The sequence below is a fragment of the Marmota monax genome, unplaced genomic scaffold, assembly GCF_021218885.2.
Source record: "Marmota monax isolate L192 unplaced genomic scaffold, Marmota_monax_Labrador192_F-V1.1 WCK01_AAM20220418_F8-fsc00114, whole genome shotgun sequence".
Lineage (NCBI taxonomy): Eukaryota > Metazoa > Chordata > Mammalia > Rodentia > Sciuridae > Marmota > Marmota monax.
The window spans coordinates 3,139,224-3,211,113 of record NW_026694943.1 but is presented as its reverse complement, the minus strand read 5'-3'; the positions used below and the strand labels follow the sequence as shown (position 1 = coordinate 3,211,113).

Below are 71,890 nucleotides of genomic sequence, written 5' to 3'. Positions count from 1 at the left end.
TCTTTCCTTTTTTCTTTCTTTCTTTCTTTCTTTCTTTCTTTCTTTCTTTCTTTCTTTCACTTTTCTCTCTTTCTCTTCTCCCACTCTCACATCCCCAACATTACCAAGAACTTTTCAAGAATTAGGCTACTAAGGATTGGGATGTCTAAATAGTATATTACAATTGTTTGGTATATTATTTTACCTCCTATTTTTACATTTTTATTTTTCTTAATTTTTATGTTTGTTTATTTTTTGTACTCTCTCTATTCTCTTCCCCCAAAATTACTTTTTCTTTTTTTCCTGCTATTAGTCAACTTCTTTAGATTCCTCTTTCATGCTTCCTAAGATCCAATAACTCTATGTCCTCACCTCCTACCTCCTTAACATCTCAGGCTACATCCCACACCCAGTTCTCTCTTTGTCCACCACCAGAAACTGTAGACTCTTTGCAAATATACTGTTTATATTGTAGATAATAATTAAAATCACCATTTCTGTATATTGTGACAAAACCGTAAATGTCTTAATAGAAGCTATTTGGTTTAAGGGTGTATATTGTTTGTATTGAGATCTGTTAATATTGTTCTCCCCATTAAAGGAGAGATATGGGAATCCTGCAGAGACACTATAAGCCTAAATGGTAATAACTGTAACACTTCAAATCCACAGTGCCTGAAGAGAAGATATACAAACAACATGAAAATACAAGGGAAGAAAGTTCCCAAACAAAGATACTACAATATTAGAATCTATTGCTAGCACAGCAGAAGAAATGTCAGAGAAGAAGTTCAGGATGTACATAATTAAAATGTTCTGTGAATTGAAGAATGATATAAGAGAGCAAATACAGGCAGCAAAAGATCAAATTGATAAAGAGCTATATAAGCAAATACAGGAAGCAAAAGATTACTTCAATAAGAAGATAGAAGTTCTAAAATAAACCCAGAAATCTTTGACATGAAGGAAATAATAAACCAAATTAAAAACTCCATAGAAAGCATCACCAACAGATAAAATCACTGGGAAGACAGAACTTCAGACAATGAAGACAAAATATATAATCTTGAAAATAAAGATAACCACACATTGAAGATGGTAAGAAACCATGAGCAGAACACACAGGAATTATGGGATAACATGAAAAGACCAAATTCAAGAATTACTGGGATAGAGGAAGGCATAGAGTTATAAACCAAAGAAATGAACAACCTATTCAATGAAATAATATCAGAAAATTTTCCAAACCTAAAGAATAAATTGGAAAATCAAATACAAGATGCTTACAGGACACCAAACATACAAAAACCACAACAGACCTACACCAAGGTACATTATAATAAAAAATGCCAGCATACAGAATAAGGAGAGAATTTTCAAAGCCACAAGAGAAAGGAATCAGATTACGTACAGGGGGAAAACCACTTTGAATCTCTGCAGATTTTTCAAACCAGACCCTGAGAGCTAGATCCTGGAATAACAAAACTAAGCTCTGAAAGAAAATGGATGCCAGTCAAGAATCTTCTGTCCAGAAAAATTAACCTTTAGATTTTATGAGAAAATAAAAACCTTTCATGATACACAAAAGTTAAAATAATTTACAACTAGAAAGCCTGCACTAGAGAACATCCTCAGCAAAATGTTCCATGAGGAGTAAATGAAAAACAACAATGAAAATCAGCAAAGTGAGGAACTATGCTAAAGGTAAAAGCAATCAAAGGAGAAGCCAAGTCAAGTTCAAAAACCAAAATAAACAAAAATGACTGGGAATATAAATCATGTCTCAATAATAATCCTGAATGTTAATGGCCTAAATATAGACTGACATATTGCATTTAAAAAGTGATGCAACAGGGCTGGGTTTGTGGTGGACATTCACCTAGCTTGTAGGAGGACTGGGATCAATCCTCAGTACCACGTAAAAAATATAAAATAAAGGTATTATGTCCAAGTACCACTAAAAAATAAATATTTTTTAAAAAGATGCAACAATATGCTGTCTTCAAGAGACTCATCTCATAGGAAGAGACATCCAGAGACTGAAGGTGAAGGATGGGAAGAAACATACTACTCATGTGGACTGTGGAAACAAGCAGGGGTTTCCATCCTTATACCAAATAAAGTAGATTTCAAGCCAAAGTTAATCAAAAGGGATAAAGAAGGATTTTACATCCTGTTCAAGGGAACCATTCACCAACAAGATTTAACAATTTTAAATATATTTGCCTGAAACAATGTAGCATCTACATTCATCAAACAAACTCTTCTCAAATTCAAGAGTCAGACCAAACACAATAATTCTGGGGGACTTTAATACACTTCTTTCACCACTGGATAGATCTTCCAAACAAAAGTTAAACAGAGAAACTATAGAATTCAATAACACAATCAATAACTTGACTTAACAGACATATATAGAATATTTCATCCATCAAAGAGTGACACTATCTTCTCAGAAGTACATGGATCTTCTCTAAATTAGACCATACATTATGCCACAAAGCAACTCTTAGCAAATACAAAAAAAGTAGAGATACTACCCTGCATTTTATCAGATCATAATTGGATGAAATTAGAAATCAATGATAAATAAAAAATAGTAGCTACTCCAAGACCTGGAGACGAAAATATGCTATTGAATGAAAAATGATTACAAAAGATATAAAAAGGAGATGAAAAAATTCTTAGAGCTACATGAGAACACTGATACAACATATCAAAATCTCTGGGACACTATGAAGGCAGTACTAAAAGGAATGATCATTGCATGGAGTTCATTCCTGAAAAAAAAAAGTCAACAAATAAATATAACCTAACATTACATATGAAATTCCTAGAAAAAGAAGAACAAATCAACAACAAAAACAGTAGAAGACAGGAAATAATTAAAATCAGAAGTGAAATCAATAAAATTGAAACAAAAGAAAAAGTTGACAAAACCACAAGTTGGTTTTTTGAAAAAAATAAATAAAATTGATAAACCTTAGCCATGCTAGCAAAGAGAAGGCGAGAGAAAACTCAAATTACTGACATCATGATGAAAAAGAAAATATCATTATGGACACCACAGAAACACAGAAGATAATTAGAAATTGTTTTAAAAACTTGTACTTCATTAAAATAGAAAATATCAAAGGCATTAACAGGTTTCAAGACATGATTTGCCTAAACTGAATCAGCATGACATACACAAGTTAAGCAGATCAATTTCAAGCAATGAAATAGAAGACACTCTCACAAGCTTACCAACCAACAAAAGCCCAGGACCAGATGGATACATAGCTGAGTTCACAAGACCTTCAAAGAAGAACTAATACCGATACTTCCCAAGTTATTCCATGAAATAAAAAAAGAGGAAACACTGCTAAACTCATTATATGAGGCCAATATCACCCTGATCCCCAAACCAGACAACAACAACAACAAAAAAAAAAAAAAACTTCAGACCAATATCTCTAATGAACATAGATGAAAAAATTCTCAGTAAAATTCTGGTAAATCGAACACAAAAACATATTTAAAAGATAGTTCACCACAATCAAGTGGGGTTCATCCCAGGGATACAAGGTTGGTTCAACATACAGAAATCAATAAATGTAATTCAGTACATCAATAGAAAGATGATCATATGATCATTTCAATAGATGGAGAAAAAGCATTTGACAAAATACAGCACCCATTCATGTTCAAAACACTAGAAAAACTAGGGATAACAGGAATATATCTCAACACTGTAAAAGCTATATAAGCTAAGCCCAAGACCAACATCATTCTAAATGGAGAAAAATTGGAAGCACTCCATCTAAAAACTGGAAAAAGACAGGGAAGTCTTGTTCTCTCTTTCATCACTTCTTGTTAACATAGTTCTTGAAATTAGACAGATGAAAGAAATCAGAGGATATAAATAGGAAAAGAAGAACTCAAAATATCACTACTTGCCGATGACATGATTGTATACCTAGAAGATCCAAAATATTCCATGAGAAAACTTCTAGAACTAATAAATGAATTCAGCAAAGTAGCAGGATATAAAATGAACACCCATAAATCAAAGGCATTTCTGTATATCAGTGACAAATCCTCTGAAAGAAAAACTAGGAAAACTACCCCTGCCGAAGTCCGGCTGCAGCAAAATAACCAGGGGGGTGACGAACAACTTGTGTAGATTGATACAGCAGGAGTAGGAGCCGTTTATTGTAGGACAGGAGCGGTATTTATACATTCCACACAGCTTATCTAATTAACATAAACTAGATACAGCAGTCAACCAATCAGGAATCTCCACACTTAATGGCTCACTTTTGTTACTTCTCAAACCACTTCCTCTGGCATTTTGCCAGGCACCATCCAGACTTGTTTATGAACTCTAACATTCCCCTGGCAAAATGCCAGGTGTTATTTTGACTTGTTTACAGACTCTAACATACCCCATTTACAACAGCCTCAAAAAAAAAAAAATACTTGGGAATCAACTCAACAAAAGAGGTCAAAGACCTCTACAATGAAAATTACAGAATGCTAAAGAGAGAAATTAAAAAAGACCTTAGCAGATGGAAAGATTTCCCTTGTTTCTAGATAGGCAGAATTAATATTGTTAACATGACCATATTACAAAAAGCACCATATAAATTTAATGCAATTCAAATCAAACTCCAAGTGACATTCCTCATAGAAATTGAAAAAGCAATCATGAAATTTATCTTAAAAAATCAGAAACCCAGAATAGCCAAAGCAATCCTTAGCAAGATGATTGAAGCAGGTGGCATCACTATACCAGAGCTTAAATTATACTACAGAGCAACAGTAACAAAAATGGCATGGCACCAAAATAGACTTGTAGACCAATGGTACAGAATAGAGGACACAGAAACAAATGCACATAAAAACAGTTACCTCACACTAGACAAAGGTGCCAAAACATACATTGGAGAAAAGATAGCTTCTACAACAAATGGTGCTAGAAAAACTGGAAATCCATATGCAGCAAAATGAAACTAAAACTCTCTCTCTCACCACGCACAAAACTCAACATGGGTGAAAAACATAGGAATTAAACCAAAGACACTGCGCCCAATAGAAGAAAAAATAGGTCCAAATCTCCATCATGTCAGATTAGGCCTCAACTTCCTTAATAAGACTCCTATATAGTATAAGAATTAAAACCAAGAATCAATAAATGGGATGGATTTAAATTAAAAGGCTTCTTCTCAGCAGAAGAAATAGTCAGTGAGATGAATGGGAACAATTTTTTTTACCACACACACAAAAGAGAAAGCAATAATCTCTAAGATATATAAAGAACTCAAAAAACTAAACACCAAAAAAAAAAAAAAACAACCCAAAGCCCAATCAATAAATGAGGCAAAGAACTGAACAGACACTTCTCTGAAAATGATATACAATCAATCAATAAATATATGAAAAAATGTTCAACATCTCTAGCAATTAGAGAAATGCAAATCAAAACTACTCTAAGATTTCATCTCACTACAGTCAAAACGGCAGTTATCAAGAATACAAACAACAATAAGTGTTGGCGAGGATGTGGGGGAAAAGGCACATTCATACCTGCTGGTGGGACTTCAAATTGGTGCAACCAACCTGGAAAGCAATATGGAGATTCCTTGAAAAACTTAGAATGAAACCACCATTTGCCCCAGCTATTCCACTCCTCAGTTTTTACCCAAAGGACTTAAAAACAGCATACTAGAGTGACAGAGCCGCATCAATGTTTATAACAGCACAATTCACAATAGCTAAATTGTAGAACCAACCTAGATGCCCTTCAATAGATGAATGGATAAAGAAACTGTGGTATAATACACAATGGAATACTACTCAGCATTAAAACAGAATAAAATCATGGTGTTTGAAGGTAAATGGATAGAATTGGAGAATACATTGCTAAGTGAAGCCAGCCAATCCCAAAAAAACAAATTCCGAAAGTTTTCTCTGATATGTGGATGCTGATCCATGATGGGGGTAGGGAGGGAACATGGGAGGAATCTAGAAACTTTAGATAGGGTAAAGGGGAGAGAGGGATAGGGAGGGGGAATGGGAGTAGGAAAGATGGAGGAATGAGATGGATATGATTACCCTGAATGCATATATGAAGACACCAGTGGTGTGACTCTACTTTGTGTACAGAGACATGAAAAATTGTGCTCTATATGTGAACTATGAATTGGATTACATTTTTCTGTCAGGTATAACAAATTAGAATAAATTTTAAAAAATTTTTTAAAAACTTCCATTACTCATAAATATCTCATTATGTCTGATGAACAAAGCTGACAGTATGACTAGTGTTAAAGCCTATGATTATCACGTGCTTCCAATGGCCTAAAAGGATTGTATGTTTTATTAGAATACCTACCATAATCATAATAAATCTAGGATAACATGGACTACTTTAATGAAATCTATAAAATCCTGGAAGTCAAAGTGAACTATAGTTCCAGAATTCATTTTGTTTAAAGTTAAGTGTTTTTACTGGGAAAAAAAAAGATTTTTTCCCCTCAGCAAACCTGAAGATAGTGCAACATGGTAATATGATTTCCAGAATTTACAAGTTAGTAAGATGACTCATAGCAGAAGTCACACCATACATCTCTTTTTATGTCTGTAGCCTGGTAATATGCTGCATAAATTAGACAAATGCCCACATATTTCTAACATGCTTCCCAAGATAAGGGACTTTAAATTCAAAAAGAAGTGTTGTTCTAAATTACCTCAATGAACTTGATTTTTATAAAAGTGAGGGCAAGATGAGACTAGTAGCAGCTGAATAAAACAAAAGCAATGAATATCTCACATCTACCAGTGCACCTAAGAAGAATCAGGGAAAGAAATTAAACCTCCCCACCTCCAAGACACCATGACCAGCATCCAAGTAGACTGCAAAACTCAGCAGAGGTGACAAACCAGCACAGCCTTCTGGCTCCCTTCCCACATGGCCCTGAGAAACAAGTAAGCAGCAAGCACAGCAACAGACTCCTGGACAGCCACCCTGGTCACATGGGGACAAAGGAATATTATTTCTAAAGCATTGAAAAAAAGAATTTTATACCCAAGCAAATTCTCATTTAAATGGGAGGAGTTGTTATTCATTTTCTATTGCAGTCATGACAAATTACCCCAAACCTAGCTGCTCAAATCAACACATTTATTATCTTACAGTTCTATATGTCAGAAATCTGACATCCAACTGATGTCTCCACTTTGGATTTCACAAGGTCAAAAACAAGATGTTGAACAGCTGAACTCTTATGGGGAAGCTCTAGAAAAAATGTGCTTCCAAGGGCATTCAGATTGTTGGCAGAATCCACTTCCTTGCTCTCTGTGAGCAGGGCACTCCTTAACTTTAAGAGGCCTCTCTCTGGTCCACACATCTCAAACCCACCAACAGCATATCTAATCCTTCTCTTGCTTAGAGTCAGACTCCTCCTTTCGCTTCCTCCTTCCTGCTTCCAGCCTGAGAAAGTTCTCTGATTTTAAGGGTTCATCTGATGGCCCTGGACCCACTCAGGTAACCCGGAAAGATCTTTCTATTTGAGGGCAACTCATCAAGAAGTCCAAGTCTTCTCAGACTCATGTGATCATTTCACTCATCCCCATACTGGACTGAAATGTGTATTTGAAGTTATTTAAATGGTGCTTACTTTGTGGTTGGATAGACATTTAAATGATTGGATCTTGAGATAACAATGAAAGTGACCAAAAGAAACTTTAAGAGGTTAATCATAGCCAGGCACTGTGGCACATCCCTGTGGGATCCCAACTTCTTGGAGGCTGAAGCAGGAGAATCTCAAGTTCGAGGCTGGCCTGGGCAATTTAGGGACTTGCCATCCAAAATAAAATTTTTTTTAAAGGAGCAGAAGATGTAGCTCCATGGTGGAGCGCACTTGATTCAATCCTTAGTACCTCAAAAGAAAAAGAAAAAAAAATGATTCTTGCCTCAAGTAGGCAGCAGAGCTGGGCATTTCCTATTTGACTGTCAGAATTTTTCACAAACGAGAAGGTGCTTTAGCTTTTGCTTTCAGAGAGTTTTTCCTGAAGGTTTTTGGCTCCATAGGCACAGAAAAACTACCAACAAAACTATTTTTGATGACAGGCTACCTAAAACCTGTCCCGTTGATTTTAGATGGGACTTTACTGGGGGATGGAAATTCTTTTTTTTTTTTTTTCTTCAGAATAAAAGGAATGAGTATGAAGGTGGGAATGCAGATGGTTTGGGTCCAATAAGTCCCCAGAGGAGGCAAGAAAGAGGCTGAGGCTGGAAGCCCCAACTTTAGCCTTTGCTTTGGGTCCACCTTCTCTGGATAACAGCTGTGGTGGCTCAGTGAGTGAGGCAGGGAGGGCTGAAACCAGTGGCAAGGAAGCAGCGGGAGTCACTTGGGAGACCTCAGGCCCTGCTCTCCCAGGAAGTGGGACACAGGCGTGGTCTCACACCTGGGCACAAAAGTCTCTGCCCAGGGCGGGAGGCACAGGAGCAGAGGGCCCAGGGCTTTAAAGGCTCCATACCAGGAGGCAGGTCTCCCAGTGCTCCCAGTCAGCTCTGCCCTCATTCTTTGCATTCAGGCTCAGCTCTAGTCTTATTTTCTTTGGGTGGCACTGGCCAATGAGTTGTGGGAGCCCTCTTAAGGGACACTTCCACATCCACCTCAGTCCCCAAACTTCCCCTGCAGGCTCTGTCCCACCCACTGGTCCATGTCCTGCATCAGGTTCTCCACCCTACACCTGCTTTGGAAGCCTCAGGACTGAGGTAGCCCAGGGAGTGGAAAAGAGACTAAAAAGTAAGGGCAGGTGGATGGGAGGGAGTGAGATGGCAGGAAAGAACAAGATGGTTGGTGCAGGTCCCCAGTGCCACCTCCATCCTCAGAAGTGAGGGCAGAACCTCTCTCTCTGGTGGCCCCAAAACATGAATAAGTCACTGTAAAAGGGTTTGCGTTTTCCTGCTGTGGGTGGCATTTCTGGAATTCAGGGACTGCGTTGTGTGTTGCCATGAATTGCATGTGGCCCCTTTTCCTAGCACAGATGCCTCTATTACAGCTTGTCCTGAGTCATAGTGGCAGGTCCAGTCCCTTCCAAATTCATGTTTTATCTACTTTACAGAGTTTTCTTTTAAAGGAAAAGAAAGGTAGGGGAAGGTATGTCATGAAAATCAAAGGGAGATAAGTAGAGGAAAGAGATGAGGGGGAGGGAGGAGAGGAGAGAAAGGAAACAGTGGGGAATTATGTTGGCAAAATTCTGTTGCTGTATTGTGTGTATATGAATGGAACAAGAAATACAAACATTATGACAACTACTATAATGCACCAATAAAAAATAGAGAATTAAATTAAAATTTAAAATATCCAAAAGAATATTCCTACATTTGAAATATCCCTATTTAAATCAGTAGGAAATTAGTTAACTAGAGTATGATAAATCCTTCTACTAGAAAACTATGCACTTGATACAAAGAAAGTACATCTGAAATGCATGTGTATTTTTGATAAATAAAAAGAGCTAAGTGCAAAAAAATAATTTTCCTTAAAAATGTTTTTGAAATTAATTCATTATAATTATACACGATCAAACCAAAGATGTTGGGAGCTCAGTGGTAGGGCTGCACGCACCAGACCCTGGGTTAAGGGAGACCTTAGAAGATTAACAGTCAGAATTAATATTGTCAAAATGGCCAGTTTGTCAAAAGTGATCTATAGATTTGATGCAATACTCGATCCTCATTAAAATAAGAATGACAACCTTCACAAAACTACAGGAGAATTTTTTAAAAATCATAAAATTCATCTGGAAGAATAAAAGAACCAGAATAGCTAAAGCAATCATGAGTAAGAACAGCAATGCTGGAGGCATGTGACAGGCACTGATCTCAAATTATACTACAGAGCTATAGGGGGAAAAATGCATGGTATGGGACAGGGGTAGATATGAAGATCAGTAGAATAGAACAGAAACCACAGAGACAAATCCACTTAGATACAGTTATCTGATCTTTGAAAAAAGTGTCAAAAAGATATGTTGGAGAAAAGGCAGCATTTTTAGTGGTGCTAGAAAAACTGGATATCCATATGTAGGAAATGAAACTAGCCTGTCACCCTGCACAAAAGTAAACCAAAATGGGCCAAGACTCAGGAATTACATAAGAAACCTTGCAACTTCTAGAAGAAAACAGGGTCAACATTCAAGCATATCTGTGGAGGGGCGGAGCCTCTGCTTTAAAGGCTCAGACCCAGGTGAAGGTCTCCAGGTGCTCTTGAGCACCAAGACCTGGGCAGGTGCCTTGCACCTTCCTCTCATTCTTAGCATCCAGGCTCTGCTCCCTCCTTACTTTCTTGGCTCCACTATTAGAATTGCAGGATAGAACTTATGGGGACACCTCCATCCCCTCCTCAGTCCCCAGACTGCCCCTGAAGGCTCTGTCCCACCAGTCCACGTCCCTGCAGCAGGTTCTGGATCTGTGCCTGCAGTGGGAGCCTCGAACCAGACTGGACCGAGGTAGCCCAAGAAATGGAAAAAAGACAAAGCATTTGTGCAGGAGGATGGGAGGGAGAGGGATGGCTGGGAGAGAGAGAGAGAGAGAGAGAGAGAGAGAGAGAGAAATGGTTCGGTGTAGGTCCCCAGTGCCACCTCCGTACAGGAAGTGGGACAAGGGCAGACTTCTGCTGCCACGGAGATCCGAATGGTGATTCTGTGAGGCAGAATCATGGGGAGACGGGGCACCATGGGGAGAAATACCACGGGGCGAAAATATAGCCAGATGCGGGAGGTAGGGTGCTGCGGGAGGCCGGGCCTCGAGCATTAAAGGCTCTGACCACTGCCCAGGTCCAGCAAAGCTGGGAGCACCTTAAGGATGACAGGTGCAGTCCGCTCTCCTCTCATGCTTAGCATCTGCTAAGAAACCTCTGCTCCTGCCTTACTTTCTCTGGGCGGCACCCTCCAGTGAGTTGCAGGATGGAACTTATGGGGATACTTCCCCAGACTTCCCCTGCAGGCTCTGCTGCGGGTCCACTTCCCCACAGCAGGTTCTCGACCCTGAGCCTGCAGTGGAAGCCGCGGGACCCAGGCAGCCAAGATATTTCCCAAGAAACTACCCATAGAATCAATGCAGTACTAACCACGTCTTACAAGGGCCAGTAATAGATACAAACAAAATGGACAATCAGAGGGAATTCCCAAGCCCAAGCCCAAGCCCAACAAATAGAACACAGAACAGATGAGAAAGGAGTAAATATCCCTAGGTTCTAAAGTTTCAGTTTCATGAGGACTCTGATTATCCTCGCTCTTCCCCAGGCACTCGCATTTTCCCATGACCAGGTCTATTCTCTTCCTCTAAGTTTGGTATTCACTCCTCTTGGTTGAAATCTAAATTCTTGACCCAAGTGAAGTTGAGCTGAAAATCATTCAGTGCTTGAAGCTGCCAAATGTGAGTGGCAATACAAGAGGGGCACCCAGTCTGAAGCAAGGGATAGTGATCAGAAAACAATGGAAAACAATTGCTCTCCCAACACATGCACACCCAGGTAGCTGAAAATTAAATTAAACAAGCTTTTTTCACTTGTTTTTCATGGAAGACAAATGTCCTACCACTGTCAACTCCAGGCTTATGCAGTCAGAATGTGAAAGTTTTAATATATTTCTCTCAAGCAACATCTAAAGATAAATTAAAATCATAGAACTTCACACAAAAAAATGATAATAATACAGAAGAATATCCCTTACCTTAAAGGCTTGGTGCCAGAGCATTTTAGATTTGGGATTTGTTTAAATTTGTTATACAAAATGAGAGCTCGGGGCTGGGACCCAAGTCTAAACACCAAATGCATGTGTTTCATATACACCTTATATGCATGGCCTAAGGATGATTTTATAAAATATTTAATGAGTCGTCATTTTGACAGCATCCCATCACAGGAGGCCCGGTGTGGAATTTTCCACTTGTGGCATCAGGTCAGAGCTCAAGCACTCCCCCTGCTGACCAGAAAATGCCGAGTAAGTAACTTCTTCCAGTCCTCACTTCTGCCAGGAAAGGGAAAGGACTTGGACATTGTCAGCTCAGGCATTCACCTTACAGATTATTGAGGACAACTTCTTCATCTCAAAGACCAAGAAATTAAGACCCAAAGAGGCCAAGGCGCGGCGACGAGGCTGGCTGGACCCAGCCAGGGCAGCGGGGCGAGCAGCGCGGATAGGGCTCTTGGGGGCGCTCGCGGCAGGTGGGGCGCGCTGGCTCTGGGCCCTTTTAGCTCAGCTCCCTTGCTGGCTCCTGCCTATCTTGGCAGCCAGGGAGGCAGCAGGATAAGGCGGCGGCAGTGGCTGGACATCAGACAGGGCTACGGATCGGAACCAGGAGTGGATCTGCTCCCTGTTCTGGTCCTGGACTAATGGGATCACCAGGGGCGGCCCAGTCACCGTCATCATTGAGGAGGCCCAGGATACCCCTGGCTGCACCCCATCACCATCAAGGCCCTGGTCACAAGACAACACTGGTAGAGCTCAGATTGCCCAATGGCTGGGAGGAAGCATATACTCTTGGAGGTGCAAGATCCTATCTACAGAGGCTACCCCAGACGTGCTCTCTGTTGGAGAAAGAGTTCAAGAAAATGAGCAGAAGCCCTCAAGGTCTCCTGAGGTCTGGGCTCCCAACTGGGGCACTGTCACTTCTACCACTTTCCCTTGGCAGAAGGTAGTCATGAGGCCAGCTCAGATTCAAGGACTGGAGACATAGATTGTTTTTTTGATGGAAGAGGTTGCAAACTCACATTGGAAAAGGTTGTTGATTCAAGGAGGAAATGAAAACTGGGACTTTTTATTTTTGTCACCCATATAGCATGTTATGAAAGCATTACTGAACCCAGCTGAAGTTTATGATTCCTCCTTCTCAAATAACCAGGTAACACTTGGTCACAGGCAGAGTATTAATCATATACTCCTTTGATTATATACAAAAATTAAGTGGACACATGTGAGGATGCTTTTTTTAAAAAAACTTTTTTTTTTTTTTTTTTTTTTTTTTTTTTTGAGACAGGGTCTAAGTTGCTTAGTACCTCAAGACGTTTCTGAGGCAGGCTGGCCTTTAACTCACAATCCTTCTGCCTCAGCCTCCTTAGCCTGCACCAGTATGCTGGCTAAAACAGATAATTCTAAACTTCTGTAAAATAAGGTGATTGATTGATTGGTTAATTGATTTTTAGGCACGTGTGTTTTTGTTTGTTTGTTTGAATTTTTTTTCTTTTGTTTTGTTTTGGTGCAGGGGATTGAACCCAGAGGCACTTTACCACTGAGATACATCTCCTATTTTATTTTATTTATGTATGTATTTTATTTTGAGACAGAATCTCACTAAGTTGCTTAGGGTCTTACTTAAGTTACTGAGGCTGGTCTTGAACTCATTATCCTCCTGACTCAGTCTTCACAGTCACTGGGATTACAGGCGGGTGCCACTGCAACCCAGCTATTTATTCATTTTGATTCTGGCTTAGTTGGTTTGAGATCCTGTCAGTTAGTTAAAGCCCACAAGGACTGAGTGCTTCTATTTTGGGGGGTGGAGAAGGTGTTCCTGAAAAGGTTTTTAAGATGACCTCCCTGTTCTGTGGATAAGAAAAAAAAATTTGTATGTGTTCAGTACAGACAGAACCTTCAAAGGCCTAACTGCACAGCACATGAACAAGGCTCAAGGTGCTGGAGAGACTGAGGATCTCTGAAATGGCAGAAGGCCTATAAGTCACTTCATTCACATGGATTTTGCTTACTGCTCAGTGTGAGGCTAATTAAAGTTGGGATTGTAAGAACTTCCTGGGGAAACCCTCCACCACAGCTTCCTATCTGCAGGTGATTGAATCTCTGGATGCTGAACCCACAGATATGCAGGACTGACTATATGCTGATTTAACAGCTTTGTTATTTGCACTGTCATCTTTTCAGAATGTTTTAAATATAGTTTCATGGGCTGGGGATGTGGCTCATGCTGTAGAGCGCTCGCCTGGCAAGCGTGCAGCCCGGGTTCGATCCTCAGCACCACATACAAAGAAAACTAAAAAATAAATATTGAAAAATTCTCTCTCTCTTTCTCTCTCTCTTTCTTTAAAAAAATATAGTTTTCATTAGAAATTACATTTGTAAGCTATTTAAAGATATGAAACATTAATAATATATGCAAATTCTAAAGGATAATGATTTAAGTAATGTATGTAATGCTATTGTTATGTAGTAAGTCAAATCTAAAATGCAAAAATCAGGATTGTCAGGTAAATATTTTCTGGATTTTGTTTATAACGTTTTTTTTGCATTGGTACTAACAATAGATATTTTAAATGTAAAATATTCAATTTCTTACTTGTTCCTGTTAGTCATTTTTTTGTTTTTTTTTTTCTTTTTTGTAGTTCAACACAATAATTTTATTTTATTGTAATGTGATGCTTGGGACACTGCAACCACTGCCATAGTTTTCTACATACGGTAGCTGGCACCTGAGGATTCAAGACAGGGTCTGGAGACAGCTGCCAGTACCCTGCATGTGCCGGGTGAGTGCTCTACCACTAAGCCACAACCCCTGCCTGCTGTTAGTCATTTTGAAAGCTTAAATGTGTGAGGAACCAGAGCAAAATTTCTTTATCTTTAAACCACAAACTTGGCTAATAGGCTAAAAAGAGAGAAAAACAGTAGTGGAAGATTTACAAATTCCCACAACCACGTAGAAATGATTTTAGGAAAAGCATTTTACTATAAGCACATAGATAGGGACTCTTGAAAAAGAAGAATTAGTACCAGTTTCATTCTTGCCTTCCACTCTTTGGTCAGATCTGGTCAGTGCCAGGAGCAAGACAAGTCAATACATAATTGAAACTGTTTGCTTGTGCAATACAGGTCAGGTTTTTTACTTGTTTTTGAGTTTTGTGCTGGGGATCAAAACTATGCTCTTGCTCTTTTAGTCAGCTTTTCATCTTCCCATCACTGTGACAAAATATTGAGAGAATCTATATAAAAGGCTCCCAGTTTAGGAGGTTTCATTGCTTTGGGGCCTGTGGGGCCAGGCAGCGTACCAAGGTGGGAGTATAGACTCCCAGTAGCTCCCCCATGGCATCCCCCCATCTTAAAGTTTCCACCAAGTCCTAACAGGGCCACAATAGGGACAAGTCTTTAACCCAGGGGCTTTGGGGTACATTCTAGATCCAAACTATAGTACTGGTGCATGCTAGGACAGTGCTGTGCCACTGAGCTTTATCTCCAGTCCCCATGTCAACTGGAAGTAGTCACACTTCTGTTCTGAATTAAACAATATTTTTTATGATACTGATCAAATATGATGGTAAGAATTAAAAAATAATTTCAGTATATGTTCTATTATGAAAATATAATTATGTACCAAATGAATATAACATTTATCAGAGAAAAAAGAAAAATAAGATGAATAACCACTGCATATGATAACTTAAAAATATAGAACATTTTTCTCCATAGAACTTTCTCTAACACAGGTGACTAGGAGTGTAATTGAAGTTGGAAGGTATGTGCATTTCACCTTTATTGAAAAAAACTAAACAGTTTTCCTAAGTAGATTTATTAGTAGCATTTGCTTCTGTATTATATGAGTCTGTGTTGTTCCAGCACAGACTTTGTCAGCATTTAAGAGTGTCCAATTTTGGCATATTTTGCCAGTCTATTGGACCTCAATGTTTTCTCCTTGTGGTTGTAATTTGTATTGCTCAGATTAATTAAATAAATTGTCTTTTAGTAGAACAAAAAAGACCCAAAGGAAATTAAGAAACTTGTCAAGATGATAGGAGTTGGTTTTACCACCGAGATCTGCTAATCAACAAAAAGAGCTGCAGTTGACTTTGTGGTATCATGGGTAAGCACTACACTTAGACTATTTTTAATTGAGCCTTGCAATAGTATTTCAAGGTAGACTGTACTTCCTCCTATTTTAGGATAGGGAAATAAAATTGTGGAGATCCAAGATGGCAGGCTAGAGGGAGGCTGCATTCCTTGTGTCTCCGTGACCTGGGAATCAAGTAGTGGGAATACTATTTCTTTGCAAGTTATTAGAAGACCCTGAATGCTGCTCCAGCACAGGAATCCTAGCCACCTTGCCAAGCAGGACCAGGGGCATCAGCACCCATGCAGGACCCCCTGCTGCTGTTTCCATGTAGACCCCCATCTACCAACATGAGGCTCCCCTGGTCACCTCCATCTTGGGACACTGCAACCACTGCCATAGTTTTCTACATATGGTAGCTGGCACCTGAGGATTCAAGACACGGTCTGGAGACAGCTGCCAGCCACAACACTGCACGCCACAGAGCTGCATCTGATCACACCACCCAACATGACTCAACATCCCATCTCTGAAAGCAGCCACCTCCATCTTGGGACACATCTTTGTCGCCATTCTTAACTTGAGGCAACTCCCAACTTGGGACACTGGCTAGGGCTTAGAAAGCAATATCAAGGTACCTATAGTCCCCAACTCCGCCCTCTCCCCCACAGCCACTAGCCCAGCACAGTGCTTGCAGTTACATGGCTGGTCCGTAACTCACAAAGCCTGGCCCTGAACTGCCCAATAGAAAACAGCTCTCTGAGACAGGTGTACAGCCCCCAGAGCGCAGCCTACAAGACCTCCAAAGACAGAGGTTCCTGACTAGGAAGTAGAAAGGGAGAAGGTGCGTGAGATACAGTTTAGAGACTAAATTAGAGATCAGGATATGTGAGGTCTACAGGCAATATAAGGAGATAGGACCAGACACCCACATAACCCAAGTGGGCCCCAAGGAGAGCCTTGGGATAAAACAAGGGGAAAAAAACAAGGGGAAGAAATTTCCCCCAACAAACTAAGATGCTACATTATCAGAATCCATGGCTAGCACAGTAGAAGAAGTGTCAGAAAAGAAGGTCAAGGCTCTTGCAGTCTCCCAACAGGGACCAGCAAGTGCTATACCCAACCTCTAGGAGCTCCACCCCCAACACCACCCTCTCACACTAATAACCTTCAACATCCAGAGGGTGGAGAACCCAGCAAACAACAGACCACCCCACCTATTGGATGAGAAGGGAAGCAGGAAATATACTGAACTCCAACAGAAACAATCCTCTACTTTTCCTTCTATTCTTTCCTTTTCTTTTCTTTTTCTTTCTTTTTTCTTTTCTCTCTCTTTTCCCACCTTCACATCCCCAACATTTGTGAAACCAAGTACTTTTCATGGATTAGACTACTGAGAACTGGGATGTCTGATTAGCATATTACAGTTGTGTTCCATATACTTTTATTTCCTATTTTTACATTTTTTATTTTCTTAATTTTTGTTTATTTTTTGTTCTCTCTCTATTGGCTTCTCACTTACTTGCCCCCCCCCATCACTTTCTCTCTTTCTCCTGCTACTAGACAACTTCTTTGATTCCTCTTTCTTGCTTCCTAAGATCTAATAACTATATCCTCACCTCCTATCTCTTTAATATCTCATCTTACACCTCCCCCTCCAGTTCTCTCTTAGTCCACCATCAGAAACTGTCAACCCTTTTGCAAACCTATTGTTTATATTGTAGATAATAAGTGAGCTCAACATTTTTGTGTATTGTGACAAAACCATAAACATCTTAATAGGAGCTATTTGGTTTAAAGCTGTATGTATATTGTTTGTATTGGGATCTGTTAACATTGATTTCCCCCATAAAGGAGAGGTATTGGAACTCTGCATGACACAATAAACCTATAGGGTAAAAACTGTAACACCTTAGATCCCCAGTGCTAGAAGGGAAGACACATGAACAACATGAAAAAACAAGGGAAGAATGTGACCCCAACAAAATAAGATGCTACATTATTAGAAGCCATGGCTAACACAGCAGAAGAAATGTCAGAGAAGAAATTCAAGATATACATAATTAAAATGTTCTGTGAATTGAAGGATGATATAAGAGAGCAAATACTGGCAGCAAAAGATCTTACTGATAAAGAGTTACATAAGCAAATACAGGAAGCAAAAGATTACTTCAATAAGGAGATAGAAGTTCTAAAAAAAGAGAAATCCTTGAAATGAAGGAAACAATAAACCAAATTAAAAACTCAGTAGAAAGCATCACCTACAGATTAGATCACAGAACCTCAGACAAGGAAGACAAACTATATGATCTTGAAAATAAAGATGACCACACCGTGAAGATAGTAAGAAACTATGAGCAGAACACTCAAAAATTATGGGATAACATAAAAAGATCAAATTCAAGAACTACTAGGATAGAGGAAGGCATAGAGTTATAAACCAAATGAATGAGCAATCTATTCAATGAGATAATATCAGGAAATTTTCCAAACCTCAAGAATGAATTGTAAAATCAAATACAAGAGGCTTACAGGACACCAAACAGATCTAAATCAAGGCACATTTTAATAAAAATGCCTAGAATAAGAAGAGAATTTTAAAAGCCACAAGAGAAAGAAATCAGATTACATTTGGGGGGAACCAATTAGGATCTCTATAGATTTCTCAACCCAGACCCTCAAAGCTATAAGAACTGGAATAATATATATCAAGTTCTGAAAGGAAATGGATGCCAAACAATAATTTTATATCCAGCAAAATGAAACTTTAGATTTGATGAAAAAAAAACCTTTCATGATAAACAAAAGTTAAAAGAATTTATAACTAGAAATCCTGCACTACAGAACATCCTCAGCAAATGTTCCATGAAGAAGAAATTTAAAACAACAATTTAAATCAGCAAAGGGAAGTATTACACTAAAGAAAAAAACCAGAAGATGGCCGCTGCGTACGGGGGTTGCTGAAGTGCTGAGCGTGGTGCTCAAAGCAGCGGCTTTAATAGAGATTTCGCACAGTCTGTTAAAGCTCCTTTCACCGTTAATCTGTAGTGGACCACTTTGCCAAGGAGCAGGAAGAACAAAGAAATCGAAAAAGAGACGCTTGGCTGCTCAGAGCCGCGGGCGCTTTGCTCCCATCTGCTTCCTCTTTCGCTTCGCTCCGGGCGGAGAAGCTGAATGTGCAATCAGCAGTGGATTGTAAGTACCCGAGGCAAAGAAAGCTCAGTGCGCCCCGCCTTTTTTTTTTTTTTTTTTTGAATATTTTTTATACAGGGAGAGTTTGTGGATTGGGATTGCTGGCGGGGCTGTGGTTTCTGTGCCGAAAATCCACTCCGCGGGAGCCGCCATTTGCTTTCTGCTTGCTGTCTTGATGGCTCCGTATACACTGTCCGGCAGCCGCACCTAGAGGTTGCAGCTGGGCTGCGTGCCGAGCCCTGTCCTCCGAAGGCTGGACTGCAGCCTCGAGCGTCTCTGTGGCCTGTTCGCCGCTGCACCTTCGGGCAGAGCCTGCTCTGGGGTCGTTCTGCACCCCCCTGCCAGGGGACCCGTGCTCCGGAGGAGGGGGACGGAGAGCCGCGGCGGCAGCCGCTTGGGCCCCTGGGGCCTGGCACCGGGCTGAAGAGCTGCGGAGGCCAGGGCGGCTCTGCTACGGTCGCAGACAAGCGCGGACGCTTGTCAGCGCGGCCCAGAGTTTCATTTCTAGAAATCTGGACTGGAAACAGAAGCAGCAGTTTGTATAATCCCAAGAACTTGCTTATACCAGGAAGCTGTAAGGGCAACATCAATATCACTGAGGAGATGTAACATGGTGGCAGGCGCAGAGAGATCAAGTCTCTGACAGCTTCAACTGCGCAGGCATAGGGAGCCGTAAACTGTCTAAATGCTGTTTGCTCAGGATCACTAGGCAATGCTGAGCTGACGTGGATCTGGGGTGTACAGGCTGGGCCCCTCAGAGCACACACACAGAGCCCGAATCGGAGGCAATTAAGCTCCGGTTCGCCTGCTTCATGTGACTCAGCACTAACGATCCCGCTGAAATAATTGGCCGGCCCTTAGGAACTTACAGAGGTAAAAGCCAACCGAGCCTTCATAGGCAGTGGCCACAGGACTGAAACGGGGATTGGGAGAGACAGTCAGGACCCACCTGTTGCATTGGTCATCCGGCAAAGGGAACAAACGGTCACCATTTGCATGGGATATCACCATGGCAGAGAAATGGCGTCACGGGCGGAGGAGATAACTGCATTGAAACCAGCGCGACAGGTGTGTAATCCCCTAGCCATCTCTCTCCACACAGCAGGGAAAACTTAAGGGCCACTCCCAGCTCTCCTGTGAACGCAATAACCAGACCGAGGGAACCAGGAGTGGCACAGGACTCGCGGCGCGGAACTCCCGGCTACCGCTCCCACCAGTGCTGACAACTGAGGTCTCTTGCACCAGCTACCGGGGGCGTGGCTACAGGAGGGCAAGCAAATTCGCTGGGGGATCTCAGCCCCAAGCTCTACAAACTTAGGGTCTGAGGGAGGCAAACAGGGAGAGTGAGCCCAGGTGTTCATGAAAACAGGGCTCCCAGGAGCAGCAGACCTGGCGTGTAGCCAGTATTGTGGTGAGCGCCACAGGTGAGCACGGCCTGGCTTGAGGAAACACAAGACAAGGCCCTAGACACTCAGGATTGGAGACCCGCCCAGTCTAGGAGAAAGAGCTGCTGCACAGTGAATGGTTCCCACCTATTGACAGGAGAAGCTTGGCCCAGTGGGCACAGCTCCACCTACTGGAAGAGAAGTTAATAGAACTCTAGGACTGCATTTATTATTATTATTATTATCATTTTTTTTTCTTTTCTTTTTCTTTTTTTTTTCTTTCTTCTTTTTCTTTCATTTTCAATTTTTATTTGTTGTTGTTCTTTAATTTTTTTTCAATGTTTCTATTTTTTTTAATTTTTTTAATTTTATTATTATTTTTTTTTAATTTTAATTTTCATTTTTTATTATCACTATTATTTTTGTTAAAATTTTTTTTTCCGTCTTTTCTTTCTTTCTTTATTATCTAATCTTTGTTATTCTTGTTTCTTTTGTCTTTTCATTTCTTTTCAATCTTCTTATTCCCCCTTCCTTGAATTCTACCTGCCTACTCTCATTCTCTTTAGTGACTTCTTCCCTTCCCTTCTAATATCTTTCCTCTCAAGCATCAAATAAATCTATAAGAGTAAACAGTAACTCAGCAGTCAAACAGAACAAGAAGTAACATGAGCAGCATAAAAAAGCAAGGAAGAAAAGGAGTACAAACAATGAAGGACAGCCTAAATATTCAGGAGGACCTAGAGTCAGCAGAAAAATGGTCATATAAAGAACTCAAGGAATACCTTAGACAGATGGAATGGAACCTTAAAGAAGATACGAGACAGCAAATCCAAACAGTGAAAGAACACTTTGAAAATGAATTACATAGACAGATAAAAGAAGAAGTTAAGCATCTTTATCAGGAGATTGAGATTATAAAAAAAAACCAAACAATAATTCTAGAAATGAAGGAAACGATAAACCAAATTAAAAACTCAATTGAGAGTATCACTAACAGAGTGGAGCAAGTAGAAGCCAGAACATCAGATAATGAAGACAAAATATATCATCTTGAAAAGAGCCTAGCCAACTCAGAAAGGCTGGTTAAAAACCACGAGAAAAACATCCAAGAGATATGGGATAACATAAAGAAACCAAACCTACGAGTCATCGGGATAGAAGAAGGTACAGAGATTCAAACCAAGGGAATGAGTAACCTGCTGAAAGAAATAATTACAGAAAACTTTCCAGAAATAAAAAAGGAAACGGATATACAAATTGTAGATGCATACAGGACACCGAGCACACAAAATCACAGTAGACCAACGCCAAGACACATTGTTATGAAGATATCCAATATACAGAACAAAGAGAAAATACTAAAAGCTACAAGAGAAAGGAGGCAGATTACATTCAGGGGTAAACCAATAAGGTTAACAACGGATTTTTCATCACAGACGCTGAAAGCGAGAAGATCCTGGAACAACGTATTTCAAACACTGAAAGACAATGGATGCCAACCAAGAATTCTGTATCCAGCAAAATTAAGCTTCAGGTACGATAACGAAATAAAAATCTTTCATGATAAACAAAAGCTAAAAGAATTTGCAGCCAGAAAACCAGCATTGCAAAGCATCTTGAGCAAAACACTACACGAGGAAGAAATGAAAAACAATAACCAAAACCATCAGTGGGAAGTGCCTCTATAAAGACAGAGGGCGGGGGGAAAGCTAACCATGGAGAAACAAACTAAATTAAAAAAAAAAAAAAAGAAGATAAATAATCAAACATGGCTGGAAGTACAAACCATATATCAATAGTAACTCTAAACATTAATGGCTTAAACTCTCCAATAAAGAGACATAGGCTGGTAACATGGATTAAAAAAACAAATCCAACAATATGCTGCCTCCAGGAGACACATCTGATTGGAAAAGACATACACAGGCTGAAGGTGAAAGGTTGGGAAAAAATATACCATGCACACGGTCCTCGTAAGCAAGCAGGGGTGGCCATCCTCATATCGAATAAAATTGACTTCAAGACTAAATTAATCAAAAGGGATAAGGAAGGACATTATATACTGTTAAAAGGAACCATTTACCAACAAGACATAACAATTATCAATATTTATGCACCAAATAATGGTGCTGCGACGTTCATAAAACAAATTCTCCTCAAGTTCAAGAATCAAATAGACCACAACACAATAATTATGGGTGACTTCAACACACCTCTCTCACAATTGGACAGATCCTCCAAACAAAAGCTGAATAAAGAAACTATAGAACTCAATATCACAATCAACAACCTAGACTTAACTGACATATATAGAATATATCAACCATCATCAAGTGGATATACTTTTTTCTCAGCAGCACATGGATCCTCCTCAAAAATAGACCATATATTATGCCATAGGGCAACCCTCAGTAAATATACAGGGGTGGAGATAATACCATGCATTTTATCTGATCATAATGGAATGAAACTGGAAATCAATGATAAAAGACGGAAGGAAAAATCCTACATCACATGGAAAATGAACAATATGTTACTGAATGATCAATGGGTTACAGAAGACATAAAGGAAGAAATCAAAAAATTCTTAGAGATAAATGAAAATACAGACACAACATATCGGAATCTATGGGACACAATGAAAGCAGTTTTAAGAGGGAAATTCATCGCTTGGAGGTCATTCCTCAAAAAAAGGAAAAACCAACAAATAAATGAGCTCACACTTCATCTCAAAGCCCTAGAAAAGGAAGAGCAAAACAACAGCAAATGTAGCAGAAGGCAAGAAATAATTAAAATCAGAGCGGAAATCAATGAAATTGAAACAAAAGAAACTATTGAAAAAATTAACAAAACTAAAAGTTGGTTCTTTGAAAAAATAAATAAGATCGACAGACCCTTAGCCATGCTAACGAAGAGAAGAAGAGAGAGAACTCAAATCACTAACATACGGGATGAAAAAGGCAATATCACAACAGACACTACAGAAATACAGAAGACAATTAGAAATTATTTTGAAAACCTATATTCCAATAAAATAGAAGATAGTGAAGACATTGATAAATTCCTTAAGTCATATGATTTGCCCAGACTGAGTCAGGAGGATACTCACAACTTAAACAGACCAATAACAATAGATGAAATAGAAGAAGCAATCAAAAGACTTCCAACCAAGAAAAGCCCAGGACCGGATGGGTATACAGCGGAGTTTTACAAAACCTTTAAGGAAGAATTAATACCAATACTTTTCAAGTTATTCCAGGAAATAGAAAAAGAAGGAGCTCTGCCAAATTCATTCTATGAGGCCAACATCACCCTGATTCCGAAACCAGACAAAGACACCTCAAAGAAAGAAAACTACAGACCAATATCTCTGATGAACATAGATGCAAAAATCCTCAATAAAATTCTGGCGAACCGGATACAAAGGGACATCAAAAAAATTGTGCACCATGATCAAGTTGGATTCATCCCTGGGATGCAAGGATGGTTCAATATACGGAAATCAATAAATGTTATTCACCACATCAATAGACTTAAAAATAAGAACCATATGATCATCTCAATAGACGCAGAAAAAGCATTCGACAAAGTACAGCATCCCTTTATGTTCAAAACATTAGAAAAACTAGGGATAACAGGAACTTACCTCGACATTGTAAAAGCTATCTATGCTAAGCCTCAGGCTAGCATCATTCTCAATGGAGAAAAATTGAAGGCATTCCCCCTAAAATCTGGAACAAGACAGGGATGCCCTCTATCACCACTTCTATTCAATATAGTTCTCGAAACACTGGCCAGAGCAATTAGACAGACGAAAGAAATTAAAGGCATAAAAATAGGAAAGGAAGAACTTAAATTATCACTATTTGCAGATGACATGATTCTATACCTAGAAGACCCAAAAGGGTCTACAAAAAAACTACTAGAACTAATAAATGAATTCAGCAAAGTGGCAGGATATAAAATCAACACGCATAAATCAAAGGCATTTCTGTATATCAGCGACAAAACTTCTGAAACGGAAATGAGGAAAAACACTCCATTCACAATATCCTCAAAAAAAATAAAATACTTGGGAATCAACCTAACAAGAGAGGTGAAAGATTTATATAATGAAAACTACAAAACCCTAAAAAGAGAAGTAGAAGAAGATCTTAGAAGATGGAAAAATATACCCTGTTCATGGATAGGCAGAACTAACATCATCAAAATGGCGATATTACCAAAAGTTCTCTATAGGTTTAATGCAATGCCAATCAAAATCCCAACGGCATTTCTTGTAGAAATGGATAAAGCAATCATGAAATTCATATGGAAAAATAAAAGACCCAGAATAGCAAAAGCAATTCTAAGCAGGAAGTGTGAATCAGGCGGTATAGCGATACCAGACTTAAAACTATATTACAGAGCAATAGTAACAAAAACAGCATGGTACTGGTACCAAAACAGGAGGGTGGACCAATGGTACAGAATAGAGGACACAGAGACTAATCCACAAAGCTACAACTATCTTATATTTGATAAAGGAGCTAAAAGCATGCAATGGAGGGAGGATAGCATCTTCAACAAATGGTGCTGGGAAAACTGGAAATCCATATGCAACAAAATGAAATTGAATCCCCTCCTCTCGCCATGCACAAAAGTTAACTCAAAGTGGATCAAGGAGCTAGATATCAAATCAGAGACTCTGCGTCTGATAGAAGAAAAAGTTGGCTCCGATCTACATATTGTAGGGTCGGGCTCCAAATTCCTTAATAGGACACCCATAGCACAAAAGTTGATAACAAAAATCAACAAATGGGACTTACTTAAACTGAAAAGTTTTCTCTCAGCAAGAGAAACAATAAAAGAGGTAAATAGGGAGCCTACATCATGGGAACAAATTTTTACTCCTCACACTTCAGATAGAGCCCTAATATCCAGAGTATACAAAGAACTCAAAAAATTAAACAATAAGAAAACAAATAACCCAATCAACAAATGGGCCAAAGACCTGAACAGACACTTCTCAGAGGAGGACATACAATCAATCAACAAGTACATGAAAAAATGCTCACCATCGCTAGCAGTCAGAGAAATGCAAATCAAAACCACCCTAAGATACCATCTCACTCCAGTAAGATTGGCAGCCATTATGAAGTCAAACAACAACAAGTGCTGGAGAGGATGTGGGGAAAAGGGTACTCTTGTACATTGCTGGTGGGACTGCAAACTGGTGCGGCCAATCTGGAAAACAGTATGGAGACTCCTGGGAAAGCTGGGAATGGAACCACCATTTGACCCAGCTATTGCCCTTCTTGGACTTTTCCCTGAAGACCTTAAAAGAGCGTACTACAGGGATACTGCTACATCGATGTTCATAGCAGCACAATTCACAATTGCTAGACTGTGGAACCAACCCAGATGCCCTTCAATAGATGAATGGATAAAAAAAATGTGGCATTTATACACCATGGAGTATTACGCAGCACTAAAAAATGACAAAATCATAGAATTTGCAGGGAAATGGATGGCACTAGAGCAGATTATGCTTAGTGAAGCTAGCCAATCCCTAAAAAACAAATACCAAATGTCTTCTTTGATATAAGGAGAGCAACTAAGAACAGAGCAGGGAGGAAGAGCAGGAAGAAAAGATTAACATTAAACAGATACATGAGGTGGGATGGAAAGGGAGAGAAAAGGGAAATTGCATGGTAATGGAGGGAGACCCTCATTGTTATACAAAATTACATATAAGAGGTTGTGAGGGGAATGGGAAAATAAACAAGGAGAGATATGAATTACAGTGGATGGGGTAGAGAGAGAAGATGGGAGGGGAGGGAGGGGGGATGGTAGAGGATAGGAAAGGTAGCAGAATACAACAGTTACTAATAGGGCATTATGTAAAAATGTGGATGTGTAACCGATGTGATTCTGCAATCTGTATTTGGGGTAAAATTGGGAGTTCATAACCAACTTGAATCTAATGTATGAAATATGATATGTGAAGAGCTTTATAATGTTTTGAACAACCAATAAAAAAAAATTAAAAAAAAAAAAAAAAAAGTATGTAGGCTTTATCTTTCTTTTAGTGGTTTCTTAAGTTTAGTGATTTTTAAAACTTGCTTTTTTGGTGTGTTCTATTGCAACTATTAAAACAACACAAAACAAAAAAAAAAAAAAAAAAAAAAGAAAAAAACCAATCAAAGGAGAAACTAAGTCAAGTTCAACACGAAAAATAAACAAAAGTGAACAGGAATATAAATCATGTCTCAATAATAATCCTGAATATTAATTGCCTAAACTCATCAATCAAAAGACATAGACTGGGGCTGGGGTTATGGCTCAGTGGTAGAGGGCTCGCCTTGCACAGGCAAAGCCCTGGGTTCAATCCTCAGCACCACATATAAATAAATAAATAATAAAGTTATTAAAAAAAGACATAGACTCGAAGACTGGATTTTTTAAAAAGACAACAACAATATGCTGCCTTCAAGTGACTCATCTCATAGGAAAAGACATTCACAGACTAAAGGTGAAAGGTTTTGAAAAGAACATAGTGCTCACATGGGCTGTGTAAGCAAGCAGAGGTTTTCATCCTCATATTAAATAAAGTAGACTTCAAACAAAAGCTAATCAAAAGGGATAAAGAAGGATATTTCATACTGCTTAATGGAACCATATATCAACCAGACATAACAATTATAAATATATAATGCCCTAACCAATGGAGTGTCTATGTTCATCAAACAAACTCTTCTCAAGTTCAAGAGTCAAATAGAACACAATAAAATATACTGGGAAGTAAAATATCTGGGAGAGAAGTTGAGGAAACATGGGCACCCATATCACACAGAAACACAGGTTTTGAACACCAGGCTGAATCTGGAACCCAGGCTTGAAATAACGATTCATTTTACTGCCTTTATACTAACTGTGTATGGAGATATACAGGTAAAGGTATATGGATATACTGTACTTAGGTATATATCAAAAATCAATAAGCAAGATATAAAATTATTTTTGCAGATTTTCAAACAATAACTAAATGGCATTTCAACTGAAGGGGGGACAAGGAAAACAAGAACAGGACATTCATTGTTTCTTCTTTCTACTCTACCTTCTATACCACAGAAACCATAAAAGCTAAATGCTACACTTCCCAGACTCCTTTGCAACCTAACTCCTGTAGGTGCTTTAGATTCTGTCAATCAAACGTGGCAGAACTGGAGCAGAGGCCAGGCATCTGTTGCTCCTGATGCCACACTGGTTATGAAGACATGTGGTTTCTTTGCTGTACCATTAACAGAGGTTCTGGGCTGTGGTCACTGGCTTGGAAGGGCTGAGGGCAGTGAAAGAATGTTCAAGGCTTCTCCTTGGAGAAAATGCCTGTTTATTGAGGAACAGCTCTTCATATTTATAGAGCCAGGGGTGGTTTGAGAGTTATGACACTTTAGTGGTTGAAGGGTTTGACAGTTGGCATGGGGTGCTTTCTGATTGGTGGGTAAGGATCAATTGAGACATCAGTGCTAGTCTGATTGGTGGATAAGGATCAATTGAGCCATCAGTGCTAGTCTGATTGGTGGGTAAGGATCATGTGAGCCAGCAGGGCTAGTCTGATTGGTGGGTAAGGATCATAGGGCTACTCTGATTGGAGGGTAAGGATCATGCTAGCCAGCAGGGCTCACTATCGGATGGCTATTCTGGGGGGGTGGGGAATGGGAAAGTTAGTCTTTGGAGCCCAGGAGACTCCCAACAGGAAGGGCCTATGGCATCCATTGAGAAAGTACAGAAGCTTATAGGCACAGTGTGATTCCACAGCCAGCAATGTCGTTGTGGCTATTGTGGTAAGCACTATGGTGGTTTCCCAGCCTAACTTGATGGCTTCTTAGTTGTGACAGAGTGATATGGCACCCCCACCCAGTAACTCATGCAGGTTTGGATACCTTCCTGGGGCAAAGCAAGAAGATATTGAAGTTCACAACCTGCCAAAAGCAGGGACCTTGATAAATCCCCGGCCCTTTGCGGAGTGATCATGAGGGACTAGACCCTCAGAGGAAGGGTGACCTGGATGAAAACCAGTCTTCAGACCCACTGCAGTCCAGCCTCAAGGCTTCTGCATGGCCCAAAATATCTTAACTCCTGAAATGGAAATAAGCAATTCTGGACTTGTGGCTACCAAGTGTGGTACAAGAAAATGACAGTAATACTGGAGGAGGAAAATATCCTAAGCATCAAATTCTTTCAGTGGAAACTTTTAAAACAGCATATCTCACAGAGACCATGATAATCAAGCATAAGGATAATAAAAATGAGTACCAGCAGAATGTAGAATAGAAAAAAGAAAATATACAGAAGCTGTAGATCAGAATTCTAACAGAAGTCTAGTGCATATCACAAATGTAATTTAAAACTTTCTATTAACAACATTAAAAAGGTAAAAATAGTTTGTGAATATTTTCTTATGACTCAGTTTCTGCCAACTGATATTTTTACTTAACCACTATTGTTTCAACACGTACTCACCACAGGTCACATCTCCACTTCCTCTCAGAGCCCAGCCATCCTCTTCCCACCAAGGGCTACCAAACAAATGATGAATCCAGGATCTGTGAAAAAATAGGCATTGCTTGCTGTGCACTTGGACTCAGCCATGGAACACTAATGACAGGGACACTCCTTGTTATAACCAGGAAGATGCATCTTTTGACCAAGAGTGGAAACTAAAACTATTGTAAGAAAGAAATCCTGCAAAATAAGAGAAGAGAAAGGTAGAGTTCAGATAGTACTTGGTAAGGAATTTCTACAAGCTGAAATCATACAGAAGGCAAGCATAATCTTTTGAGATGAGGATTACTGATATAAAGAGTATATCAGTAATGTCAAAAATATTGTGACAGTAACAAAAATAGATGGCATCCTTTGAAAAGCAATTTTTTAATATTGTGGGAGGAAAAAAGAGGAATTGTCTTATGGGTTAAAAAATTAGAAAAAGGAAAACAAAAGTAATTATCTGCTTATTTCAAGGTCAAATTCAATATTTGGCACATGCAAAATACTCTCATGAGAAATGCACGTTTTTGGCTTCTCGTTTTATGTCCATGCACCATTTAAAAATAAATAAATGTTAATTCACTCCAGTTCTAATTCCCATCCCATAGTGCAAGCATCAGAAGAAGCTTCAATGCTGTTCATTATTGTTGCTGGTGTTGCTTGTTTGCTAATTTGTTGGGGAGGAGGGATCTTAGAAAAAACGCTTTGCAAAAGGAGATCTGAAATACACAACAGTGAATCACCACATCTGTACAACCACATGCTGGTATCCTAATTAGAGTAAGATGTACTACATGTCTGTATAAATATATCAAATCACATTCTACTGTCATGTATAACTGAAAAGAACAAATAAAATAAATAAATGAATAAGAAGAAGATTTGAAATAAGTTTGTTTCTAGAAGGAACATTTCCTGTTCCACTGTTGCTAGGTCACCTGGTGTCTGTCAGCCAGAGCTGAACAGTGGATCATGCTGTTTCTAAGCAGAAAAATGCTCATATGGCAGTAAACATAGAGGTATCCCATGAAGTGGCTCCAGTAATAAGTATTTCCTTGCTCATTTGTACTCTAAATGTACAATTCTCCTGACTTTACACGGTTTCCAGTGTGCCATTCTATATGTGAAATCCATAAATGATAATTTCTTTTCAAAAGCAAAATGTTAGTATACGTCACAAAGAATAAATCTGATCTTTCAAAATACTTACATATATTTATAATTTAATCATTAAACTTCTGTTAGTCATTAAATATCTCATAATATCTGATGAATGAAGCTAACATTAAGCTAATGGTATGTTTCTCCCATTATTTGGGGAAACAATTTTACAAAAAAGCAAGCAAACACAATTAAAAGACTCTTTTTCTACTGCTTTCGGGAATATGCAGGCAATTTGAACTGGGCTGGCGGAACCTGGTGACCCTCTGCTGCATCCCTGTGGACTGCTGGGATCAATAACCTAACCTAGAGCTGTAACCTGGTGGAGCTTTATTTATGCAGATTCTAAGACAGGAGCAGGGCTCTAACCTGCTGATTCCTACCAGGTCCACCCAAGAACAGATCCGCCACCAGCAATGTTTTTGCCCCTTAGACACCTAGCTTGGGTGCAGCGGCCCTGGGAACTGCTAGATCCAGTTACCTTTGAGTTGGAGAATATTTGTTCTGTGCACCCTTTAGAGGGTGCTTGGGCGCCTGCCCGCGAGCCGGAGGGACACAGGCAGGGCTGCTGTTCCCGCCCAAGGCTCTGGGGCGATAAGGAAACGCCCGCCGCGGGAACCCCCGCGCAATGCTGCCATTGAGGGGTTGCAGCGGTGAGATGCAAGCGAGTTGGGCAAGATGTGGGCGACTGGGGAAGCTCTGGGAGTGGGCGGCGGCCGGCGGAGCACTTGCCTTAGGAACCAGGCACCGCGCACAGCGATGCAGCAGGGGACGTGGTGGCTAGCTAACAGGCGTCCACAGAAGGCTGCCAAGGCTCCGGGGAAGCTGCGGCTCTCCGCCCTGCGGAGTCCAACCAGGACTACTTCAGATGGATGGCATGGAGGGCATTCAGGACGCGACTACACTAGGAGTGGGAACCCCGGGACTGCACTCCCACCTCCCGCACTTTCGTGGACTTCTGTTTGGTCCTTCCCGCTGTCACTCAGGCGGGGCTTGGCCTCTTGGTCTTTGCTAACCCGCATCTCACCATCTCTCCACACAGACATCCAGCCTCGCAGTTTCTGCTCCTTAAAGAGAAGCGCCCAACTCCGGAGCCCCGAATTCCTAACTACTAACCCCAAGCATTTTTTCCGTATAGTCAAGAGTCCAGACAGGCAAACTTCTGCATCCTCAATAAAAGTCTTATGCTTAACCCTTAGAGACTGCCCCCCTTTTCTCCACAGTTATGCTACCAAGAAAGAGATGCAGAAGAATTATTCCATTGATGAAAGTTGTTCTACTTACGCTTGTTTATATTTTAACTTTCCTTTCAGGGATTTCAGAGGTAAATTTGACCCAAAATTCTCATTCTTCTGATTTCTAAGTATGTAAATACAAAGAAATGAATAAATATATGCACAGTAATTCTATTTTAACTACATTACATATGTCAAGGTTTACACAGATAAGAGTGCACTCAAAAAAAATTTAAAAAGAGTGCTCTGATAATATTCAAACTAAAAAGATCCAAATACTTTTTAAATCATGTGATTTAATAATATACGATTCAAATTAGGTAATTATATAAGAATAAACTGTATGTTTATTCTTGATATATATTTTCCACTTGCTTAAATAATCTATAATCTTTAATTCATAAGATAATTAACATATGTGTATGCTTCTAACCGTTTTTCCTCAACAGGAATCATATAATTCATATTTTTATTCATGCATTTAGCTGATGCTCTGCTTTTTACAGTTAGAGATATTCAAGATAAAAGTGCTTATTCCAAGAGATACTATTTAAATTATAAGATTAAGATGCAATCATCAAGTAATCTTAACTGCCAAATATTATTGAAGTTTTCATAAGATGCTAAACAGAGGGCTGGGGCTGTAGCTCAGTGCTTGCCTGACAGGTGTGAGGCACTGGGTCAATCCTCAGCACCACATAAAAACGAATAAATAAAATTAACCAAAAAAGGTCGATAACAAATACCTTGGAAAAAAAAAAAAGATGCCAAGCAAATGATTCTATGAACAACATGTCCAAAAAGTTTTGGCTACATTTCTATTAAAATATTTTTTCTTATCAAAATATAATAATTTGTTTAGATTCTAAGATTTACAGAAATTGTTCCCAAGTATAATCAAGAGGAAGAATTCTGGAAGGAGAAAAAGAAATGCTTCTACAAAGAAGAAACAAAAATTGGAGAGTCCTAAAAAGAAAGAAAGAAAACATCTCTGGGTAAAAGAGTCTTTATGTATTCAAGACTTTATGGATAAAAAGATTTTCCTCCGGCTGGGGATATAGCTCAGTTGGCAGAGTGCTTGCCTCATATGCACAAGACTGGAGCTTTAGTCTCTGTGCCCGGGCTCCTTACCTGGGCAGATGCGGTGGGCGCTGCCCTCATTCTAGGCGTCCTGGCTCAGCTCTCGCCTTCCTTTATTTGGGCGGCGCAGGCTGGTGAGTTGCGGGATCGAATTTACAGGACACCTCCTTCCTCTCCTCAGTCCCCAGACTTTGTCTGCGGGCTCTGTCCCACAGGTCTCCGCCCCGCGGCAGGTTCTGCACCCTGCGCCTGCGGGGAGAGCCGCGGGACAAGGTAGCCCAGGAGCGGAAAAGAGAAGGAAAAGTAAGGGCTGGGGGATGCCAGGGAGCGAGATGTCAGGAGAGCCAGAGGTGGCTTGGTGTAGGTCCTCAGTGCCACCTCCGTCCTCAGAAGCAGGACCACTGCCCCTCTCTTCCGGGACCCAGGAGCAGGAAAGGGCCATTATGAAAGGGTTTCCTTTTCCCACTGCAGATGGCATTTTCTTCTGTGTTGAGCGTTTCCAGTGAGGAATTGCCATGAACTGCACGCGGCCCCTGTGCCCAGCACAGATGCCTCTATCCCAGGTCCAGTGGCTTCCAAGTTCATGTGATATCTACTTTTTAGAATTTTCTTTTAAAGGAAAAGAAAGGTAGGGGAGGTGTCTCAGGAAAATCAAGGGTAGAGTAGAAGAAAGAGACCAGGGGAGAGAGGGGAGGAGAGGAGAGGAGAGGGGAGGGGAGGGGAGGAGAGAGGAGAGGGAGGAAATACTGGGGAATTATATTGACCAAATTTTGTTGCCATGTCAATGATATAGTTGTAAATAGAATTCAACATCACATTGAAAATTCACACAGAATGATCAAGTTAGTTTTATTCCAGAGATACAAGATTGGTTCAGCATATGCAAATCAGTAAATGTAATATACCACAAACTTAGAATCAAAGATAAAAATCACATGAGCATATCCACACCTACAGGAAAATATACTTGAAAAGCCACAGGAGTATGAATTAGTCATAAAACATCCCTGATGTTAGCGTATGTTACTAATAATCCGACTGAAATTGTCAACAGGAACCCAGTGACAGTGATGAGAATTTACTGTAGGGCTGGGGATGTTGCTCAGTGCTGTGATGCCTGTCTAGCATGTACAAGGCCCTGGGTTCAACCTCCAATACTGAAAAAAAAAAAGGATTATGGTAACATGTTTGAACCAATTGATAATCCATGGGTGGAAAAAGAGGGTACACCTAGAAATACTATCATTTGGTGAAGGGATATTTCTGGAAAAGTATATGTAACTGAGTTATGTCTAGGAATATTTCTCTAGGTCCTACTTTTAGTGTGTGGTTATATAATGAAATTTGTATATAGATAGGTTTATTTTGCTTTTACTTTTCAAGGATAATTTTTTGTAGAATTTAATTTTATTTTTCCTTTATATAAAATATTGTCATATTCCCAAAGTAATATTTTATGAAACCATGTATGCTCAAACAATGGTTTTTTCTTTGTTTGTTTTCCGATCATTGAGCCACATCCCCAGCCCTATTTTGTATATTATTTAGAGGCAGGGTCTCACTGAGTTTCTTAGCACCTTGCTCTTGTTGAGGCTGGCTTTGAACTCCTTAGCCTCCTGTCTCAACATCCTGACCTACTGTGCCACCATGCACAGCATAGTCAAACAATTTTAATTTCTATCCCTGTCTCTTTCAGTGGGCTTTTCTTTCCTTTTCCAGACAATGAATTTCAGAAGGAGATTTCCTGGTGAACTTTCTCTGGAAGTCAGTATGTCCCCATGAAACTGTCTTTTATCTTCCTGCTCTTAGGGATCCTCTTGATCTTCTTCCTCATTAAGCTGACCCAAAGGGACTATGGTTTACTCTCTTGGACTGCTTTCTGTTTCCACACCAGTGTGCATAATGGCACTAGCTCCTGATCATCTCAACATTTACATTATTTTTCCCACCAGATATACTAGCAATATTTCTTTAGGGGTGGGTTTAATGTCATCTGCTAACATGTTTTCTCAACCTCTCCCAGATCTATGAACCTATATTTACAAAAGGCTCTGGCTACAGAAGAATTCCACCAGATGTGGACAGAATGTGGTCTCTCTGACTCCCACACTGGGATGATTGGCTTTTTAAAGAAAGGGAAGGCTTTCTTTGCCTTTGACTCCCTGGGAGAACCATATATACAACATAGGTGCTCAGTATATGTTAAGGAACTATTTAGTAAACTAACAACAGAAATTTCCCCAAATTATGAAAATTATATGCACATTCAGGTTCTCGATTTATTTGTGGGGTGTGTGTGTGTGTGTGTGTGTTGTTTCCCTTTTTGGTACTAGGGTACTAGGTATAGAACCCAGAAATGCTTAATACTTGATGCCTAACCCCTGTTCTTTTTTAAAAAAAAAGTATTTATTTTTTAGTTATATGTGGACTCAATGTCTCTATTTTTTATATGGTGCTGAGGATCCAACCCAGTGCCACATGCAGATGATTGCTAGGTGAGCAATCTACTTCTGAGCCACAACCACAGCCTGCCAGTCCTTTTTTAAATTTTTTGTTGCTGTTGTTTGTTTGATTGAGACAGGCTCCACTAAGTTGCTCACACCCTCCCTGAGTTGCTGAGGCCAACTCTGCAGTCCTCCTTCCTTGGGTTCCTTAGCCGCTAGGATTACAGGTGTGTGCCACCATGCCCAGCTTGGGGTTATGTTTTTGCTTGTTCCTGTGTTTGTTTTGCTTTTTGAGTCATTTATATATTCCGGATATCAGTCCCCTGTCAGAGGAACAGCTAAGGAAGGTTTTGTCCATTGTGTAGACTGTCGCTTCACACTTTCTATCCTTTCCTTTGCTGTGCCAAGGCTTTTTAATTTGACGGACTCACATTTACTGACTCTTGATCTTCTTAAGACCCTAAAGGGGAAGGGGTCTTGTTAAGGAAGTAATTGCCTGCACGTATTGGATAGAGTGTTGCCCAGTGTATTCTTTTAGCAGTTGCAAGGTTCAGGTCTCTTTCCTCAGTCTTTGAGGAGCGGGCCGGGAGCAGGGCTCGGGTCCTGGGGAGGGAGGGCTGGGCGCTTTCCAGAGGAGCGGGGCGAGGCCGCGGCATTGCTGGAGTCGGCTCGGCCGGGCAGGCGGTGGCAGAGAAGCGCGACGGAGCCCGGACGACCGCAGAAGAGGCAACCGGAGCCCCGGAGACGCGGGTCCCGAGGAAACCTCGGATAGAGAGCCCCGCGCAAAAGTCGGGGCGAGCGCGTTCGGGGGCGAGCGTTAAAAGTCGTGGAGGGCGAGTCTGGGGCGAGCCAGTCCCGGGCCAGCAGCGAGGCTGCGCGGGGAGCTGCGTCGGGGGCGGAAGGAAGCCGGGGTAAAAGAGAGCGGTCCGGGAGCCGGCGGCGAGCGGGGCTTTGCATTTTCAAACGCCAGGAGAGAAGAGGGGCGAGGGGGCGCGTGGAGAGCGTGGAGGACTGGGGACAAGTGACCGGTGAGTAGGGCGAGGGCAGAGCAAGCCCGGTGGGGCCAGGCCCAGCGGGTCGGGCTGCGGGATTCGCAGCTTCCTCAGGTGCCCGGCAGCTCCTCAGCCTGCGTCTGGAGCCCGGGCCGCGGGCTTGCGAACGAGCATGAACGCGAGGTGGGGGTGGGCGCTGGCGACCCACGGGAAAAGGGAAAAGTCCCCCACCTTCCGACAGGAAAAGGGGTGCAGCGGAAGCTGAGGGCCTGGCCGCCGGGCCCAGAGGCTTGCAGGAGGGTTGGCGCGGCAGGGCCGTCCCCTTGGTTTGGATTCTTCATTGGTACCGGGTAGTCAGCTGATTCACTCTGTCTTCGCGGCCTGACGTTCTATCCTCAAAGCTGGAAGCGCTGCTTTCTAGGCCGTCTAACGTGTAGGTGCTGTCCCCTGGGAGCTTTTAATTGGATTCCTTGTCTCATTCATTTACAGCTAATCTGATTGGTTTTTTTTTTTTTTCAATATAGCCATTTCTTTAACGACATGGTCTTTCGTCTGCATTTATTCTCTTATTCAGTTGTTAGATCTTCTTTTAGATCATTGGACGTTTTAATAATTACTTTTTCATAATCTTTATCTGGAATTTCATCCACTTCCATATCTGTGGGATCCTTTGTTGGAGGATTGTAAATGGGGGAGGGGGGATTTTTTGCTTGTTTCCTCATATTTTCTGAGATCTTGGACTTTCACACCAAATGAGATGGATTTTCTTTCCTCTTTTATATATGGGTCCCTTTGTCTGTAGTTATCCTTTTGTTGGTATATTTCTGTTTCTGATATATGAGTAGATGTCCAGGAGTGGGACCTAAGATCTCCTCTGGTTGTTCCTCCTTGGGGCTTGGTTGTTAGTTTCAGAGTTTTGTGGTTTATTTTTTATTTGTTTGTTTGTTTGCTTGCTTTTAATATTTTTATAGTAGATGAACATGCCTTTATTTTATATTTCTGTGGTGCTAAGGGTTGAACCCAGTGTCTCACAGGGTGCTAGGCAAGTGCTCTACCAAACTGAACTGTAACCTCAGCCCCATAGTTTCATATTTTTATCTCCCCAGTTCTATGTGTTGAAGTTTTGTTGAGGCTTAGATGAGGCTCATGTATGGGGTAAGATTCACTATTATTTGCTGAGTTGTGAGTATTGCTTGGCAGCACTTGAAATGTCCCAATCACTTTCCAGCCCAGCTTAGAAGAAGAGGGGAGCCAGGAATTGCTCTAATGTTAACAACAGAGGTACAGCCTTAATATTAATGCCCAGTGTCTACTTTGACATCTACAACACTAACTGCCAACACTTTTTTAATATTTATTTTTTTAATTGTAGAAGGACACAATACCTTTATTTTGATGATTTACTCCTATGTGGTGCTGAGGATCTAAACCAGTGACTCACACTTGACAGGCAAATGCTCTACCACTGAGACACCACCTCAGCCCCTGCCAACACCTGCATGGAATGGTGATTCAATTTGATCATGTTAAATAACTTTTTAGTGGGCAGTTGAATTTAGTTTGCTGATTGATATTTTGTTCAGGATTTTTGCACCTTTATTCATCAAGAATATTAGCTGTGGATTAGTTTTGTGTGTGTTGTCAGGTTTGGGGATCATGGTAATGCTGGCTTTATCAAATGTATTTGGAAGAATTTATTTCTCTTCCATTTTGGGGAATAACTTAAGGAGAACTAGAAACTGTTCTTCTTTAAATATTTGATAGAACTTAGCAGTAAAGCTCTCTTGTATTGGTATTTTCTTTCCTGGAAGGCTATTACTACTGATTCAATCTTGTTACTTCTTATTGGTCGGCTCAGTTTTTTGTTTTTTTTTTTTTTTTAATTTCTTCATGATTCAACCTGGATAAGATATATATGTGTAAGTGTTCAGGAATTTGTTCATTTATTCTAGGTTACCAAATTTTTGCAAATAATAACAAATATGGATATCTTTGTTCCTAATAATCTCGAATGAACCTTTGTATTTCTGTGATGACACTTGCAATGACCCCCTTCTCTTGTCTGAATTTGAGTCTTCTCTCTCCTTTGCCTAATTAGTCCAGCTAAGGTTTATCACTTGTGTTTAGTTCTTTGAAGAACTCCTTATTCTATTACTCTCTTGTGCTTCTTTTTTGTCTCTATTTCATTTATTTGTGCTCTCTTCTGATCTTATTATTTCTTCCTTTCTGCTAATATTGGTTCTGGGTTTGGGTACCAGACATTTTCTAATACACTTGATCAATAAGAGTCTCCCAGGCTTTCTTATAAAGCACAGGGGACTGGGCATTTCACTGGCTTTTCTATTACATCTAACCTGGCACATACACTTTTCTGAGCCACAAAGCACATACTTCGGATTCCTTCCTCTACTGCCTTTCTTTGAACTTATGGATTTTTCCATTTCTTTTAGGGTAGGATATCAATTGCAACCTGAAAAAAGGAAATCTCCTGGGATACTAGTGCCATCTAACACTCAAGCTAAAAGCTATGAACCATAATTATGAACTCTTTCTCATGCAGCTGTGATCCCATCCTCACTGTGCCCACCATGACTCAGCATGCACAGTCCCTTCTCCTGCGTCTGATCATCCTCTGCCAGGCAGGCCCTTCCCTCACAGTAGGCCTGGCACCTCCATTGCAAGGTGATGTGCTGCTGGGTGTAGGCATTGTTCAAAGGGCAGAGGGGAAGTGGGCCATGTCCTGGGACATGAGATTGCTGTCCCCTCCTCCTCAAAGTAGGGGAACATGCCCACCTTAAACAGGTAGAGCAGAGAGTTTGGGAAGGGTCATTCTTGCTCTGCCAGCTCAGCCCTTCAGAGGTATGGGGAGGGGGTGCCTAAAGGGTCCTTTCTCACCAGCCCAACCCTTACTCGCCTTTTCCTTCATAGGGACTCACTCACTTTGCTATGATTTCACCATCAATTCTAAGCCAGCACCTGGACAGCAATGGTGTACAGTCCAAGGCCAGGTGGACCACAAGAATTTTCTCTCCTATGACTGTGGTCTGGACAAGGTCAAATCCATGAGTGCCCTGGGAGGGAAAGTGAATGCCACAATCACCTGGGAAGAGCAAAACACCATGCTGAGAGAAATGGGGGATATGCTAAAACAGCAACTGGCTGACATTAAAGCAGAAAATGGCATGGGCAGGGGTAAGTAAGGATGGTCCAGGGGCATGAGAGAGCTGACTGTGGGTGTAGAGATATTGATTGTATCCATGTTTTAAAAAAAGGATGTTTTTCACTCTAAAAAACCCACACAAGACTGGTTTGGGGGAGAAAACCAGCCAGATTAGGAGGCCAGGGAAGGTGGTACTGGATGGGACATAGGATTTGTTAAGCATGGAGGCTGATCTCTCTCTGATGGGGGCAGCTCTCGAGACCCTGGAGGGGAGGATGACTTGTCAGCATAAATCCAGTGGATGCACCAGTGGCTCCTGGCAGTTTGGATTCAATGGACAGATGTGGCTCCGCTTTGACTCAGACAAGAGAAGCTGGACAGAGGTTCATCCTGGGTCCAACTGGATGAAAGAAAAGTGGGAAAATGACAGGGAAGTGTCCGAATTCTTACACAAGACCTCAATGGGTGACTGTAGAACCTGGCTTGAGAAGTTCTTGGTGGAATGGAAAACAGAGCTGGAGCCAACAGGTAACTGGCAGGAGGGGGAGGAAGTGGGAGCTGCCTTCATATGAGATGCTGCTACCTGTGTGTGTGTGTGTGTGTGTGTGTGTGCGCACCTGTGTGTGTGAGAGAGAGACACATCATCCACCTTGAGTCAGACCTGGGTTAACAGCCAAAGGTATAGTCTTCCCATCTTTTCCCTTCTCACCTCCTAATGCCTCTTCCTCAATGCACATGCTTTGGTCTGGCATTTGTTCGTCTCTTTTTGGAAATTCTTGTGAATCACTTCACATGTCAGCTCCTGAGACCCTTCTCCACCACCATCCTCATGGGTCACCTCATATTCTGCCACCAGGAAGGATGGGAGTTGTATGTCACCCAGGCTTCTCCCTTTATCTATGTGAGCTCCTTAAGGTCAGGACCCTTCTCCTGTCTCCCTCCTTCTCATGACCTGTCATAGCAGCTGCCACATAGCAGAGGTCTAGGAACTATCTGCCTGCCTGAGTGACGTGGGGCAGCAGGAGCTGAGCAGGCATCTCCACAGATTTTGGTCTGAAAAAGGGCTAACGCTCTTGTGTTCCCATTTCAGGACCTTCAACCACCACCCCAGACAGAGTCTCCCAGGAGTCCACAGCCAGCACCCTTATTCCCTCGGTCCTGCTCTTGATCCTCACCTGCTTCATCCACCTAGGCCTCCAGATCTTCCTGACAGGTGCTGTGGGCAGAATGGGAAGAGAGACATGGGGCAGCTGTGTGAGCAATGAGGACAGGAAAGTGAACTCCCAAGAACCCAGTCTGCACTCTGACTGGTCCTTCTCATTCTGAGATGAGACAGAAGAATCGGGCCTCCCTCCTGTCACTGGTAGCAATAGCTTGGCCATTCTGAGCCCTGAGCTCTGAGAAATCCTTCCTGTTAGGGTTCATGGGAAAGAGAAGGGGCCATACCAAGGCAGCCTGTGGATTCTAAAGGGTTTTCGCTTATACAGGTCTGATTCAGACCACATTTCTACAAAAAAGGGGCCCAGTGGTGTGTGGTGAAGAGATAACAGGAACACAGGAAGGAAATACCCAATCCTGGGTGATGGCAGCAGGGTAGCTCCATTCAATTTGTTAAAAGAAAGGAACTCCTTACCCACAGTCAAAAAGAGAGGTCCTATGCTAATTCCAGGAGAGGAAGCAGGAAAGGCCTTTCTCAACCAAGCTTGGAAGGCTGGAGTTCAGGACTGCATTCCCAAAGGAGGCTCATTTCCAGCTGTTGAATTGATAACTGAGAAGAGAGTCTGTCCAGGATGAACGCAGAGGATGCCAGCTCTCTGGGGACTCCTACAACTCCAGGATTGACCCTTGGGCCTGGGACCCAGCCTCCTGCAGACTCCAGATCCTGAGCCTGTGTGTGTGTCCCCTTCTCTTACTGTGCCCTTGGGTGTGGCCTACCCAGGTGTCAGTCAACCTGCTGACAGTGGACATCATGAAGATAGACTCAGCCCCCTGAAAACCTGACCCTTTGCCTCATTTGAATAGCTTCTCCTCAATAAAAGGGGTCAACTAGTGCTCTTGCTCTCTCTCTTCCTGCGGACACTTCAGGTCAGAAGAACCCTCAAAGCAACCCCAAAGAAAAAGGTATTTGTGTCTCTTGTGTGGTTATTTTGCGCAGTCTAGTCAACCCAGTTCAACTGGAGTAACCCCTGAGCACGAGAACAGAAACCCGGCAATAAACCAATTACTACAATAAATCCCTTGGTTCTGTTTCCCTGGAAAATCCTGATCAAAAACTGAATAGAGAATGAATGACATTTTGTGCTTTTTTCCAATTGTAAACACAACGAGTGATTTTGCTAAATTTGTGTATGTAAGTAGAATTGAAGGATTAATCTTAAACTACCAGGTAGTCTAGATGTCAATCTCAAACATTTTGCTGGCTCAAAACAAATTTTATTGTGCTTAAGGAATGAAATTTTTCCCGGTTCTACCCGAGTGTATGTCACCCTTGATAGTGATTTTTTGTTATTATTGTTATTCCTCAACCTGACCTCACCTTTAATTAGAAGTAAGTTGTATGCATGTAAGTATGGGTGTATATAGTGGAGTGAAAATTAAAAAAAAAAAAAAAAACAGTTCCATTTGTTCTCTTCCTTCCCCAGTAAAAAAAAAAAATCTTTAAAAAATTTTTTTACTTATTCAAGGATAGGATTAATATTCAAAATATATGAAGAATTTCTACCAAAGTCAGTTCTTTTGACATATGTGTATATGCTATGAGCAATTCACAGCATATAATCCTGCACCAAGATTCTACAATCTGAAATAATCAGGAGCACAGATTAAAAGCACACTGGGCCATTATTACAACCATCAAATTGACAACTTCTTGCATATACATGTACCAAGTGGGGAATAGGAAAAGGATCAACATAGCTGTCATACTTGTTGGTCAGAACATAAATTGAATCCATCCTTTGATATGTAACTAGATAATAACCTGTACAGTTAACAATGTGCTCATGCAACTTCACAACAATCTCGGCATTATTTCTGGGTTTCCGAATGTGTTCATATAGCATTTAGATATATAGTTGCTTATTGTAGTGTGGTAGTGTAGCCAGAAAGAGTTCTGGTTATTTCATTTTTCCTAGATTGTGGTTACCAAGGTAATAGGCCTTATATCCCTGTGTGGCAAGTTAGAAAAAACATTAAAAGCATAATTTTGCATTTGTGTTCCAAGTTTTTACACATTGCAACACACCTCCTCTTTATTCAAATCATTCTGGGTTTCTAATCTGGCTTAAGTCTTGGAATTGATTGAGGTAATACAGCTGTTTTTATTATTCCAGTTAGACCTTCCCCCTTGGTCTTAAACTCTTCTGTTTACTCAGATCCAGTGAGGATTTAGTAAACCTCTCATATCTTTCACTTCCAGGAACACCATGAACTCACATCCTCGGGCTGCAGGAGTCAGACTGTTCTGTTTGCTGTTTTGACTCTCCTGCCCATTACAGTAGCCCCCTTTGCTCTGCAGCTTGAGTGCCATCAAATGATTCCCATTGCATTTTAGTGTCCTAATTCAGGGATGTGGGCAGGATGTGGGGACAGACAGGATTGGCTTCATCAGGTCAGAAGGTTGTAAGAGGATGTGAGGGCATCTTACCTTCAACTCATGCAGCCAACTGACTGGTACCCATTGGACTAGAGCTATCATCAAACTCCAGACCACCCCCACCCCCATCACAACTCTAAATGAGCTCAACTTGAGCCTGTTTTGCAGCATTCTAACATGTAATAAGTTTCTTATCTTAGCTAAGGTGGGACAAATAATACAATACAACATTACATCTGAAACATGAATCAAACAAAGGCTAAGAGAGCTTTTAACTTTCTTTTTTGGAAAAAGTGACAAAAATGCTTCCATGTTTTACAATTTCAATTTAAACAGATCAGGCTCTCCTTACTAGCTTCCAAAAATGCATTTAAATTCCAATTCCTTTGTGAAGAGTAAAACCAAATGGTATATATAACTTATTGACAACAGGTTACTTGATCCAGCTATAAAACCTCAAATGACATGAATAAATACCAACCAAATTTGTTATTTTTATACAAATCAGAGATTTTGTTACACATAATTTTAGTTTGTAGAACACCAACTTGACAAAGCTTTGCATTTAACTAAGTGTAACTTTTAAAGTGCAATTTAGAATCCACAGTGTATAGTAACAGTAATCACAGGTCTGTAGGGGTTAGCAAAATCAATAGCATTAAATCTCTTATACATTTAGGAAACAGGGTCAATGATAAGAAATTGACTTAATCAAAGCAAACATATATAAGAAAGGTCTTCAATTGAGAGCATGCCCTTCAATATCAGATATAATGTATAAAAGAGAGCACTTAGTGGTTATTTTGCCTTTAAACTTCAATACACATTCATTTTATAAACTTTTACAAAACACATACACAAGGTTTAGACAGCTATGGTTTTCAGACGCATACATAAACCCAGTCACATATATTTAGGGTGTCATATATATTGGTAGGTTTAAATAACAGTTGCTTGTTTAACCAGTTACAAAGTAATCATTTCAGACTTTCGAACAGGTACAAACCCTAATTACCTTAAGACTTAATTTCCCCTTTCCCCGAAAAAACCTAACAAATACAAGAAAATTATCTTGATAGATAAATTATAGCCAATTTAATCACATATACAAAGTTTTTTGAGATTTACCTTCCCCAAACTTTCTGCAACTTACTTAGACATTCACAACTTTACATCCTTAGTTTTGTCCTCATTCATCTTGGACTTTAGCACAAGAATGTTGTTTTACCAGACAAATTACTTTCTCATTCAGAAACATTTCTTTTACCATCTAATTTTCCATACTAAAATATGTATCTATTCCTGTAAAGTTCTTTTATCTTTTCTAGTTTTGAAACCTCTTTTAAATTCATATTCTGAAACAATCCTTATGAATATTATCTGTGCATTTAATTCACACAACGAATTTCATCCCAGGAGAGGGTTGGGCCATCCAGCATATACAAAAACTGTGATTTAATCTTTTTTCTCCTGTGTTGCATTCAATTACTTTTTTAAATCTGACCTGTCTCCATGAACACTATCACAATGCCATCAACTTTAAGTGAGTTCCCCACTGTCACTTGTACCCAGAGGCTCCTTTTGGGCCTTTTCTTATACTAGGCAGACTGATATGCAATGCAAGAAGCCCTTTCCATTTTTCTCTTTAGGAGTTCTTGAAGATTCCTTTGTAGAGGCTGCCTATGAAATACAGGTTGTCCTTAGTTTCTGTCTTTTTCTTTTCTGTGTGCAGTTATGTGTCCTGCCAGACTCCCCAGACTTTTAGTTTGATAGGATAGTGTTGTAGCAAGAACACCCCTTTGTCCTACTACCACACCCTTCTTAAGCTGCCTCCATCCCCCCCAACCCCCACACCAGAACAAAAGGGGCAGAAAGGCAGGACAGAGGCCAGGCTCTCTTAGGCTATTGTTCTAGAGCCCAGGCAGTTTTCTGTGATTTTCCCCCAGGTTTGGGGCTGGTGTCCTTGACCCACAGTGAGATGACCTGCAGCTGACAGGGGCCAGGATGAGGAACAGTGCTAGGAGTGCCAGCTCTGGGTTTAAAGACTGAAATCTTTTGACCCTTTCCTCTGGTGTCTTGCTATCCTTGCACACCAGCAGCAACGCCTTTGGCACCTTCCGCTTAGTTCCTGATGGTTGAGAACCCTGATCTTCCTAAGTGCCCATCCATACAGGATCCTTCATGTACTTTACCCTGACAGGCCTACCTCAACTTCCAAATCATATAATAATACAGAAAGTTCAAGAGCAGCCTCAGCAAATTAGGCCCTAAGCAAGTTATTATGATCCGGTCTCAAAAATAAATAAATGATTTAGAAAAAAATCTGGCACTGTTGCTCAGTGGTAAAGGGTCCATGGGCTTAGTTCCCATAATCAAAATTTTTTTTTAGTAAAAAGGAAAACCATGGGCTGGGGTTGTAGCTCAGAGGTAGAGCACTTGCCTAGAATGTGGGAGCCACTGGTTTGATACTTAGCACAACATAAAAATAAATAAAATAATCATATTATGTCCATATACAACTAAAAAAGCACATTGAAAAAAAAAGTTAAACCGTGGACTGGGGCTGTAACTTGGTGGCAGAACACTTGTCAAGCATGTGCAAGGCCCTGTGTTTGATACTTAGCATCACGTAAAAATAAAATGAAATAATTTTAAAAAGTAAAACTGTGTAAGTATATATTACCTAATAGTTTTCATAATAATATTAGCATACCACACATGAGATCACCTGAATAGGTAAAAGTTATTGTCCCTCTATACCCAACACAGAATGCCTATTCGGAAGCCTGAGAAACATACTTATTTTCTCTTGGAGTTCTCTCAGTTAATCTTGAAAAACTGATTCAAGAACCTTTGCAGAAAAAGAAAAAAAAAGAATTTTTTCTGGGTCTCATATCAAGAAGACTCAGGTAGTCCTTATAAATGCTCCCCTCTAAACCAGCACTTCTCAATTACAGATGATTTTGTATATCAGCAGAACATTTGGCACTGTCTGAAGGCAAGTTTGGCTATTACAACTGGGTAGAGGGTGTTATTCATCCAGTGAACCAGGTTTGCATCCCCAACCTATCTACATAGCACAGGCTAACTGACCGTGGCTAAGTATTATCTGGCCCAAATGACAGTAATGATGAAGCTAAGGAAACTTCTCAGAATTTGGTCTGGCCAGGGCCCACTTCCATTCTTTGAAGACATTTCCATTAACCACAACACATTACCCACACAATCACACAATTCCAACAGTGGTCAGCCTTATTGTGTACACATCCATCATAGCCCAGGAATGGAATTTATTTGCACAGAAAATGGGAACTCTCTGAGAACAGCGAGGGCTCTCATTATCCTGGCTCTCTCCTCCGCTGCTCGCAGCACACCCTTTTCCTGTTACCAGCTCTTTTGTTTTCCTCAAAGATTCACTCCTCCTGGCTGAAAACTAGAATCTTACCCAAAGTAAGGTTAGCAAAGTCATTCAGTCTTGAAGCTGCCATTCGTGAGTGGCAATGCAAGAGTGGCACCCAGCCTGAAGCAAGGGATGGTGATCAGAAAAAAAAAAAAAATGGAAAGGACCAGACACGGAAGGGATGGTTTATGAGCAATTATTATAATTTCTGATTGTAAAATTGATTCTTACTGGCCACACACCTTTTGAATATTAAGAATGTATAAATAACAAAATTAACTTACATATACATTAACAACTCAAAGATAATTAGTGTGGGTGACATCAGGAACGTAGCCAAGTAGGAGTGCTTCAGCTTCATCCTGCCCCTCCCATACAAATTCACCCAGCAAATATCCACAGACAAGAACACTACTCTGGGTGTCCCAAAAACTTGGGAGTGAGCCGTGACAAACATTTGAATCAAATGTTTGACTCCCCTCTGAAAGAGGAATTATGAAAACCAACTCATTCACAATAGCCTCAAAAAATACAATACAATACTTGGGAATCAATTTAACAAAAGAGATGAAAGACTTCTACAAGGAAAACTACAGAACACTAAAGAAAGAAATTGAAGAGGACCTTAGAAGATGGAAAGCTCTTCCATGCTGTAGTGGCACCCCCTCCTCCACAGAATATCTTAACCAAGCTTCTCCAGAAATCTTCACCATAATTGATTTTTGGACTATCAGCAAATGAGACTCTACAAAAGAGTTCAATGTACGTAAACTTCCTATTTTCCAGTTGCTCAATTTTACTTGGCCATTGGCCTGGAAGAGATCAGCACTCCGGGTGCTGAACACCCCTTTACAAGTTTTTCACAAATATTTATCCAGTATAGTAGTTTGTAGAAAGTGTTTGCAAAGGCAAAATAAAACACATACCCCAAGGAGTGTCTTGGGGCATTAAAAAAAAAAAGATAGATCTTTAACAAGGCCTCTGGCCTTGAGCTGGAGTTTTACAGAGTTGTCTACATTTCTAAGATAAGAGAAGATACCAACAGGGCTCCATGTTAACATCTGGCAGGAGGAGGGAAGAAAGTGGAGAAGAAGTCTCCCCTTCTCAGGTGTTGTCCTTGAAGGGTTAACTTGCCCAGAAGAGTGAAAGAAAAATCTGCTTTCATGTGAACTTCTGCAGACTGTGAGCTCCTGAGCCCCTTCCCTTACATGCTGCATATGAAGTTCTGAAATGACCTGAACTCAGGGTTCAGGAGATTAATTGATTACAGTGAAAGCTGAACCATCTGAACTTGGATGCAGCCAAATAAAACTGTTTCCTGCTACCTTCAGTGCCCTGCCTCGTCCATTCCTGCAACAATGCTCTTAGATAGGCAGAATTAATGGTCTCAAAATGGCAATACTACCAAAAGCGCTATACAGATTCAATCCAATACCAATTAAAATCCCAACATCAAGGGCTGAATTTGTGGTTCAATGTTAGAGTGCTTGCCTAGCACACATGAGGCACTGTTGAGAGCCACAGCCAAAGGGGCCCCAGCAAACTTCCAGCTGCTGGCTGATGATTGGCTCACAGCGGCCCCAGCAACATCTAGCTGATTGGCTCCTCTGCGGTGATGCTCAATGGGCTGTTTCCCTGCCCTTTCAGACCACTGAGCTGCTCATTGGGGGTCTTTTTTGGCCCCGCCCGTGCGACCCAGCCAATCCGCCTCAAGAGCAGGAGGATTGTGAGATGTGCAGAGGCTTGTATTTGAGAGAGAGGCTTGTGGGAAGCTGGTGGTGGCAGTTGGGCTCTGAGGGTTTTTCCTGAGGAGCTGTTTTGTTTGAAGAGTGTGATTCTAAAAATAAAGTTTGTTTCTTTTGACAAGTGGCTCCTGATGGTGCCCAGCCAGATTGCGGCAAGGCACTGGGTTTGATCCTCAGCACCACATAAATATAAATAAGTAAAATATAGGTATTGTGTCCATCTACAACTAAAAATTTTAAAAATTAAAATGTCATACCTAATAGAAATTTAAAAAGCACTAATGAAATTCATTTGGAAAAATAAGAGACCCAGAATAGCCAAAGCAATCCTTAGCAAGAAGAGTGAAGCAGAAAGCATCACAATACCAGAACTTAAACTATATTACAGAGCCATAGTAACAAAAACGGCAAGATGTTGGCAACAAAAGAGACATGTAGACCAATGGTACAGAATAGAAGACACAGTGACAAACCCACATAAATACAGTTATCTCATAGTAGACAAAGGCCCCCAAAACACACATTGGAGAAAAGATAGCCTCTTCAACAAATGGTGATGGGACAACTGGATATCCATATGCAGCAAAATGAAATTAAACCCTTATCTCTCTCCATACAGAAAACTCAGCTCAAAGTATACCAAGGACCTAGGAATTAGACCAGAGACTTTATGCCTAAGAGAAGAAAAAGTAGGCCCAAAACTTCACCATGTGAGATTAGGCCCTGACTTCATTAACAAGACTCCTAAGCACAAGAAACAAAACTAAGAATCAATTAATGGTATGGATTCACTTAAAAGCTTCTTCTCAGCAAAAGAAACAATCAATGAAGTAAAGAAAGAGCCTACAGTATGGGAGCAAATTTTTACCAAATGCACATCAGATAGTGCACTAATCTCCAGGATATATAAAGAACTCAAAAAACTTAACACCAAAAAAAATCCAAACAACCCATCATAAATGGGTTAAGGAGCTGAACAGACATCTTTCAGAAGAATATATACAGTAAATCAGTAAATATATGAAAAAATGTTCAATGTCCCAGTAATTGGGAAACACAAATCAAAACTACTCTATGATTACATCTCACTCCAGTCAGAATAGCAGTTATCAAGAATACAAACAACAATAAGTGTTGGTGAGGATGTAGAGGTAAAGGCACACTCAAACTTTGCTGGTGGGACTGCAAATTGGTGCAACAAATCTAAAAATTAATACAGAGATTTCTTTAAAAATTTGGAATGGAACCACCATTTGACACAGCTACTCTACTCCTTGGTCTATACCCAAAGGACTTCAAAACAGCATACTACAGTAATAGAGCCATACCCATGTTTATAGCAGCACAATTCACAATAGCTAGAGTGTGGAACCAACCTAGATGCCCTTAAATAGATGATTGGATAAAGAAACTGTGGTGTATATACACAATAGAACATTACTCAGCAGTAAATGAGAATAAAATGATGGCATTTGCCAGTAAATGGATGGAATTAGAGAATATCATGCAAAGCGAAGTAAGCCAATCCCCAAGAACCAAAGGCCAAATGTTTTCTCTGATAAGTGGGTGCTAATTCATAATGGAAGCCGGGGCATGGGATAAGTGGAGGAATTTTGGATTGGCCAAAGGGGAGGAAGAGGTGGAGAGGGGCCATGGGAATAGGAAACATGTGGGATGAGAAGGACGAAACTACTCTAGGTACATGTAGGATTGCACAAATGGTGTGATCTTCCTTTGTGTACAAATCAGAGAAACTCAAAATTGGGCTCCATTTGTTTATAATGAATCATTCTGCTGTCCTCTATAACTAATTAGAACAAATAAATAAAACAAAATTATTGAATCCCAAAACTTAAAAAAAGAAAAGCAGGATTCAAACAGTGAGAGAAATGGTTTGCTTTTCCCATGCTGTCCCTTCCCCAACTGGCACGAAACCACACACAGCACATACCCCTACAAACAGGGTTTCTACAGCGGAAAATGTGAAGTGGAGGTGGACATCAGCTTCCCCACCATTCTGGAGCCTTTCAGGAGAGGCAGGCCCCTGTCTTGCCCCACTAAAAACATAGGAAGCAATTACAGAATTGGATCTACTAGAGCAGCTATAAAGAAACAAAGAGGAGCTCACAGAAAAAGATGTGCAGATCTTGGTGGTTGCCCTATACTCTGGCCCAGGGAACACTGTAAAATTCTGACCTGTACAGGGCAGCTGTGGCAATCCTGGTCATATAGCGGAATGTAAGGGTCCAACAGCTGCAGCAGAGACCAATCCAGATAGTCTGATGGGACTTTATGAACAGGATGCCTATTGGAAAACCTAATAGGATACAGATAGCTAGGAAGACTGGAATAAATATACATATTTCAAGCAATACAGTGTACATGACAAATGAACACAATGTTATCGGTCCACTTTTTAAGAGAATAAAAATTAAAGCCTCAGCCAATTAAAAATAGAAGAGATCCAGGTGTGGTGGAACATGCCTATAATCCCACCAGGTCTGGAGGCTGAGGCAGGAAAATTGCAAGTTCAAAGCCAGCTTCAACAATTTAGTGAGGCCCTAAGAAAGCCACTTAGTGAGACCTTGTCTCTAAATAAAATACAAAAAGGGCTGTGGATGTGGGTCAGTGGTTAACACCCCTCTTCTATCCCATTGAATAATCAAACAATTAAAATATATCCTATAGACTGCATAAATTGTCTCCCCCATGCAAGCCTGCATCCTCTAGTATTAGCCACACACTCAAGATAAAAAGTTTTATGGAATTATTTGTTATCCTCCCAGGGAGGATACATTTCAAGCATGTATTGGGAATGTATTCTCCACTGGAAATTCTCTTTTACACTCACAATGAATACTGTCATGTTCTTCTTGGGAAAAGTTGTACCAGTTTGCACTCCTACTATAGTAAGAGTTTCAACTTCCCTTGCCCATGCTGGGTCTTAACAATTACAAGTTTTCACAAAACATTGCCCTAGATGAAATGATGCACTTTTAAATTGTATCAATTTGCACAGCAATTTATTCTAGGAAATGGTTTAGAGGCTCATACATGTATGGTTATTGCAACATTCTCTTTTTGTCAAAGTAACTAACCAGAGACCATCTTTATCTTCATCAACAGGAAGCTGGCTGCATATAAATCTGACATTCATTCCATAGCTTGCCAAGCAGAGCTAAGAAGAAAAGTACCTGTACGATGCTCTAGTCTGGGAGAAACTTCAAGAAGATTTTAAGATATACACTGGGAGCAGCAGAATGTAAAAGGGATCATATTTGCTTTGAAGATAAGCATTAATACCCGGACACAGCTCTCCTTTTCCTAGCGAGAACAGTGTTCCCATAACTATCCCAAGTTTGCCTGTCTGCTTGTAGGAAACAGAAATATATTTGAAAAGCCACAAGTATTAATCATCAACTTTGGTGATTATGCAGTGAAATAATCAAACCACCTTATGTCACATTAGAACAAGAACAGGGTCCCAGCATGCAGGGTGGGGCGAGGGAGCTCATGAGGATGTCCTCTCCCTCATCCACCACTGTGGCTTCCTTCTGTCGCTCCCAGAGCTTCTGGTGTGCTCCTTAATAGGGGTCCTGGTACCTCTTTTGTGAAGCAGCAGCTAGGAGACTCTGTTGCTCGCCATGGCTGATGGAAGGCCCAAGGAAGGAGTCAAGACTGAGAACAACCATCATACTAACTTGAAGGTGGCAGGGCAGGATGGTTCTGTGGTGCAATTTAAGATTAAGAGCCTCTTAGTGAACTAATGAAAGCCTATTGTGAATGACAGGGTGTGTCAATGAGGCAGATCAGATTCCAATTTGATGGGTAGCCAATTAATGTAACAGACACTCCTGCACATTTGGAAATGGAGGATAAAGATGTAATTGATATGTTCCAGCAGCATACAGGAGGTGTCTACTAAAAAGGGAACCAGCCACTTTAATCCAGAGTTCTCTCTGTTCTTACAGACCAAGAACACATTCTCAATTGCAAAACTGCAATTTGGTCCACCACATCCTGACTAGTGTATTCTTTCATTTTTCACTTCCCCATTCTTTATTGTACATAAAGTAACTGATGTATGTGCACAAGAATATTGCATTTAAAAAAACTAAATGGCCAATGATATGTTTTGATTGACATCCAATGGAGATCGATGGAGAAAATACTGGTTCTGTGAAAATATCCCCTTTATCTGTTAGTGTCGTGCTCATTCAGCCCTTATCTTTATATTCCAGTAAGTTATTTTGCTCTCAATGTTTTAACACACAACAACAAAAACAACAAAAGAAGCACACTGTGTAGCATAAAATACTTGCATACCTTGTTCGATTGGAAAATTTTAAAGTTTTTCACTCATTGTAAAACCAAGGGCAATTGTATAACTTTTTTTGTATGTAGCTGTTATATGTAGGGCAATCTGTCTTTAAGTAGGGGTAAATTACTCTTTTAAAAAAAATCCTATCCGGGTTGGTGGCACAAGCCTGTATGTAATCCCAGCAGCAATGGAGGCTGAGGCAGGAGGATCTTGAGTTCAAAGCCAGCCTCAGCAATGGCGAGATGCCAAATAACTCCTGAGACCCACTCTGTAAATATAATACAAAATAAGGCTGGGGATGTGGCTCAGTGATGGAGTGCCCCTGAGTTCAATCCCCACTATTTCCCTTCCCCCCTCCACCAAAAAAAAAAAAAATTCCTAGTTTTCCCTTCAACTCAATTGTCTTGTTTAAATATAAAACCACAGTCCCACCCAAGAATCTTGAAGGAGTCGCTGACTTTGGTAGCAAACAGCATGGAGTGCTTGGGACATGACTAAGAAGGGCCCACTTCTCCAGCCCCAGACCATCTTGATCAGGTTCCAGGCTCCTGTCAGATGCCTGCTCCTCACCCACATCCCCACCAAGTACAGCAACAGTTGCCTGACAGGATGCTAACACTAGGCACGAAACTCAAAATTGCTGTACTTTTTAAAGTACATGTTTAAGAAGAAGAGAAAAAGCAGCAAAACTCAATTGGGAAAAAAGACTTGCAAAACTTGGATTTCACCTACAGAACAGCACCCAGGAAAACCCGTGAAAAGTCAAGAGAATGGTACCTTTAAGAGTACAAATGAGCTGGGCATGGTTACTCACACCTGTAATCCCAGCAGCTAGGAAAGCTGAGACAGGAGGATCATGAGTTCAAAGCCAGCCTCAGTAATGGAGAGGCACTAAGCAAATCAGTGAGACCCTGTCTCTAAATAAAATACAAAATAGGGCTGGGGGTGTGGCTCAGTGATCAGTGCCCCTTAGTTCAATACCCAGTTCCAAAAAAAAAAAAAAAAGAATACAAAGGAGCAAGGAAATACTTATTGCTGGAATCACCTCATGGGATGCCTTGATGTTTACTACATATGGTAGCTGGCACCTGAGGATACAGTACAGAATCTGGAGACAGCCACCAGCCACAATACTGCCAGCCATAAAGCAGCACCTCTGAACACATTGCCCAGTGCTACAACCTGCCCAACCTGACACCCCATCTCTGAAAGCAGTTGCTTCCATGTTGGGACACCATTGTCACCATCTTTACTTGGGGCAACTCCCAGCTTGGGACACTAGCTGGGGCTTAGAAGCAACAAAAATGTACCTGTACTTCTTAGCACCCCTCTCCCCTGTAGCCACTAATCTCTCACAGTGCTTGTGGCTGGTCCATAGCTCACAAAGCCTGGCCCTGAACTGACCAATAGAAACCAGCTCTCTGCAACAGGTGTGCAGCCCCCAGAGTGCAGTTCACAAGACCTCCAGAGAGAGAGGTTCCTGACTAGTAAGTAGAAAGGGAGAGGTTTAGAGACTAAATTAGAGACCAGGAATTGTGAGGTCTACAGGCAATATAAGGAGATAGGACCAGATGCCCACATAACCCAAGTGGGCTCCAAAGAAGACCCTTGGGGTGCAGACTCCCAACAGGGATCAGCAAGTGCTATACCCCACCTCCAGGAACTCTGTCCTCAAGACCAACCCTCTCACCCTAATAACCTTCAGCATCCTGAGGGTGGAGATACCAGCAAACAACAGACAACCCCAGCTATTGGATGAGAAGGGAAGCAGAAAATATACTGTACTCAAACAAAAAAAATCCTGATATTTTCCTTTGAGATTTTTTTTCTTTCCTTTTTCCTTTTTTCTTTCTTTCTTTTCTTTTTTTAACTTTTCTCTCTTTCTCTTCTCCCACCCTCACATCCCCAACATTACCATGAACTTATCAAGAATTAGGCTACTAAGGACTGGGATGTCTGAATAGTATATTACAAATGTTTTGTATATTATTTTACATCCTATTTTTATATTTTTATTTTTCTTAATTTTTATATTTGTTTATTTTTTGTACTCTCTCTATCCTCTTCCCCCAAAATTACTTTCTCTTTTTTTCCTGCTATTAGTTATTTTTTTAGATTCCTCTTTCATGCTTCCTAAGATCCAATAACTCTATGTTCTCACCTCCTACTTCCTTAACCTCTCATCCTACATCCCTCCCCCAGTTCTATCTTTGTCCACTACCAGAAACTGTAGACCCTTTTGCAAATATACTGTTTATATTGTAGATAATATTAGAAATCACCATTTCTGTATATTGTGAAAAAACCTAAATGTCATACTAGAAGCTATTTGGTTTAAGGCTATATATTGTTTGTATTGAGATCTGTTAATATTCTCTCCACTAAAAGATAGATATTATAACCCTGCAGGGACACTATAAGACTAAAGGGTAAAAACTGTAACACTTTGAATCCACAGTGCCAGAAGAGAAGATACACAAACAATATGAAAATACAAGGGAAGAAAGTTCCCAAACAAAGATACTACAGTATTAGAATCTATTGCTAGCACAGCAGAAGAAATGTCAGAGAAAAAGTTCAGGATGCACATAATTAAAATGTTCTGTGAATTAAAGGGTGATATAAGAGATCAAATACAGGCAGCAAAAGATCATATTGATAAAGAGCTACATAAGCAAATACAGGAAGCAAATGATTACTTCAATAAGAAGATAGAAGTTCTAAAAACACCAGAAATCTTTGACATGAGGAAAATAATAAACCAAATTAAAACTCCATAGAAAGCATCACCAACAGATAAAATCACTGTGAAGACAGAACCTCAGAAAATGAAGACAAAATATATAATCTTGAAAATAAAGATGACCACATAGAGAAGATGGTAAGAAACCATGAGCAGAATACTCAAGAATTATGGGGTAACATGAAATGCCCAAATTCAAGAATTAATGGGATAGAGGAAGGCATAGAGTTATAAACCAAAGAAATGAACAATCTATTCAATGAAATAATATCAGAAAAATTTCCAAACCTAAAGAATAAATTGGAAAATCAAATACAAGGTGCTTACAGGACACCAAATGTACAAAACCACAACAGATCTACACCAAGATACATTATAATAAAAATGCCAGCATACAGAATAAGGAGAGAATTTTCAAACCCATGAGAGAAAGGAATCAGATTACGTACAGGGTGAAACCAATTAGGATCTCTGCAAATTTTTTATCACAGACCCACAAAGCAACTCTTAGCAAATACAAAAAAACTAGAGATACCCTCCTGAATTTTATCAGATCATAATCAGATGAAATTAGAAATCAATGATAAAATAAAAAATAGTCTCCATCTCCTGGAGACTAAAATATGCTATTGAATGAACAATGGATTACAAAAGATATCAAAAAGGAAGATTAAACAATTCTTAGAGGTACATGAGAACACTGATACAACATATCAATATCTCTGGGACAGTATAAAGGCAGTACTAATAGGAATGATCATTGCATGGAGTTCATTCCTGAAAAGAAAAAGAAAAGTCAACAAATAAATAACCTAACATTACATGTAAAAGCTCTAGATAAAGCAGAAAAAATCAACACCAAACACAGTAGAAGACAGGAAATAATTAAAAACAGAACTGAAATCAATGAAATTGAAACAAAAGAAAAAGTTGAAAAAACCACAAGTTGGTTCTTTGAAAATATAAATAATTGATAAACCCTTAGCCATGCTAACAAAGAAAAGGCGAGAGAACACTCAAATTACTAACATCCATGATGGACAGAAAATATCATGATGGACAGAAACACAGAAGATAATTAGAAATTGTTTTAAAAACTTTTACTCCATTAAAATAGAAAATATCAAAGTCAATAACAGGTTTCAAGAGACATGATTTGCCTAAACTGAATCAGGATGACATACACAAGTTAAACAGATCGATTTCAAGCAATGAAATAGAAGACACTATCACAAGCGTACCAACCAAGAAAAGCCCAGGACCACATGGATACATAGCTAAGTTCACAAGACCTTCAAAGAAGAACTAATACCGATACTTCTCAAATTATTCCATGAAATAAAAAAAGAGGAAACACTGCTAAACTCATTATATGAGGCCAATATCACCCTGATTCCAAAACCAGACAAAGACACATCAAAAAAAATAAATAAATAAACCTTCAGACCAATATCTCTAATGAACATAGATGAAAAAATTCTCAGTAAAATTCTGGCAAATCGAACACAAAAATATATTTAAATGATAGTTCACCACAATCAAGTGGGGTTCATCCCAGGGATACAAGGTTGGTTCAACATACAGAAATCAATAAATGTAATTCATCACATCAATAGAAATATGATCACATGATCATTTCAATAGATAGAGAAAAAGCATTTGACAAAATACAGAACCCCCTCATGTTCAAAACACTAGAAAAACTAGAGATAAAAGGAAGATATCTCAACACTGTAAAAGCTATATAAGCTAAGCCCAAGGTCAACATCATTCTAAATGGAGAAAAATTGGAAGCACTCCATCTAAAAACTGGAACAAGACAGGGATGTCCTCTTTCACCACTTCTTGTTAACATAGTTCTTGAAATTAGACAGATGAAAGAAATTAGAGGATACAAACAGGAAAAGAAGAACTCAAAATATCACTACTTGCTGACGACATGATTGTACACCTAGAAGATCCAAAAAATTCAATGAGAAAACTTCTAGAACTAATAAATGAATTCTGCAATGTAGCAGGATATAAAATCAACACCCATAAATCAAAGGCATTTCTGTGTAACAGTGACAAATCCTCTGAAAGAGAAACTAGGAAAACTACCTCATTTATAACAGCCTCAAAAAAAAAAAAAAAAAAAAAAACTTGGGAATCAACTCAACAAAAGAGGTCAAAGACCTCTACAATAAAAATTTATCTGAAAAAAATCAAAGACCCAGAATAGCCAAAGCAATCCTTAGCAAGAAGATTGAAGCAGGTGGCATCACTATACCAGAGCTTGAATTATACTACAGAGCAACAGTAACAAAAATGGCATGGCACCAAAATAGACTTGTAGACCAATGGTACAGAATAGAGGACACAGAATCAAATGCACATAAAAACAGTTATCTCACACTAGACAAAGGTGCCAAAACATACATTGGAGAAAAGATAGCTTCTTCAACAAATGGTGCTAGAAAAACTGGAAATCCATATGCAGCAAAATGAAACTAAAACTCCATCTCTCACCATGCACAAAACTCAACTCAAAATGGATGAAAAATATAGCAATTAAACCAAAGACCCTGCGCCTAATAGAAGAAAAAATAGGCCCAAATCTCCATCATGTCGGATTAGGCCCAACTTCCTTAATAAGACTCCTCTAGTATAAGAATTAAAACCAAGAATCAATAAATGGGATGGATTTAAATTTAAAAGCTTCTTCTCAGCAAAAGAAATGGTCAGTGAGAAGAATAGAGAGCCTACAGAATGGGAACAATTTTTTACCACACACTCATCAAAGAGAGCAATAACCTCTAAGATATATAAAGAACTCAAAAAACTAAACACCAAAAAACTCAATCAATAAATGAGCCAAGGAACTGAATAGACACTTCTCTGAAAATGATATACAATCAATCAACAAATATATGAAAAAATGTTCAACATCTCTAGCAATTAGAGAAATACAAATCAAAACTACTCTAAGATTTTATCTCACTATAGTCAAAACAGCAGTTATCAATAATACAAACAACAATAAGTGTTGGCGAGGATGTGGGGGGAAAGGCACATTCATACATTGCTGGCGGGACTTCAAATTGGTGCAACCTATCTGGAAAGCAATATGGAGATTCCTTGAAAAACTTAGAATGAAACCACCATTTGCTTCAGCTATTCCACTCCTCAGTTTATACCCAAAGGACTTAAAAACAGCATACTAGAGTGACAGAGCTGCATCAATGTTTATAACAGCACAATTCACAATAGCTAAATTGTAGAACCTTACCTAGATGCCCTTCAATAGATGAGTGGGTAAAGAAACTGTGGTATAATACACAATGGAATACTACTCAGCATTAAAACAGTACTACTCAGCATTAAAACATTAAATCATGGTGTTTGAAGGTAAATGGACAAGAGTTGGAGAATATCATGCTAAGTGAAGTCAGCCAATCCCAAAAAACCAAATGCCGAATGTTTTCTCTGATATGTGGATGCTGATCCATGATGGGGGTAGGGAGGGAACATGGGAGGAATCTAGGAAGTTTAGATAGGGTAAAGGGGAGAGAGGGAGAGGGAGGGGAAATGGGAGGAAATATGGAGGAATGAGAAGGATATGATTACCCTGAATGCATATATGAAGACACCAGTGGTGTGACTCTACTTTGTGTACAGAGACATGAAAAATTGTGCTCTATATGTGTACTATGAATTGAATTGCATTTTTTGTCAGGTATAACAAATTAGAATAAATTTAAAAATTTTTTTAAAAAACTTCCATTAGTTATCTCATTATGTCTGATGAACGAAGCTGACAGTATGACTAGTGTTAAAGCCTATGATTAATACATGCTTCCAACGGCCTAAAAGGATTATATGTTTTATTAAAATACCTATCATAATTATAATAAATCTAGGATAACATGGACTGGTTTTATGAAATCTATAAAATCTTGGAAGTCAAAGTGACCTATAGTTCCAGAATTCATTTTGTCTAAAATTAAGTGTTTTTACTGGAAAAAAAAAAAGATTTTTTTTCCCTTCAGAAAACCTGAAGATAGCACAACATGGAAATATGATTTTCAGAATTTACAGGTTGGTAAGATGACTCATAGCAGAAATCATACCATACATCTCTTTTTATGTCTGTAGCCTGTTAATATGCTGCATAAATTAGACAAATGCCCACATATTTCTAACATACTCCCCAAGATAAGGGACTTTAAATTCAAAAAGAAGTGTTGTCCTAAATTACCTCAATGAATTTGATTTTTATAAAAGTGAGGGGAAGATGAGACTTGTAGCAGCTGAATAAAACAAAAGCAATGAATTTCTTGTATCTACCAGTGCACCTAAGAAGAAGCAGGGAAAGAAATTAAACCTCCCCACCTCCAAGAGACCATGACCAGCAGCCAAGTAGACTGCAAAAATCAGCAGAGGTGACAAACCAGCACAGCCTTCTGGCTCCCTTCCCAGATGGCCCTGAGAAACAAGTAAGAAGCAAGCATAGCAACAGACTCCTGAACAGCCACCCTGGTCACATGGGGACAAAGGAATATTATTTCTAAAGAATTGAGGAAAAGAATTTTATATCCAGGCAAATTCTCATTTAAATGGGAAGGGGTTGGTATTCATTTTGTATCACAGTCATGACAAATGACCCCAAACCTAGCTGCTTCAATCAACACATTTATTATCCTACAGTTATATAGGTCAGAAATCTGAGTTGGCTCAACTGATGTCTCCACTTTGGATTTCACAAGATCAAAATCAAGATGTTGAACAGCTGAACTCTTATGGGGAAGCTCTAGAAAAGATGTGCTTCGAAGGGCATTCAGATGGTTGGCAGAATCCACTTCCTTGTTGGCTGTGAGCAGGGCACTCCTTAACTTTCAGAGGCCTCTCTCTGGTCCACACATCTCAAACCCACCAACAGCACATCTAATCCTTCTCTTGCTTAGAGTCAAACTTCTCCTTTCGCTTCCTCCTTCCTGCCTCCAGCCTGAGAAAGTCCTCTGATTTTAAGAGTTCATCTGATGGCCCTGGGCCCATGCAGGTAACCTGGAAAGATCTTTCTATTGGAGGCCAACTGATTGATAACTACAACTACAAAATGCTCTCAGAGCTGTGTCTAGATTAGTGTTTGAATAACCAAGAGATAGAACCTTGAAAAGACAGCTTTAGAATTTGTCTGCTAAGTGTGCTAAAATATTTTGAACATAGAAAGAATATTTCCCTTTGAAGACCCAAGTTGGCAATGGAGGAAGGTGATAGAGAGAGGGAGGAGGGAAGGACATAGAGAACAAATTCTACCAAATCATGCTATGTCCATGTATGAATGGACCACAATGAATCTGCTTATATATACAATTATAATATTCTATTTAAAATAATCAAATAACAGAATGGAGATTAGCTGAGTACAACAAGTGGGTCACAGGGAGATTCCTGGCTGCCAAACTCAAACCAGATCCCAAATGGGGACAGAATCAACTCCAGAGTTGGCTGAAAAAGTGTGAGTTGGAGATTGTACTTTTGGAAGTAGAAGTCATGATATTTTGACTGATGCGTATTGCACTCCCATTTTTAAACATTTTCCTGCATCAATATTAACTTCTGTCTGTTAGTGCCCTCTGGTGGAAAGAAGGTGAATGGACTCAACCCTGTAGTTAGACAAACTGATCCCTCACCAGGATTTTCCTAACTCAGTAGTTAGTTCTCCCTTCTCTGATGTCACAGGCCTGAGGCCCAGGCCATGAGATGGGGTCCTGTGTCTGAACCTCTGAATGGCAGTATCTCAGACCAGGGGCCACTCATCAAGAAGCCAGAGTCTTCTCAGACTCATGTGATCATTTCACTCATCCCCACACTGGACTGAAATGTGTATTTGAAGTTATTTAAATTGTGCTTACCTGGTGGTTGGATAGACATTTAAATGATTGGGTCTTGAGAAAACAATGAAAGTGACCAAAAGAAACTTTAAGAGGTTAATCATGGCCAGGCACTCTGGCACATCCCTGTGATCCCAGCTTCTTGGAGGCTGAAGCAGGAGGATCTCAAGTACCAGGCTGGCCTGGACAATTTAGGGACTTGCCATCCAAAATAAAAAATTTTTAAAAGGAGCAGAAGATGTAGCTCCATGGTGGAGCACACCCAGATTCAATCCTTAGTAACTCAAAAGAAAAAGGAAAAAAAAAAAGATTCTTGCCTCAAGCTGGCAGCAGAGCTGGGCATTTCCTGTTTGACTGTCAGAACTTTTCATAAAGGAGAAGGTGCTTTAGCTTTTGCTTTCCGAGAGTTTTTCCTGAAGGTTTTTGGCTCCATAGGCACAGAAAAACTACCAACAAAACTATTGTTGATGACAGCCTACCTAAAACCTGCCTCCAAACACATTGATTTTAGATGGGGCTTTACTGGGGGATGGAAATTCTTTTTCTTTTTCAGAATAAAAAGGAATGAGTATGAAGGTGGGAATGCAGATGGTTTGGGTCCAATAAGTCCCCAGAGGAGGCAAGAAAGAGGCGGAGGCTGGAAGCCCCAACTTTAGCCTTTGCTTTGGGTCCACCTTCTCTGGGTAACAGCTGTGGTGGCTCAGTGAGTGAGGCAGGGAGGGCTGAAGCCAGTGGCAAGGAAGCAGCAGGAGTCACTTGGGAGACCTCAGGCCCATGCCCTCCCAGGAAGTGGAATACAGGTGTGGTCCCACACAAAAGTCTCTGCCCAGGGCAGGAGGCACAGGAGCAGAGGTGTCTGGGACTTAAAGGCTGGACACCAGGAGGCAGGTCTCCCAGTGCTCTTGAGCTTGGGACCCAAGGCAGGTGCAGTCAGCTCTGCCCTCATTCTTTGCATCTGGGCTCAGCTCCACTCTTATTTTCTTTGGGTGGCACTGGCCAGTGAGTTGTGGGATCCGTCTTAAGGGACACCTCCATATCCACCTCAGTCCCCAGACTTCCCCTGCAGGCTCTGTCCCACCCACCGGTCCATGTCCTGCATCAGGTTCTCCACCCTACACCCGCCTTGGAAGCCTCAGGACTGAGGTAGCCCAGGGAGTGGAAAAGAGACTAAAAACTAAGGGCTCTGTCTCTGGGGGCCCAAAAAATGAATGAGCCACTGTAAAAGGGTTTTCCTGCTGAGGCTGGCATTTCTGGAATTCAGGGACTGTGTTGTGTGTTGCCATGAATTGCATGTGGCCCCTTTTCCTAGCACAGATGCCTCTATTACAGGTTGTCCTGAGTCATAGTGGCAGGTCCAGTCCCTTCCAAATTCATGTTTTATCTACTTTACAGAGTTTTCTTTTAAAGGAAAAGAAAGGTGGGGGGAGGGGTCTCATGAAAATCAAAGGAAGATCAGTAGAGGAAAGAGATGAGGGGGAGGGAGGAGAGGAGAGAAAGGAAACAGTGGGGAATTATATTGGCAAAATTCTGTTGCTGTATTCTGTGTATATGAATGGAACAAGAAATACAAACATTATGACAACTACTATAATGCACCAATAAAAATAGAGAATTAAATTAAAATTTAAAATATCCAGAAGAATATTCCTACATTTGAAATATCCCTATTTAAATCAGTAGGAAATTAGTTAACTAAAGTATGATAAATCCTTCTACTAGAAAACTACTCACTTGATACAAAGAAAGTACATCTGAAATGCATCTGTATTTTTGATAAATAAAAAGACCTAAGTGCAAAAAAATAATTTTACTTAAACATGTTTTTTAAATTAGTTCATTATAATTATACACAATCAAACCAAAGATGTTGGGAGCTCAGTGGTAGGACTGCATGCACCAGACCCTGGGTTAAGGGAGACCTTAGAAGATTAACAGTCAGAATTAATATTGTCAACACGGCCAGTTTGTCAAAAGTGATCTATAGATTTGATGCAATACTCAATCCCCATTAAAATAAGAATGACAACCTTCACAAAACTACAGGAGAATTCATCTGGAAGAATAAAAGAACTAGAATAGCTAAAGCAATCATGAGTAAGAACAGAGATGCTGAAGGCATGTGACAGGCCCTGATCTCAAATTATACTACAGAGCTATAGAAGAAAAAAAAATGCATGGTATGGGGCAGGGGTAGATATGAAGATCAGAAGAACAGAACAGAAAACACAGAGACAAATCCACTTAGATCTGATCTTTGACAAAAGTGCCAAAAAGATGTGTTGGAGAAAAGACAGCATTTTTAGTGGTGCTGGGAAAGCTGAATATCCATATGTAGGAAATGAAACAAGCCTCTCACCCTGCACAAAAGTAAATCAAAATGGGCCAAGACTCAGGAATTCCATCAGAAACCTTGCAATTTCTAAAAGAAAACATAGGGTCAACACTCAAGCATATAGATACAGGCACCAACATCCTTCAAAAGATGCCCAAAGTACAAGAAACAAAACCAAGAATGAATAAGTGGAATGTTATCCAATTAGAAAGCTTCTGCACAGCAAGGGAAACAATTAAGAACATGGAGAGCCTATATCATGGGAGAAAATCTTTGTCAGCTGTTCCTCTGACAAGGGATTAATATTCAGAACATATAAACAACCCCCCAAAAAACTTATCACCAAAAAAAAAAAAAAATCCGAAATAACCCAATCAACAAATGGGCAAAAGATCTAAACAGATATTTCTCAAAAGAAGAAACACAAATCGCCAATAAACATATCAAAACATGTTTCCCATCCTTAGCAATCAGGGAAGTGCAAATCAAAACTACATTGAGATTTCATCTCACCCCAGTTAGAATGACAATCAACAAAACTACAAATACCAATAATTGCTGATGAGGATGTGGGGGGAAAGGAACAATTATGCATTGTTCATGGGGCTGCAAATTGTTATACCACTTTGGAAAGCAGTATGCAGATTTCTCAAAAGACTAGGAATGAAACTGCCATATGACCCAGCTATTCCACTCATTGGTATTTATCCAAAAAAAAAAAAAAAAACTAAAAGCATCTTACTATAATGATATGTGCATACTAATGTTTATAGCAGCACAATTCACAATAGTTCAGTTATGGAAACAGCTCAGGTGCTCACCAGCGTTGAATGAATAAAGAAAATGTGCTATATTTACACAGTGGGGTTTAATTCAATCACAAAGAAGAATGGAATTACATCATTTGCTGGTAAATAAATGGATGAACTGAAGAACATCATGCTAAGAGAAATAAGCCAGACTCTGAAAGTCAAAGGTTGAATGTTTTCTCTCTCATAGGTAGAGATGTCATTTCCTGTCTGACTGTCGCCACTTTTCCTGAAAGAGAAGTTGCTTTTGCTGTTACTTTTAGACAGTTTTTCCTGAAGGTTTTAGGCTCCAGGGGCCCAGAATCTACTAAACATTATCCCTGATGGTAGGCTAGCTAACATCTGCCTTCAACCACGCTGATTTCAGATCGGATTTTATTGGGGGACCGAAATTCTTGGGTCTTTTTAGAATAAAGGGGATGAATTCGGTGGTAGTTCAGGTGGTGAAATACCTGGGCCCAGGAAGTTCCAAAAGGAGGCAGGAAAGAGGATGAGGCTGCAGGCCCCAACTTTACCCTTTGCTTTGGGTCCACCTTCTCTGAGCAATAGCCAGAGCAGCTCGAGAGTGAGGCGGGAAGGGAGGAAGACAATTGCAGGGAGGCAGCAGGAGTCCCTGGGACGCCCCCGGTTCCGCCCCGCGGAATCCTAGAAAGTGGGATGAGAGCAGGTTACTGCCGACCCAGAGATCCTAACACAGATTCTGCTAGGACTCTTGGGCCTGGAGGCTTAGGGAAAAACGAGGGGGCGGAGTTACGGCCAGACGCGGGGGGGAGGGAGGGGGATTTGTGGAGGGGCGGAGCCTCTGCTTTAAAGGCTCAGACCCAGGTGAAGGTCTCCAGGTGCTCTTGAGCACCAAGACCTGGGCAGGTGCCTTGCGCCTTACTGTCATTCTTAGCATCCAGGCTCTGCTCCCTCCTTACCTTCTTTGGGTGGGGCCACTATCAGAATTGCAGGATAGAATTTAAGGGGACACCTCCGTTTCTTCCTCAGTCCCCAGACTGCCCCTAAAGGCTCCGTCCCACCAGTCCACATCCCTGAAGCAGGTTCTCGACCCTGCGCCTGCAGTGGGAGCCTCGGGACCGAACCGGACCGGACCGAGGTAGCCCAAGAAATGGAAAAAAGACAAAGCATTTGGGCAGGAGGATGGGAGGGAGCAGGATGGCAGGGGAGAGAGAGAGAGAGAGAGAGAGAGAGAGAGAGAGATGAGAGAGATGGTTTGCTGTAGGTCCCCAGTGCCACCTCGGTACAGGAAGTGGGACGTGGGCAGACTTCTGCCGCCACGGAGATCCGAATGATGATTCTGTGAGGACACGGTGGACCGGGGAGCATGGGGAGAAATACCACGGGGCGAATATATGGCCAGATGCGGGAGGTAGGGTGCTGCAGGAGGCCGGGCCTCCAGCATTAAAGGTTCTGACCACTGCCCAGGTCCAGCAAAGCTCTGAGCACCTTAAAGATGACAGGTGCAGTCCGCGCTCCTCTCATGCTTAGCATCTGCTAAGAAACCTCTGCTCCCGCCTTACTTTCTCTGGGCGGCACCCTCCAGTGAGTTGCAGGTTGGAACTTATGGGGATACTTCCCCAGACTTCCCCTGAGGGCTCTGCCGCGGGTCCACTTCCCCGCACCAGGTTCTTGACCCTGAGCCTGCGGTGGAAGCCGCGGGACCGGGACCGAGGTAGCTGGCGCAGGGAGCGGAAGAGAGGGAAACTTTAGGGCAGGCAGATGAGTGGGAGCAAGAGGGCTTGGTGTGGTCCCCAGTGCCACCTGCATAGGGGACATGGGAGGAGAGCAGGGTTCTGCCACCGCGGCAGTCCGAAGTATAATTTTGGAGGACTTCAGTGGCCTGGGTTGCTGGAGGGCTGGTAACAAGGGGGTGAAACTATGGCAGGGCGCTGCGGGCGGGGTGGGGGTGGGGATCTCGCACATTAAAGGCTCTGACCTGGTCCAGGTCTGGAGGGCTCTGAGCACCTCAAGGATGGCTGGTGTAGTCCATGCTACTCTAGCTCTTAGTACCCAAGGCTCTGCTCCTGGCTTACTTGCTTTGGGAGGTGCTGGCAGCAGTGATGCGGAATGGAACATACAAGGAAACCTCCGTTCCCTCCTCAGTCCACAGACTTCCCCTGCGGGCTCTGTCCGGCTGGTTCATGTCCTTGCAGCAGATTTTCGACCAGGGAGCGGAAAAGAGACTAAAAAGCTAGCGCAGGCGGAGGGGTGGGAGCGAGATGGCAGGAGTGAGAAATGGCTTGGTGTATGTCCCCAGTAAAAACTCCGTGCAGGAAGTGGGATGCGGACAGGTTCCTGTCACCACAGCGATTCAAAGGACGATTCTGCGAGGACACGGTGGACTGAGAAGCACGGGGGGGGGGAATGCCAGGGGGCTAAACTATGGTCAGACGGCGGGGGGCAGGGTGCTGCAGCGGGTCAGGCCTCCAGCATTAAAGGCTCTGACCACTGCCCAGGTCCAGCAGTGCTCTGAGCACCTGAAGGATGGCGGGTGTAGTCTGGGCTACTTTCACTCTTAGCATCCGAGGTCTGCTCCCGCCGTACTTTCTTTGGTTGGCGCCTACCAGTGAGTTGCAGGATTGAACTTAGGGGGATACTTCCACCGTCCCCAGAATTCCCCTGGGGGCCTGGGCCTCTTGACCACTTTGTAGGAGCGGGTCCTTGATCCTGAGCCTGCTGTGGGAGCCTAGGGACCCAGGTAGCCCTGGGAGCAGAAAGGGGAGGAAAGGGTTAGGGCAGGCGGATGGGAGGGAGCGAGATGGCAGGAGTCAGCGAGATGGCTTGGTGTAGATCCCAGTACCACCTCCATAGAGGAAGTGGGACGCGAGCAGGGTCCTGCCACCACAGGATCCAAAGGATGATTCTGCAAGGACCGCGGTGACAAGGGGACGAAACTATAGTCAGACCCGGGAGGCCAGGCGCTGCGGGCAGAAGGGTAAAGGCTCTGGTCCTGCAGCGCTCCAGACTTCCTTAAGGATGGCAGGTGAGTCTGCCTTACTCTCATTCCGTGCATCCAGGCTCAGATCCTGCCTTACTTTCTATGGGCGGCTCCGCCAGGTGAGTTGGGAAATGAACTCACAGGAACACCTCCATCCCCTCCTCGGTCCCCAGACTTCCCCTGCCGGCTCTGCCCCCACACCTGCACGTCGTGCATCTCATTCTTGACCCTGTGCCTGCAGAGGCGCCAGGGAACCAAGTTAGATCAGGGAGAGGAAAAGAGATGAAAAGGTAAGGGCATGAGGATAGGAGGGAGCGAGTTGGCAGAAGAGAGCAAGATTGCTTGGTGCTGGACCCCAGTGTCACTTCTGCCCTCACTTGGGGAGGGGGCGAGGTGGGATTTGTACCTTCCTATCCAGGGGCCCAGGAGCAGGAAAGAACCACAGTGAAAAGGAGTACGTTTTCCAGCTGCACATGGCATTTACTACTGGACCCTAGGGTCTGTGTTGTGTGTTTCCAGTAAAGAATTGTCATTAACCCCTCCTGGCCCCTTTTCCCAGCACAGATGCCTCTAACATAGTTTGTCCTGAGTCATAGTGGCAGGTCCAGTCGCTTCCAAGTTCATGTGATATCTACTTTTTAGAATTTTCTTTTCAAGGAAAAGAAAGGTAAGGGGAGGTGTCTCATGAAAATCAAAGGGAGAGTAGAGGAAAGAGACCAGAGGAGGGAGGAGAGGAGAGAAAGGAAATAGTGGGGAATTATATTGGCCAAATTCTGTTACCATATAGTGTGTGTACGAATATTTGTAACAACAAATATGAACATTATGACAACTATAATACACCGATACAAATAGGGAATTAAAGTAAAATTTAAAATATCAAAAAGAATATTCTTACATTTCAAATATCCTTATTTGAATCGGCAGGAAAATAATTAACTAAAGTATGATAAATCCTTCTATTAGAGTTTATTCAGGAAACTGAAGGTACATCTGAAATGCATCTGTATTTTGGGCAAATAACAAGAGTAATATGGAAAATAGAATTTTATTTAAAAATATGTTTTTGGTTTTTTAATTAGTGCATTATAATTATACACAATAGGAACAGGGATGTAGCTGTATGTTGGGCTTCATGCACCAGACCCCGGTTTAAAAAAAGACCTTAGAAAATAAATAGGCAGAATTAATATTATCAAAATGACCATATTTTCAAAAGTGATTTGATGACATCTCCATTGAAATATGAATGACAACCTTCACAAAACTAGAGGGGGAAAACAGAACATAAAATTCATCTGGAAGAATAGAAGAACCAGAATAGCTAAACCAATCCTGAGTAGGAAGATGGAAGCATGTGACAGTCCCTGATCTCAAATTATATTACAGAGCTCTAGAAGAAGATGATGATGAGTATGTGGATGATGCCATGGTATTTGAAAAAAAATGATATGAAGACCCATAGAATAGAATAGAAACCACAGAGACAAATCCACATCAATATGGTCATTTATCCCTGACAAAGGTGCCAAATATATATTTTGGAGATAGGACAAGCATCCTAATGGTGCTGGGAAAACTGGATATCTCTGTGTAGAAATGAAACTAGCCTATTTCTGCACAAAAGTAAATCAAAAAGGATCAAAGACTCAAGAATTAGATCAGAAACCTTGCAACTGCTAGAAGAAAACATAGGGTCAACACTCCAGCATATAGTTACAGGCACCAACATCCTTCACAAGATGCCCAAAGTACAAGAAATAAAATCAAGGATGAATAAATGCAATGCCATCCAATTAAAAAGCTTCTGTACAGCAAGGGAAACAATTAAGAACATGAAGAGTGAGCCTACATGATGAGAGAAAATCTTTGCAAGGTGTTCCTCTGACAAGGGATTAATATCCAGAATACATAAAGACTCAAAAAACTTATTGAAAAATAAAATAAAATAACCCAATCAACAAATGGGCCAAAGAACTAAACAGACATTTCTCAAAAGAAGAAACACAAATGGCCAACAAATATGTGAAAAATGTTTAACATCCTTAACAATAAAGAAAGTGCAAATCAAAACCACATTGAGATATTATCTCACCCCAGTTACAATGACAATCATCAAAACTACAAATACCAATAATTGATGAGGATGTCGGGATAAGGTACATTCATGCATTGTTAGTGGGGCTACAAACTGTTATAACCACTTTGGAAAGCAATATGGAGATTCCTCAAAAGACTAGGAATGGAACTGCCATATGACTCAGCTATGCCACTCCTTGGTACTGGATAACAAAATCTACCAGATTGTGCTATGTGCATGTGTGAATATGATGTACATCCCATTATTATGTATAATTTTAATGAACCACTGCAAATATTTTACATGAGAATGGGCAGGGGCAGGAGAGGGGGAAACATACACTATTGATATGAATGTAGGTCAGTATGGCTACTTTTGAGCTACAAAAGCAGAGTTGAGTAGTTGTACAAAGACTGCAAAGCCTAAAATATATAATAGTAATCCCTATAGAGAAAATTCCAGGATTCAGGCTGGGAAAAAATAAGAGAGGATAGAGTTGACCTATGTGCAACTTTCATGGTTTTAGATCCATAAAATCTCCATGTGTTCTTCAGGATGAGATATTATTTTAAATGTAGTATCTGGGGGATGGGGGAAGCAATGTCAGAAGATTGTACTTGGCTTTCCCTACTAGGATAGCTCTGACTCCACAAGAGACTCACTAAGACGATGATTATTCATTTTTATTACAAATTTGGGGAATTTAACATGAACCCCTATGAGCAAGGGCCTGGGACAGGTCCATTCATTCCTGGCCCCACATGCACCTTTGCTAGTACCAGGGGGCCAAGGTGATGCTTCAGATGTCTGCACATGAGGTCAGCTCACACTGTCTCCAAGATGGAATGTCTTCATGTTTTCTGTTTCTCTATGCACAGAGACCTGAGTGAATGGGCGGATGGTCCTTTGGGGCAGGCTGGAAGGAGACATTGTAATGGCTCTTGGGTTGAAGGGTCCCTCCTGATAGACTCCTGGCCTCTCCTCCTAGGAATGAGTTCAGGCTCTGAGACATGGCTGAAGTCTGGAAACTGAGCCAACAACCAGACTTTTGGTGGGTGTTAGCTTTCAGCTTCTTGATCATCCATCCTTGGGTTTTGCTTTCCTTCTTGAACTCAGAATCTGGTTGCCTGACCAGGTGCTTTGCCATGAGATTCCCTATGATCTCTCAGCCCCAGGCTTAGCTCCCCTAAGAGCCCACTGCATCCTGGATTCCTCCTTTTTACCTCTCTGCATCACTCCATATACATTCCTTCTACCTGTTGATTGCCTCCATTTGGAGTCTATGGTATCAGCATGTTTCTTTCTCCTTACTACTGGGACCACAGTTCTGAAACCCTAAATTCCACCATAGACCCTAGCCTTTAGCAATCAGCAGCAGCAGTGACAATGCTGGTGCCCTTGTGAGCAGACTTTATGTTATGTCATTAACTGATACATAAAAACATAAAAATTATACATATTAAGGTGTGCCATCTGAAGTTTTATTACATGTGTACATTGTATAATGTTTAAAGCAGGTTAAACATATACGTCTGCAAACTTCAAAATCCTTTCTTTTTTATTTTTCTTAGAGCATTTTAGTTTCACATGGTGGGTGGATTCATCCCAACACAATCATACTGGCATGGAATCGGACACACTCCAATTTGGTCCCCATTTCCCCCCCACCATGCCCCCACTCCCTCTCCATTGAACCTCCCCTCACTCATCCATTTATTCATCCTTGGTTGATTCTTTTTATCTACACATAAATGTGAAGTTCCCTGAGGTACATTTATATATCATTTTGTTAAATTTATATATATACTTTTGTTAAATTCATTCTACATTTCCTCCCTTTTCTGTCCTTCCTCCCTTCCTATCTCCTACTCCACTGATCTGCCTGTATCTTTATGATATGATCCTCCTCCCACCTTCTTTCCCTTATTTCTCTCTAGCTTCCACATATGAAGGAAAACATTTGATCTTTGTCTCTCTCAGTCTGGCTTACTTCACTTAGCAGGATGTTCTCCATTTTCATCCATTTACCTGCAAATGCCATAATTTCATTATTCCTTATGGCTGAGTGTGTATATATATATATCTCACATTTTCTTGATTCCTTCATCTCTTGATGGGCATCTGTACCAGTTTCATAATTTGACTATTGTGAATTGTGCTACTATAAATATTAAAGTGGTTATATCATTATAGTATGCTGAGTTTAGTTCTTTTGAATAAAGATCAAGGAGTGAGATAGCTGAGTTGTATAGAGGTTCCATTTCTAGTTTCTTGAGGAATCTCTGTACTGCTTCTCAGAGTGGTTGTACTATTCTGCAGTCCAAACAACAATGTAAGAGTGCACCTTTGTCTCCACATGCTCCCTAGCATTTATTATTATTTTTCTTCTTGGTAATGGCCCTTCTGGCTGAAATGAGATGAAATATTAGTGTAGTTTTGATTTGTATTTCTCTGATGTATTTCTCTGAAGATAGAAATAATTGAACACTTTTCATGTATTTATTGGCCATTTGTGTTTCTTTGTGTAATAAATGTCTATTTAGTTCTTCTGCTCACTTATTGATCATGTTATTTGGGTTTTGGTGGATACACTTTTTGAGTTCTTTATATATTCTGGATGTGACAGGAACAGCTGGTAAAGATTTTTCTCCTATCATGTGGGCTGTCTCTTCATGGTCCTGTTTTTCTTGCTGTGCAGATGTTTTTTTAATTTGGTGGCATCCCAATTACTCATTCTTGTTTTTTTCTTTCTTTTTTTTATTTATGTGTGACAGAAGAATGCAATACAATTCTTATTATACATATAGAGCACAATTTTTCATATCTTTGTTTGTATACACATTATATTCACACCAATTCATGTTTTCATACATGTACTTTGGATAATAATGTCCATTACATTCCACCATCATTTCTAACCCCATGCCCCCTCCCATTCCCTCCTACTCCTCTGCCCTATCTAGAGTTCATCTGTTCCTCCCATGCTCCCTCTCCTAACCCCACTATGAATCAGTCTCCTTATATCAGAGAAAACATTCGGCATTTGGTTTTTTGGGATTGACTAATTT

The 71,890-nt window shown here is 40.8% G+C and overlaps 1 protein-coding gene and 1 pseudogene across 5 annotated transcripts; both read left to right on the top strand.

Moving 5' to 3' along the window:
* The first annotated feature begins 35,739 nt into the window (after nt 1–35,739).
* LOC124081171 (UL16-binding protein 2) lies at nt 35,740–41,034 on the top strand. 5 transcript variants are annotated; one of them, XM_046427345.2, is made up of 5 exons: nt 35,740–35,859; nt 38,384–38,505; nt 38,752–39,015; nt 39,236–39,511; nt 40,074–41,034. In XM_046427345.2, exons 2-5 carry the CDS (start codon nt 38,412–38,414, stop codon nt 40,307–40,309), a joined length of 870 nt encoding a protein of 289 aa, XP_046283301.1. In that variant the 5' UTR covers nt 35,740–35,859; nt 38,384–38,411; the 3' UTR covers nt 40,310–41,034. The 5 variants fall into 5 exon arrangements, with proteins under 5 accessions (XP_046283301.1, XP_046283299.1, XP_046283302.1 ...); XM_046427343.2 differs by having other exon boundaries at nt 35,751–35,859; nt 38,274–38,505; XM_046427346.2 differs by lacking the exon at nt 35,740–35,859 and adding an exon at nt 36,111–36,256.
* A 9,872-nt stretch (nt 41,035–50,906) lies between these two features.
* On the top strand, nt 50,907–51,831 carry LOC131423522 (small ubiquitin-related modifier 2-like; annotated as a pseudogene).
* Nucleotides 51,832–71,890: the final 20,059 nt, after the last annotated feature.

Bases quoted from the DNA above. Each gene is read 5' to 3' on its own strand.
- LOC124081171 (XM_046427343.2), top strand. From the start codon at position 38,364: ATGAACTCTTTCTCATGCAGCTGTGATCCCATCCTCACTGTGCCCACC. The intron at 38,506-38,751 runs GTGATGTGCTGC...TTTCCTTCATAG, and splicing joins CCTGGCACCTCCATTGCAAG to GGACTCACTCACTTTGCTAT. The intron at 39,512-40,073 runs GTAACTGGCAGG...TTCCCATTTCAG, and splicing joins AACAGAGCTGGAGCCAACAG to GACCTTCAACCACCACCCCA.